This window comes from Ictalurus furcatus, chromosome 1 (genome assembly GCF_023375685.1).
Source record: "Ictalurus furcatus strain D&B chromosome 1, Billie_1.0, whole genome shotgun sequence".
NCBI classification, from domain to species: domain Eukaryota; kingdom Metazoa; phylum Chordata; class Actinopteri; order Siluriformes; family Ictaluridae; genus Ictalurus; species Ictalurus furcatus.
In genome coordinates this window covers 6,429,942-6,502,030 of record NC_071255.1, presented here as the reverse complement: position 1 = coordinate 6,502,030, position 72,089 = coordinate 6,429,942, and the positions used below count along the sequence as shown (strand labels likewise).

At 39.4% G+C, this 72,089-nt stretch overlaps 3 protein-coding genes across 3 annotated transcripts in view; 1 reads left to right on the top strand and 2 right to left on the bottom strand.

Annotated features, from left to right (window-relative positions):
* The window catches only part of sh3glb1a (SH3-domain GRB2-like endophilin B1a), an 18,693-nt gene extending 10,138 nt beyond the window's left edge, over window positions 1-8,555 (bottom strand). The window contains exons 1-2 of the mRNA XM_053622017.1: window positions 8,258-8,555; window positions 629-770 (exon numbers count right to left, since the gene is read on the bottom strand). Of these exons, the coding sequence (XP_053477992.1) occupies window positions 629-770; window positions 8,258-8,320 (205 nt within the window). The 5' untranslated portion in view covers window positions 8,321-8,555. The remainder of the gene's footprint in view (window positions 1-628; window positions 771-8,257) is intronic.
* A 7,665-nt stretch (window positions 8,556-16,220) lies between these two features.
* Window positions 16,221-25,695, top strand: uba5 (ubiquitin-like modifier activating enzyme 5). Its single transcript, XM_053621888.1, has 12 exons — window positions 16,221-16,511; window positions 16,626-16,671; window positions 16,792-16,881; window positions 18,626-18,735; window positions 18,988-19,074; window positions 19,199-19,283; window positions 20,764-20,868; window positions 21,148-21,275; window positions 21,762-21,897; window positions 22,060-22,135; window positions 23,367-23,473; window positions 25,139-25,695. The coding sequence occupies exons 1-12, from the start codon at window positions 16,354-16,356 to the stop codon at window positions 25,214-25,216; spliced, it is 1,206 nt and encodes a 401-aa protein (XP_053477863.1). The 5' UTR covers window positions 16,221-16,353; the 3' UTR covers window positions 25,217-25,695.
* Window positions 25,696-28,832: 3,137 nt separating this feature from the next.
* nphp3 (nephronophthisis 3) lies at window positions 28,833-69,107 on the bottom strand. The gene is made up of 28 exons (XM_053621876.1): window positions 68,885-69,107; window positions 67,273-67,656; window positions 66,873-66,998; window positions 66,348-66,498; window positions 65,156-65,308; window positions 64,281-64,414; window positions 64,033-64,193; window positions 63,482-63,659; window positions 59,327-59,401; window positions 56,470-56,625; window positions 50,857-50,960; window positions 50,462-50,576; window positions 49,891-50,034; window positions 48,408-48,505; window positions 44,720-44,822; window positions 44,467-44,549; window positions 42,626-42,764; window positions 41,888-42,052; window positions 41,265-41,359; window positions 40,994-41,116; window positions 39,958-40,147; window positions 37,821-38,062; window positions 36,260-36,335; window positions 36,019-36,146; window positions 33,530-33,770; window positions 32,571-32,696; window positions 32,226-32,341; window positions 28,833-31,927 (listed from the first exon to the last, which is right to left on the bottom strand). The coding sequence occupies exons 2-28, from the start codon at window positions 67,594-67,596 to the stop codon at window positions 31,759-31,761; spliced, it is 3,915 nt and encodes a 1,304-aa protein (XP_053477851.1). The 5' UTR covers window positions 67,597-67,656; window positions 68,885-69,107; the 3' UTR covers window positions 28,833-31,758.
* Window positions 69,108-72,089: the final 2,982 nt, after the last annotated feature.

The following is a 72,089-nucleotide window of genomic DNA, read 5'->3' as shown; positions in this document are numbered from 1 at the left end:
TTGGGTTTATTTTATGTAGCACAGCAATTATGTTTATATAAATTTTTCAAAACTGAATAATAATTGAATAATACATTTTTATGTTAAATAAACCTATGTGACGAGTTGGAGGGAGGAGCCAGGTTGTGAGGATGCACACCTGGCACTGATTTGGCTAACCAGTTGGGGAGGGGGAGAATGAACAGAGAGAGAGAGAGACGCACGTGCACTTTCTGTTTCTGTTGTGGTTTACGTTCTGGTTATTATTAATGTTTATGTTGATGCTCAGCCGGTTCCCGCCTCCTCCTTGCCCGACTTTAAAGTTTGTTACAACCTATTTTATGTTTGTACTTATTTGAAGTGTAGAACATTTCCGCAATGTTTAAGATGAATAAATCTAAACAATGCTGTGTGATTTTATTCTTTTATTAGTGATATCCTCATTGTACTAGCCATCAACCTCACTGCTCCTTAAATGTCATCCTTGGCCCAGAAATAACCCGTATCTGTCGACCACTACATACCGCAATCATTGCTTTTGCTTTGTACATGACAGCACAAAGTACATTGCTTATGTATTGCTTATGCAACTAACAGTGTCCACAAAAAACTTTTTTTTCCAAAAGCTCTTAAAGCTATTAGATCTTACTTGGATTTGGCTGCAGTAGCACTTCTGTTTGCTTCAAAATCTTCTCTGTCCAGTGTTTGGTGCATTCAGCTCTGGTGAGAAGATTTTCCAAATGTGCATCCAGCTCAGTTTTCTCAGCCTGGCCCAGCTTTTCCTCTGTGAACTAGTAAAGAAAAACACATATTTAAGTGTAAAATATACAGATAATATTTACCTGCCTGTGCTTTTTATAGTAATAGGAATAGTTAATCACAAAACCATCATGTATGATCGTCTCATTATCGATATTACCGGTTTAATATAATCAATTCATAACTGTAAATTAACTACAAGGGTGCCAGTATTTATGAGCGAGTTATCTATCTGGCTTTTTAATTGCCACTAACTGTAAGCTAGGTAAATGACCTCCTTTGACACACAGAATGTAAACATAAGCACTAAACACGCCGTGTTTTTAATGTGTAGCACTAAACATCCTCCTCTCAGAGCGATAGATACAGTAGATTTTCTTCACACAGTACCAGATTCATAGGAAAAAAGATTTCCTCAAGGGTTCTTTGGATAGGTGAGGGCTCGTATATACGTCATACTGACAAGGCGTGTAAAAGCCTTTACACTGAAGAAACATTTCTCACGCAAGAAAAACCCCACGCTGTCGAAATAAATAAACCCTGACTGGCTGAACTGCTTGAGAACATATTAAAGCTATGGTTTATTTATAGAGTTATAGTGTGCTCCACTTTCACCGGGTTTATGAACAGAGTGCAGAGTTCTGAATCCTGTCTAAATTCAGTTAAATTCACTACAATTCCGTATCGATTTATATTTCATTACTCTCTCTCAATGTATTCTTTCAAGTGTGTACAGAATTAGCATAACAAGGTGGGGGGAAAGTCTCTCATAACTCTACATTTACATTCTTTTACTTTACATTTTTGAGATAGCGGCTGAGATTGCGGCTTTGGTGACGTGTCGATCAAAGAAAAATAAAAACAGAAAAGATTTTTTTTAAAGGCTAAGAAGCCTAAATACATTATTAGTGGGGAAAATAGGGGTTCAGTAATTTGCTAATTTGAGTCAAATCAAAAGTAAATAAAAATGTTGTTTTTTTTTAAATAATAAAAAATACAAACCCTGCTGTATACAGTACATGTATACACTACATCCATTCATTACATGTTTTTATCAAGTAACTACTTTATTGTATTACATTGCTAAGATGTTAATTAGCTAATTTGTTGGATAATAGACTACACTAAAAGTACTGAGCGTTCACTAAAAAAAAATTTAGACCACTTAATTCTGTCAACTTAACACAAAAAAAAAAAAGAAAAGTCAGATCAGTGACTGCGAGCTCAATCGCTGCTTTGTCTTCATCTTGAGGCAGCTGACGTCTCACCGAAAGATGTTTTACTGCCACCTACTGAACCGAGTGTAGGTAGAGCCATCAAAGACCCAATCTAGATTTTATTCACTGACCCTGTGTCCTGCGTTAAAATAAAAAGTGCTCCACTGCTATGCAGTGTTTCATCTTGCAGTAGATGCAATACCTCCATACGCTTTATTTCTTTTGGTTGGAGACTCCTCCTCATTTGCTCTCTTTTAGTGTACATTGGTAATTATCCACGTTTCACTGTTTTCATTTATAGCATTTTTGGCTTCATCTGCACTTTCATTTCCCTGCACTCCCTGATGTACTGAAACACGACTATGTGCAAAGCTTCATTTGAAAATATTCTGCTTGCTGTGTGATGTCTGTATTTTACTAAGAGCTCGAATCACAACATATAAATACTTTTCCAGATTTCTTGCATTCCACCCACGGCAGAGCTAAAAAACTAATGCTACCGTTTCCGCCGTGTAGACAGAAAGACTGGTCACTCCTCCGAAAGTTTGGCTTAACTGTGTATATCTGCATGCACCCTTAATTTGATTCAGTACGATAGCTGGTTACATTTAGATATCGCTTTTCTAGGCACTCAAAGCGCTTTACATTGTATTGAGGGGGATCTCCTCAACCACTACTAGTGTGTAGCATCCACCTGGATGATGTGACAGAAGCCATAGTGCACCAGAACGCCTACCACACACCAGCTATTAGTGGAGAGGAGAGAGTGATGTAATCCATTCAGAGATGGGGATTATTAGGGGGCCGTGATAGAGAAGGGCCAGTGGGGGAATTTCACCAGGACTATAGGTTGTACTCCTACTCTTTACGAGAAGTGTCCTGGGATTTTTTTATGTCTACAGAGAGTCATGACCTCAGTTTAAGGTGTCATCCGAAAGACAGTACTGTTTTTACAGTGTAGTGTCCCCTTCACCTTCAGGGTTTCTCCCTAGCATGTCATCATCTGTAAATAAAACCCTGCCTATGCCTGCTGATATCTGTGATTAAATATCATTCAATGTCCAGTCTCAATTGTCCAGCTATAGACCTATATCAAATCTCCCCTTCATCTCTAAGATTTTAGAAAAGGTTGTAGCAAAGCAGTTATGCTCGTACTTAGATAGGAATAACATTCATGAAATGTATCAGTCAGGATTTAGACCTCATCATAGCACAGAGACAGCGTTAGTTAAAGTAGTAAATGACCTTCTACTGACCTACGATCAGGGTTGTGTCTCTCTGCTTGTGTTACTCGACCTTAGTGCAGCTTTTGATACTATAGATCACACTATTCTCCTTGATAGATTAGAAAATGTTGTTGGTATTAAGGGAACAGTCCTCTCCTGGCTCAGGTCTTATCTGACCGATCGTTATCAGTTCGTAGATGTAAATGGTGAATTCTCCATGCGTACTGAGGTTACTTTTGGAGTTCCACAGGGTTCTGTTTTAGGCCCACTGCTCTTTACTTTATATATGCTACCCCTAGGACAAATTATTCGTAAACATGGAATTAGCTTCCACTGTTATGCTGATGATACACAGTTGTATGTTTCAGCGAAGCCAGAGGACAGACAGAAGCTTAGTAAAGTTGAGGATTGTGTAAAGGACATTAGACGTTGGATGTTAACTAACTTCCTTCTACTTAATTCTGATAAAACAGAAATACTTTTATTAGGCCCACGTGTAGCTAGAAGTAATCTTTCTGATCACATGGTTACTCTGGATGGTCTTTCTGTTTCATCATGTGCAGCAGTTAAAGACCTTGGAGTGATTATTGACTCCAGCCTGTCATTTGATGCTCATGTAGATAATATTACTAGGATAGCCTTCTTTCATCTCAGAAATATTTCTAAAATAAGAAACATATTGTCACTACATGATGCGGAAATACTAGTTCATGCATTCGTCACCTCTAGATTAGATTACTGTAATGCCTTACTGTCTGGATGTTCCAGTAGGAATATAAATAAGCTCCAGTTAGTCCAGAATGCAGCTGCTAGAGTCCTAACTAGAACTAGAAGGTACGACCATATCACACCGATATTATCAATACTGCATTGGCTCCCAGTAAAATCTCGCATTAACTATAAAATACTTTTATTAGCCTATAAAGCACTAAATGGTCTCGCGCCACAATATCTAAGCGACCTTTTGGTTTTCTATGATCCGCCACGCCTACTTAGATCAAAAGATGCAGGCTATTTGACGGTACCTCGAATAGTGAAGGCTACAGCAGGGGGGAGAGCTTTCGCTTATAGAGCCCCACAGTTATGGAACAGTCTTCCTATTAGTGTTCGGGACTCAGACACAGTCTCAGTGTTTAAGTCTAGGCTTAAAACGTATTTGTTTACTCAAGCCTACCCTGACTAGATTCTGTTCTACTACCTCGCAGTCATAATAATCTTTTTTCTCCCTCTCTCCTTTCGCCGAGCCCCACATGAATTTATGGAGATACTAGAGATCCAGATCCTTTCTGCCTCTGGATGGAGCTCAAATCTTCTTTAATTCCAGACTGCTGGGACTACGGCTGCTCCTAACGCCATACAGACTTCATATAAATCCATAATGAACTTTTTCACACTATCTGTTGTTACCCAGATGAGGATGGGTTCCCTTCTGAGTCGGGTTCCTCTCAAGGTTTCTTCCTCTTAAAACATCTTAGGGAGTTTTTCCTTGCCACCGTCGCCACTCAGTGGCTTGCTCAGTTGGGATAAATTCGCACCTTTAATATCTGTATACCGTGTTGATATTTCTGTAAAGCTGCTTTGAGACAATGTCTATTGTAAAAAGCGCTATACAAATAAAATTGAATTGAATTGAATCAGTTTTGGCCATTTTATCATTCTTCACCACGCCGGGGGACTGACACCGCCCCCCCACTCACACTCGCACAATAAGCTATCACTTTGTTACCATTTTCTCCACTAATTCACAGATATAGAGATTTAGAGTAAATCAGCCTTTTGCTTTAATTTAACTTAACTATTAATTTAATTTAACTATTTAACTTTAATTGTTAGGTTGGATACTTTCCTGCTTTCCTTATTGGCACCACAATAGCCTTCTTCCATGTAATAGCTCATTTCCTTCCAGATTTTTCCAGTTTAATTATCTTGACAAATGAGTCTTCTCCTAGGTTTCGGTATTACGTAACTCGAGCCGTCACTTCCTGATGATGTCATTTCTAATTTTTTAAAAAAAATTGCCTTCTTCATTTCAGCAAATGTGAAATGAGAATTTATTCTCATCCTTTCTTTCCTATAGAGAGTTACTACAAATATGCATTGTAATGAATGACTTTGGTCTCTATGCCTGTGACTAGCTGCGTGTACAGAAATCTCCACACCCTATGACGAACTCGCCCGTTTAAACTTCTGTCCCAAGGATCTTATGGCAGCCTGAAAGAGAGCCATGGTGCTTAGCTGAACTGTACGAGTGTCAGTTCCTCGACAGCATCCTGCGTGTGTGTTTTAAGTGCTATGTTGTTTCTATTTAGTTAAGAGTGCAGTGCCAAAAAGTACAGAAAACAATAAGAATGAATACAGCACTCTTCTGTCTCATGCCTGCCTCCACATTAACCACCAGGGTATCACAGGGTATCCCTTTCTACTCTTCTGCAAGGGATATGAAAGTTCATCATATGAAGTTGAGAAAGTTGATAGCTTCAGTCCTTATCCACATTGCCACTCAAATACATTGTCATTCATCCCCTCGACTTCTTTAGCGCGCCCATCTCCCTTTTTCCTTATCCTTCCTAATTGTTGTGTACACTGTCATGACCTCATCAATGCATATAAATGTCTGGTTTCTGTGTTTCCATACAGTGACCTGCTTAAAGCCCAGACTGGGCTGAGTAGCTTGTGCTGTCAGATCATCTCTAAATTGTTCCACGTCAGCCCTGTGAATCCTTTCTGTCTTGTGCGTAATGCCCTGTTTCCATGCTCAGCCCTGCCACAAACACCACCAGGTTTTTCCCCTCAAATCTGTGTACATTAGATGCACATTTTCCTGATTTAATGTCTTCCGTTCTTTATTCCTTTATTGACAGCTTCAGCATATAATAATTTTTTGCAGTTCTGACCTTCTACACTTCGACCTCCTCACTGCCTACACCAATGTGCTTCGTGGTAGAAAAGCTTTAATCTGTTCCATGCTCATGTGTACACCATTTATTACTCCCTTTAGTAGTTTTCCTAGTATTAGTTTTCACTCACTTTCTCTCCAAGACTCATTCACGCAAATAAAATTAAAAAAAATTGCCTGCTAAACTTCACCATTATCTGCAGTAGCTTCTCTGTAAGCTTTAATTAGTTCATAGATTTTATTGATATATTTTATAAACACTTTAGTAGCTTTGTTTCTTTTCATTTCTTTTCTGACTGAAGCATCATCACTTTAGTGGCTTTAGTGAATTTTCTCATTGATGACATGTTTCCAAGTCTTATACAGTGATTACACATTGTAATTATGCGTAATTATGACAATATTGCTCATGTACGTCACATGCTTAAATGGTGCTATGAGCCTGGACTTCCCAGATTATAAAGCACATTAATAGATTTTCATGCAAGGGATTTTACTAGAGATGCACCGATGTATCGGCCGATAAAGGCTATTTTTCCCGCTGTCCGATATCAGCCGATAGTTTAAAAACATCCGATGATCAGGGCCGATGATATCCTGTCAATCAAAAGAGGACAGGAAAAAATATCGATTTGGTGCTGTGTGTAAAGATGTCGTCTCTTGTGTGGAATGATGACAAAACGGTAGTCTGTAATCTCTGTACTGCTAAAATTTTACACCGGACGTGAGCGGCAGTGAAGCGGGAGTTTCAGCGTCGAGTCTAATTTTATTTTTTGCCGCGCTGTTCAAGCTGAATTAAAGCTCCAGTACACGGTTGAAAGATTTAAATGAAGATGGGTTGACAAAAAAGTATGTATTGCACAGAAAAATATATTTGTAGAGTAGTATATTTCATATCCAGTTAATGTTAATATATAAAAAGTTGATATTATATATTACCAGTTTGATGTTAGTGATGAAGTAGAAATGCTTGTGTTTGTGGAGAGTGAATGTGAGACTAACAGGAGGGTTTTTACAATTCAGTCAATGTTAATATGAATTAATAACATTCAATAAGTTAATAATCTTACTTTAATCTTCAGAATTTAGTTCATGTGTTCATGTTAATTAGAGTAATGTGTTAATGTTTACGAGACCAGTTACTGTCAAACAACTTGTTAAAATGGAGAGAATAAAGTTTTTATTTGCATTTCCTTCAGAATCATGGAATTAATTATTATTAATTTAAAAGAAGGCATAAATGCAGAACTATCGGTATGGGCTGATATCACTCTGAATAATCGGTTATCGTATCGGCTGAGAAATTTTGTATGGGTGCATCTCTATTTTTTACCCATGTTTATTTAATTTAGATCATTAATTTTGTTTTTCTTGTTCTTATTATTCTATCATTTATTTTCATTAGCTGAATACACTTGATGTACACTTGAATACACTCTCCTTGTTTGATTCCTATGGCTGTGGAATCGGTACTTCCTTAAAGATGGCTGACTTTGACTGATTTCCGGGTGACGGGCTGAAGCCCGGGTGTAACTCCGCCCCCAAACTCCATACAACCAGGACAAGGCGGGATAAAGTGGGCTCAAACTCTGTAGCGGTGGGATTTCCGGTCTTGTCAATGAGTCACAAACAAGAGCCGACTCATCTTTCGACTCCCCAACGGCTCTCTGTCATTAATTTCTAAAGTTTGAGATAGTTTGACCAGAGATTGAATTTAAAAAAAAAAAAAAAAAGATTCACATTAAAGAGTCAGTTCAAAGAGTCGACTCGTAGAACTACGCTGAAGCGGATGTGCTGAATTTGCGGTTCCAAACTCTTAGGTGGCAAGCTAATGTTGCCTATTCGCGTCAAACTACTACAGATAACTAATGCGACTGAGAAGGCTAACAAACACTGTCGTTTATTCATGATGCTCGAGGGAATTAAATCCAGAAAACCTACATTTTCACCGAGTCTTGGTTATTAAAATAGCTAAACTAGTGAACCGCGCGGGTTTTCTAGCTGTGTAAATAACAGCAGCCGGACCCGAGTCTGACTTTATGCACCATATTAATAGAGTCTGTGGTGTTGTACTGTAGTCGCTAGCTGGCTAACGGGCTAACCGAACCCCTCCCAGCCGCCCGAGCCGCTAGAAACACGCTAATACATTACTGAGCCGAAGCATCAGCACTGAACTGTACCTGTACCGCCCGACTCAGGAAGGTCCCCGCGTCCGCTGCCAGTCTTTTCACAGTGAAGTCCATTTTGTGTTACAGAACCATAAAACTACAGACGGTGTGTGAGTGAGACACTGACAGAGCAGACACACACATCAGTATCAGCTGTCGCACAACACATCACCACCGGCTGTGGAAAAGCTCCTCCTCTTACTTTTTTCACACACTCACACACACACACTGTGTAGTGCAGAGCACATAACAAATGACTGTTTCCGAATGAAAAATAATCAATGTTTTGCTTTAAACATTTCCCTCACACAGCCTAATGGCGTGAGCGGAAGTTGTGTAATTACAGGACTCCTTTTCCTGTTATATAAAGGAAAGTCTTCGGGTTATAAAGTTACCTCAGATCACTAGACAAAATGCCACTGAAAATGTCCTGAGCAGAATTCACTCACTTATATAACAATATCAACAGTAATTTAGTTGGCACGTCCAATGGTTTTTCTCTGAACCCTGAGTTTATAGGATAAAGATTTATCCAGTGAAATCACGTCAGCGTACACTAAAAGACCCTGATTCACATTTATAGCGAACATAATGACATGGATATATGTGTAGGCCAGGTAATGATATTTCTGTAATGACTTTATTTCTCTATAGTTAAACTGGGTTAAAGTTCTTCATTCCATGCTGAAGAAAAAAAAAACAATACAAAAACCTGTACAGAAATGATAATTGTTTCCACTACAAATACCATTAAAACCATTAATGAATGTGTGTTTTGGGCCATATTCTATTTATATTTATATTGGTTTCCACTAGACAAACATACCACCAGTAGAACCCAACACATTACCAGTAGAGACCCACAAAGAGGGCACACGGTGGCTTGGTGGTTAGCACGTTCGCTTCACACCTCCAGGGTGTTCGATTCCTCCCGCTGCCCTGATTGTGCGGAGTTTGTGCTAATAGCTTCCTCCGGGTACTCCGGATTCCTCCAAAGACATGAATGGTAGGCTGATTGGCATGTCCAAAGTGTCCGTAGTGTATGAATTTGTGTGTGAATGTGTATGTGATTGTGCCCTGCGATGGATTGCACACATACCACCTTGTGCCTCATGCTGCAGGTTCCCCGCGACCCACAAGGTCCATTAAAGTTTCCATTAAAACCAATACAATTCCTATCTCTCTACCACAAAACTAACACATCACACATGTATGACTACGCCACTGCTATTTTTTTTATTGGTAGGAGATCCCAAACCTAAAGCTGCCTGGGTGGGGAGAACTTTAGGTTTGGGCTCTCCTACCGATAAAAATAGGAGTCGCGTAGTCATACATGGCAGGACCATTTTTCCCTTTTTTTGAGGACGCCTGAGTACAAAAAGAGTATTGTGGTGATGTCTATTTGAATTTACTGTATATATGCATGTTGTGGTGGAGAACAGTGGTTGCTGAAGACTGAAGACTTCACTATCCTGTGGTTATCTGGTGGCCTTTTCATTTTATTAAAACTTCTGGCCATTACTCCATCAGTGTGATTTATTGTTTGTTTTTGGCTTATTTATTTTTCTTTTGGTAGATGATGGAGGAACAGCTTAAAGCTTTAACCGAGTTAGTACAACAGCTGCAGGAAAATAACCAGCAGCTTAGAGAAGAGTTAGAGAGAAGATCTAGTAATGGGAATGTAAATAATTTGGAACCTGCTAACTCTAATGTTGACGATGCTCAAATTCCTCCATCCGCTGCACCTATTAATGTTTCTGCTTTTGAACACTATGTATATGTTCCACGAAAGTGAAAATGCAACAGATTCTCAGGTAAAAGGTCCCACAATGATTTGTCTGTGGAGGACTGGGTAGAAGAAGTACATAAATCTTTAGTAGTATGGCCAGTTCCTGTAGCTGAAAAAGTTTTATTTGTGTATGATCTTTTGGATGGAGAAGCTAAGGCTGAAGTCAAGTTTCACTTACCTACTGATCGGGATGATCCCGAAAGGTTTTTCAATATCTTCATTGACATGTATGGTTGTTCTCAGTCTCTTGTGGGTCTGCAGAAACAGTTCTTTCAACGTCGCCAGCTGGAGGGGGAATCCCTGCGTGAATATTCACATGCTCTCATGGGATTAATGGAGGCAATGAAACGTGAACACTTTCAAGGTATCTGTAATCCAGGTCAGACATTACGTGACCAGTTCATTGAACACATGCGTGATAATGCATTACGTAGGGAATTAAAACGGCAGGTTCGACTGAATGCTGAGCTGTTCTTCCTTGACATACTGAAGCTATTGGGTGGGTAGATGAGTGCACAACTCCCATTGTCGGGCCTCGGGCCCATTCCTGTGTTGCAGATGTCCAGGTAATTGGGGTGCATGGATCAAGTGATTCTTCCCCTAGATCTTCCAATGAATTAGGTGACTTGAAAGATTGTTTACGTAAGCAACAGGCCCAATTAGATACCAGTTTGAAGCATTTGAATCTTAAATCCCCTAATACTGCAGGTGCTTCAAATGTCCTAGAAATGTTCGTTTCCAGGTAGATGGCAAGCCTATTTGTAGACGTTGTAATAGAGCAGGTCACATTGCAAGATTTTGTAGGACTGATCTACCAATCACATTGATAGGTGCTGGGGGGAAACATGTAATTGATCACGGACAGTCACCTCAGTGACTCTTCAGTGCAGCTGGGAAACTAGCGTCCTACGGTGCTGGGAGCCTGGCACTGGGAGGGAGTTTTTCAGGCTCAAGTGGACTAATGACCGAAGCCCTGCCTCAACTTATTGGACAATGCCCTGTAGTAAAAGTTGCCCTTGGGCTTGTCCTAACCCTCTGTCTGCTGGACACTGGATCGATGGTGTTAACGATTACAGAGTATTTCTTTGAGCAATATTTTCCACCCTTTATTAAAGAACGTCTGCAATCCTGTAGTGGTTATGCTTGAAAGCTGCTAATGGTCATCCATTATTGTGGCTACTTGGACCTGGACATTGAAGTCTTGGGTAAAGTCCTCCCCAGAATGGGTGTTCTAATTATGAAGGAGCTAAATGATCCTGTCAGCAAGCAATTTAAGCTCTCGGTCCCTGGCCTTCTTGGTATAAATATCCTGAATTTTTATCAAGAACTGTCCTCTAAACATGGGGGGATCTGTTTTATTCCCCTATAGTGCAACGAGCAGGGAAGCAGTGGAAACAGGCCCTTGTGGAGTCCCAGAGCTTAACCCTTACTGCTGAAACCAGCTTTGTAGGCAAGGCAGTTGTATGAGCAGGTCCAGTGAAATGACTCCCTGCTGGTTCCTTTATGTGCATTCCCACACATTGCTGTCAAGGTGAGTGGTATCTCTTCTGTTTCCTTGGAACCGTCAACATATGAAGAAAGTGCATTACCTGCCAACATCTTGATATCACAATGTCCCCTTCCAGTAGAATGTGGCACAGTTTACATCCCTGCGATTAATCTCTGAGAGAAATCTCAGTGGTTTAGGCCGAAGACCCTTCTTGGACAACATGAAGCTCATGTGGTTGACGTGCAGTCCACTCTAGTTGCTGCCGAATCTACAAGAAGTAATCAGTTGAAATCTACAGTTTTTAATCAGGCTACCCCAGTTTATCAAACTGTCCTGGCCCAGATTGACCGTTGAACAGTCTCAACAGGCATTGAGACTTTTGACTCGAGTTAGTTCAGTGTTTAGTAAGGACGATGGAGATTTGGGGTGTACTCATTTAATCCAACATGAGATCCCTGTTTTAGACAGTGTCCCTGTTCACCAGCATTACTGTCGGCTGCCTCCATCCCAGTATGAAGAAGTGAAAGCGCATATTTATGAATTGCTTGAACAAGGGGTAGTTGTAGACCTTACTTGTCACTAATTGTTGGTAGTATCCGACTTTGTGTGGATTATCTGCAGTTTAACGCTAAACATGAAAAGACGCTTACCCACTGCCGAGAATTGAAGAATCCTTGGATGTTTAACAGGTGCTAAATGGTTTGCCACTTTTGACTTGGCTAGTGGCTACAACCAAGTTCCGGTTGCAGAAAAGGATAAAGAGAAGACTGCATTTTGTACACCTTTTGGGCTCTTTGAACATAACCGAATGCTCTTTGGGTTGTGTAATGTGCCCAGTACTTTCCAACGATTGATGAAAATAATTTTTGGTGATCAACAGTTCCAGTCCCTTTTGTTGTATCTGAATGATGTTGTATTGAATTGAATTCCAGTTCTTTTGAACAGCACCTCCAGCGACTAGAGATGGTGTTTGATCGTTTCCAGCAACATAAAGTTGAGGTTTAAGAAATGCTGTTTCTTCCAGCAGGAAGTGAAGTATCTGGGCCATGTAATCTCTTCCTAGGGAGTATCTACAGACCCAGAGAAGATTAGTGCAGTGGCCAGATGGTAATGTCCAACCAGTCTTGCTGAGCTGCGTTCTTTCTTGGGCTTTGCTTCCTATTACCGAAGGTTTGTAGAGGGATTTGCTAAATATGCCGCTCCTTTGCACAAGTTAGTGGGGGACCTTCAAGGGAAAACAAAGAACCGAGGTCCTGGCACCAACATGCTGCTTGAAAATAAGTGGATGGAAACTTTAGAGAATGCATTTCAGACTTTTTTTGTTTAAAAAAAAAGCTTGTGGAAGCCCCTGTACTGGGTTACGCTGACTTTTCAAAGCCATTTGTTGGAAGTCGATGCTAGTCATATGGGATTCGGGTCAGTTTTATCACAATAACAAAATGGTCAGCGGTGACCTATTACTTATGCCAGTAGAGGCTTGCACCGTCCAGAGAGACATGTTAAATTACAGGTCTATGAAACTGGAGTTCCTGGCCCTGAAGTGGGCGGTGTCTGAGAAATTTCATGAGTACTTACTGGGTGCAAAATATGTGGTATTCACTGATAATAACCCTTTGAGTTATCTCCAGATAGCAAAGTTGACTGCAGTAGAGCAAGGCTGGGTGTTTCAATTAGCCTCGTTCGATTTCGAATTGAAATATTGTCCTGGCACTACTAATCGCAATGCTGATTCACTTTCTCGCTTGCCAAGGCCCTCAGCCCCGAACAGTGTTCAAGCTGTGACTTCTGGCATTACACTACCACAAACGCTCACACTGACCTCTAGCCTAACTTCAGTTAATTATACAATGGCTTTATAAATAGCAGCAGTGCCATGCCATGGGAACGCTGATATCCGAGTTCTTCAAGCCGTGGATTCTCATCTTGCCTTCTTCCTGCAGTACGGGAGAAGAGGACAGGTCCCTACAAGGGAGGAAAGGGCAAAGGATCCCAAGGAAGTGATGGAACTTGTTTGTCAGTGGAGATGGAGTCGAGAGAAAGATGGTGTCTAGTATCGAGAAGTCCTTTTACCACCAGGAAAAACCAGAGTACTTTAGGTGTTGTTACCAATGGCCCTAAAGCAGGAGGTCTTGGAGAGTCTTCATGACCATCATGGGCACCAGGGGACAGAGAGCACTGTGAAGCTGGTGAGAGAAAGGTGTTTTTTGCCCAACTTGTATCATGATGTTGAACAGTGGTGTACTAAATGTGAGCGCTGTGTGGTTGCTAAAGTTGTCTAACTGGACTAACTCCAGTTAGTCCTGAATGCAGCTGCAATAGTCCTTACTATTGAACCAGAAAGTATGACCACATCACCCCGATCTTATCCACACTGCATTGGCTCCCAGTAAAATTTCGCATTGATTATAAAATACTCCTAGTGGCCTATAAAGCACTAAATGGTCTCACACCACAGTACCCGAGTGAACTTTTGGTCTTTTATGATCCACCATACCTACTTAGATCAAAAGGTGCAGGCTATTTGTTGGTACCCCGAATAGTGAAGGCTACATCAGGGAGAAGAGCTTTTTCTTACAAAGCCCCACAGTTATAGAACAGCCTTCCAATTAGTGTTCGGGACTCAGACACAGTCTCAGTGTTTAATTCTAGGCTGAAAACATGTTTGTTTACTCAAATTTATCATGAATAAACTTTCTTTTACACAAAGTACACAGTCTTATCCATCACGGGATAGTAAGCATACCTAATAATCTCTCCCTCTCTTCACCTCCCTCTCCCTCTCTCCTTCTGTCGAGCCACACATGATTTTAAGATAAGATAAGATAATACTTTATTAATCCCCAGATGGAGAAATAAGGTTGTTTCAGCAGCAGCCAAAAAAAAGACAAAAAGCAAAGAAAGAAGAGTTAAAAGAGATAGTAAGGAGAACAATACAGGGAAATATAAAGAGTATATACAGGATGTATAAATATGTATAGACATAAGCGCAAATTCTATATACATTATATATATATATATATATATATATATATATATATATATATATATGTATATATATATATATATATATATATATATATATACACACACACACACATTTTATGGAGATGCCAGTGATCCTGACCCTTTCTGCTTTCCGGACCTGCCCAATCCATCCTGATGCCCTACCTCTGGATGGAGCTCTCATCAACTGGAGGCTTCAGCCTGGAGATTGCTGAGGATGGTACCGCTTGAAGTACCATGGAAATGGTTTTGGACCTCAATTCCACATGGACATTCTTACTGTGGTTGCTGGGACTACGGTTGCTGCTATGGCCTTAGGACTGCAATTACCACATGCAGTTTTGCACTCAGATCTCCTTTGGTGAACAGTGAACTAGTTCAACAAACAGACTTCATGCATAATGAACTTTCTTTTACTTTCACACTATCCGTTGTTACCCAGATGAGGACGGGTTCCCTTCTGAGTCTGATTCCTCTCAAGGTTTCTTCCCCTTTATCATCGTAGGGAGTTTTTCCTCGCCACCGTCACCACTGGCTCGCTCAATAGGGATAAATTCACACCCTTAAAATCTGTATCCTGTGTTTATATGTTTCTGTAAAGCTGCTTTGAGATAACGTCCATTGTTAAAAGCGCTATACAAATAGAATTGAATTGAATTCAACTGTCCGTTCTAAGGTTCATACAACAATGGGACATTTAATGGCCTCAAAGCCATTGGAAATCCTTGCTATTGACTTCTGTCTCCTAGAGCGGGCAAGTGACGGGCGAGAAAATGTACTTGTAGTCACGGATGTGTTTTCAAAGTTCACACAGGCCTATCCAACTAAAGACAAAAGAGCTAGCACTGGCCCATATCCTGACTGAGAGGTGGTTCTATGTGTATGGCGAGATCAAATGTGAAGTGAGTGTGCCTTGCTAGAGACAGTCCCCGTACTGTGTGGATCTGCGTTGGCTGTCCACCTGGCTACCTGGCAGCCTTGTTTTCTGATAAAACTTTAAAATTTAAATAAAAGTACAAATATGACAATTACAGGGTGCACGGTGGCTTAGTGGTTAGCACATTTGCCTCACACCTGCAGGGTTGAGGGTTTAATTCCTGCTGCTGCCCTCTGTGTCCGGAGTTTGCGTGTTCTCCTTGTGCTGTGGGTACTCCGGTTTCCTCCCCCAGTCCAGGCATGCATGGTAGGCTGATTGGCATGTCCAAAGTGTCCATAGTGTATGGGGGTTCATTTCCCACCACTGCCCTGTGTGTGCGGAGTTTGTGCTGCAGGAGTTTCCTCCGGGGACTCTGGTTTCCTCCCAAAGATATGCATGGTAGGCTGATTGGCATGTCCAAAGTGTCCGTAGTGTATGAATGGGTGTGTGAATGTGTATGTGATTGTGCCCTGGGATGTATTGGCACCCTGTCCAGAGTGTACCCTGCCTTTTGCCCCATGCCCCCTGGGATAGGCTCCAGGTTCCCAGTGACCCTGTAGGATAAGTATAGAAAATGGATGGATGGTTGGATGAATAATAATAATAATAATAATAATAATAATAATAATAATAATAATAATAACACGCTATTTGCGTAGCGAACTCGTCTGTTTAATCGAGTTCAAGCTGCACAGTGATATAACAGCGCCATCTACGGTCAAATTTAGGGTTGCAACGGAACCAACCAGCGAGTGCTAACTTCCGCACGGACCGGTTATTGTGGAACGCCGTGTATCAGCTGCTGGTGGAACTGTAGACGTGTACATACAGAGTGGTTTGTATTTGATAAGTTTGGCTTTCCAGTCAAATCTAAGTGTGTTGAACTGAACGTTATTCAGCGTGCAGGAGCGATGGCCACCGTCGAAGAGCTGAAGCTACGAATCCGTGAATTAGAAAACGAGCTAATAAAGTGTAAACAGCAGCGAAGCCAAGAGAATCTTCCAAACCCAGTGCTTCGAGCAAAGATTGAGAAGATGAGCGCTGAAGTGGTGGATTCAAACCCATATAGGTAGGTGTACTTTAGTACGAAGAGTGATTGAACGACAGATAATCAGGATAAACTGTCATTTCTGTCTTCTTCCTGTACTGTATGATACTAAATCAAGTGCTCCTTTCCTCGCAGCCGGCTCATGGCGTTGAAACGCATGGGAATAGTTGAAGACTACGAGGTAATGCAGGTGTACTTTGGTCGATATATAAATGCAGACGTCTGTGTATGTTGTGTGTTTGTGTTAATCACTGTGTGTTTGTGTTAATCACTGTGTGTTTGTGTTAATCACTGTGTGTAGAAAATCCGCTCGTTTGCTGTGGCCGTGGTGGGAGTGGGAGGGGTGGGCAGTGTCACTGCTGAGATGCTCACCAGATGTGGCATTGGTAAGGTAATGCAATCTTCTCGTTCTGTTACTGTACACACACACACACACACGCACTCACCTGCCTCTTTCTAGGAACATCACACTGGCTAGGAGATTCTGCAAATCTCTGATTTCTGTTGCAGTCAGCTCTGGTGATTGAGGAGGCCGCTGAAGTACACGTCACTCACTGTCATGTTCATAGATCCAGTTTGAGACAAGTTTGTGACGTGGTGCAATATCATGGTGGAAGTAGCCATTATAAGATGGGTAAACAGATGCACATGGTCAGCAACAATACACGGATCCGGCTGTGGCATTTAAATGATGCTTGATTGGTATTAAGGCACAAGGTATGCCAAGAAAACATTCCCCACACCATTACACCCACCCGCCTGAACTGTTGACACAAGGCAGGTAGAGTCCATGGATTCATGCTGTCGATACCAAATTCTGACCCTACCATCTGCGTGTTGCAGCATTAATCTAGCTTTATCAGACCAGGTGACGTTTTTCTTGGATGTTATCTTTAGTAGTCCAGTTTCGGTGAGCTTGTGCTCGGAGATTCCTGTTCTTGGCTGACACGAGTGGAGCCTGAAGTTGTCTTCTGTTGTAGCCCGGATGTGCCTTTCTGTGCACCACAGTTGTAAAGAGTGGTTATACGAGTTAATGTAGCCATTGTTTTGGCGTGAACCAGTCCAGCCGTCGTCCTCTGACCTCTCTCATCAGCAAGGTGTTTCCCCCCACAGAACTGCTACTCAGTGGTTGTCACGCAGAGCCGCAGTTTGGAAAATACCAGAAGATCCTGAATTGGGTGTGTCAGATAAGGGAGACATACAAAATGTACAGTGCTGGGGGTCCTCCAGGACAGGTTTGTGAACCCCTGCCCTAGAGCATGGGTGCCCAAGTCCAGTCCTGTTCATGTATCACTCTCCAGCGTTTACTTACAACACAGCAAGCTCTAACATTCAGGCCTCATGCATTTATATAGGGAGTAGGGAGTCAGTTCAGGTTCAGACAAAATCAGCAACAGTTTAACACCTTTTAACACACAGATTGCAAGTTCATGAGGTACACCTGCCTCGTAGCTACACGTATTCCCCATTTTATCAGGTACAACTACTACATACACTAAGCAGGTATATAGTTAGTAACCACGTGCCTTCTGTTGCCCTGCACAGTATGTCAGCCCCATCATTCCCATCTGTTCATGGAAATGGACCATCACTGAGCAGATACTATCTCTGTGGTGGGTCATTCTCAGCACAGCAGTCATGGTAGTTTGCATGTGATACTGGTACAAGTGTGTCAGGTGCATCAACATTGTTGGAGTTTTAAACACTTTGTACACCTGATGTTCACACATCTTGGTTGGTCCATCAATCGTGGTTGGATTGCAGTTAGAGCTCATTTTCCATGCAGAGTATGTGTTAATGATCCCAGAGGCCTTTCCCAGTGTCACTTTCTGAGCAGAGGACCACTGTTGGCTGGATATTCTTGCTTGGTGGACTGTTTACTCTGCCCATGTGTTGATAATCTATGCAGAGCGATAAATGGACTATAGTCAGTGAGCATATATCTACAGAGTGCACCTATATGTGAGGTTTCCATAATAAAGTGAAGCCAAAAAGGCAGGTATCAAATAAACTGAATGATTGTATATAGGAAAAGTTCAATATATCAACAGCAACCCCTTCTTTTTTTTACTCTCCACTAATGGGCAGATGTGCTTTATTTTGCTGTGTGTTTGCTTGTTTCTTTCCTGCTGTAGTTGTTGTTGTTTGATTATGACAAAGTGGAGCTGGCCAATATGAACCGCCTCTTCTTCCAGCCGCATCAAGCAGGGCTCAGCAAAGTGGAGGCGGCAGAGCACACACTGAGGTGAAGGACACACACTAGACCTATTTCAGGCTTTGTGTTCGAATTGTTTGCAGCTTTTTTCTTTTCATCAGTTGTCATCAACGTTATGACACGCACTGTACCTAGAGGAAGAGAGGAGAGTTGAACACCTTGTTAACATGACATACCATATCATTCCTATCAGATGTCAGTTCACAATAAAATGGTACTGAATGTGGTCAAAAATAACATCACATGTTTTTAACATCATCCTCACTTCTCATTGGCCTGCAGGAATATCAATCCAGATGTTATATTTGAGACGCACAATTACAACATCACTACTATGGACAACTTTACACATTTCATGGACCGCATCAGGTGACTGAGTCCTGACCCACATGCTATAATGGCATTTATGTTTTTGAAAGGTAATTATTTCTCATTTTAATGTATTGCTCACATCTGCGTATTATTTGTGTATGTGTGTCTGTGTGTGTTTCAGTAATGGCGGCCTTCAAGAAGGAAAGCGTGTGGATTTGGTGTTGAGTTGTGTGGATAATTTTGAGGCTCGAATGGCCATTAACACGGTGGGTATTTTATTTATTTAGCTTTGTTTGTTTTTCACTGAAATATTTCCGAAATGTTGTAAATCTCCTTATGTTTGCTTAATTCAATTGAAGGGAAATTGTAATGCTGCAGCACATAAAGACATCCTATACAATTGTGTGCTTCCAACTTTGTGGTACCAGTTTGAGGAAGGCCCGTATATGGGTGTGATGGTCAGGCGTCCACAAACTTTTGGCCACATAGTGTGACATTGTTTTGGATAAAGGATTTTCTACAATTGCAGAGCTATTTTGTATTTTTTTGTAAGCCCATATGATACCAAACTACACTACCGGTCAAAAGTTTGGAGACACTTGACTGAAATGTTTCTCATGATCTTAAAAATCTTTTGAGCTGAAGTAGGGCAGCAATAACTAATAGATAAAATCAATAATAATCGACTACTCTTTATCAATTAGTTGGTCTGCGCGTGGCACGGGGGAGATTTACTCATTACGTTACTTCTGTTCCGAAAACACGCTTCATAGAATAAATACTAAAGTTGTGTCCCAAATGAAGTACTATACACTTACACTATGCACTATGTACTATACTGTATATACCAATCAGTTATGAAAATAATCGTTATGATTAAATGTTTGAAATCGGTGTTGTAGATAAAAAATATAAATTGTGCCGACATATTCATCTCTTTCATTAGAAAACGAACAATTTATTTACAAAAAAACTTTATTTAAATGATCGACTCGAGCGAAATATTCCGAAAAGCAGCCAATAAGAGGCCAGCGTAGGTGTGAACTCTTTTAATGCTGTTTAAAAGCATCTCAGGGAAATTCCTCAAGAAATCGGTTGAGAAAACGCCAAGAATACATTTCTGGAAATTCTAGACAAAAAGGGCGTCTACTTTGAAGATGCTAAAATATTAAATTATTTAGATTTATTTGGGATTTTTTTTATCACAACATAATTCCCATGGTTCCATTTGTGTTATTCCAGAGTTTTGATGACTTTATTATTATAATTATTCTGAAATGTAGGGGGGATTATATAAATAAACAATGAGTGTGTCTAAATTTTTGACCGGTAGTGTACATTAAGTTCTGGTTGTTAAAGATGGCTTCCCTCATAACGTTACAGCATTCAGGGACATGGTTAAGTTATGTCAATGTTCATAGACTACAGTAGGTCACATTATGTCCTAAACTCGTCTATGTCCCAGACTCAGTGAGTCCGTGTGGCAGCTGCCCTGTATGCAGTTTGAAGCAGATGTTTATTTGCTGAGAGATTATTTCTTTCTTCTTATTGGTTAGCTGCATTAGACTTCGAGTTTCAGACAAAACTAAAGAAGGAAATATCTAGCACCAAACATGTCTTGGCTGATCCACTACATTTGATAATTTTTTTTTTTTTTTTTTTTTTTTACTGAATCCTGTAATGGTAAATTGCACAGAATCTGGGTGTGCCTTTTACCAAAATGCTGTGTGTTTAATCCCTCTCTAGGCTTGTAACGAGTTGGGTCAGACATGGATGGAGTCTGGAGTGAGTGAGAATGCCGTGTCTGGACACATACAGCTCATCATTCCAGGGGAAACAGCATGTTTTGCTGTAGGTACACTATTTACCTGTTTAATAAGCAGAGGATGAGTTGAATTTGGTGTGTTATTTTAGGGTGAACATAAAGGAGAAAATTGTGCAAAATGTTAGGTTCCTCTCGTATTCAGTGAAATTGGCATGCTTGTTTTTAACAGTGATTTGTGGCCCAACCGTTTCTGATGAGAATCATATTAACAATGTTTATGTTGTCATCTAATGTTGAAATATGACGTGCCTCCTTTGTCCTGGCGAGATTGACATGGTTTATATGTAGTTGCTTTTGCTTGGCAGTGTGCCCCTCCACTGGTAGTGGCAGCGAACATCGATGAGAAGACTCTAAAGAAGGATGGGGTGTGTGCCGCCAGTCTACCCACCACCATGGGCGTTGTTGCTGGGATCCTGGTGCAGAATGTCTTAAAGTAAGAGCCAGTCACAGCTATGGGTAGGGGTTGAACATCATGCAGGGTTCCCATGTGTTCAGGAAAACCTGGAAAATTGTTGACTTAATTTCCAGTCAAGGAAAACACATGGATAATCCCATCTAGAGATGGTAGACTATCAGATTATTATTTCTGTATGTTCAGAGTTGAGTCAGCCTTTGTGTCCGACCTCCTCCTTGCTCCGCCCCAACAGTTACTCACTCATTCTCAACTTTAGGCCTTACGTTTATGTCAGCTGAGACATGCTAGAGTGACATATATATAAACCAGAGACATTCACATAAGTACATCATATCATGGACGTGATCGGGTCACTCTGACCTGACACTATACCATCGCTGGAAGAAACATACTGAAGTAACATGATTGATTATAATTGTCTATAATGATGATTATTGAATAACAGGTTGAATTATTTAATTCCAGTTGTTGTTTAAGTAAAAATCTATGGACCCTCTGTTGTAGGTATCTGCTCAGGTTTGGAACCGTGAGCTTTTACCTGGGCTATAACGCCATGCAGGACTTTTTCCCTACGATGTCCATGAAAGCCAACCCTCAGTGTGATGACAGACACTGCAGGAGGCAACAGGAGGAGTACATAGTGAGCATCTGTTCTTCCTTCGCTCGTCAGCTACAGTGTTATTTACCTTGCAAAGCTACAAACCGAATGCTTGTCGAAGCATTTCACACACAAACACACACCACTGCTTTTGCGTGAAGTTCTTTGAACCTAATACCAATCCCAATGATGTTCTTGAAACAGAAAAAAGAAGCTGAGCATCCCAAACAGGAAGTAGTGGAGGAGGAAGAGGAAGTAGTGCACGAAGAAAATGAGTGGGGTGAGTGAAGCACCCACATACAGTGGGGTTTATTTTCACCTTTTTAGTTGTTCTGTTTATTCATTATATATTTTACACTCTTACACTGCTGTGTATTTGTAGCCTGTGTACAGTAGTACTGCATTGTTATGTGTTGCAACATGGTCCTGATTCATGTAGAGGAATGCATACGAGATGTATTGGGATTACAGTTGCTGCGATGGTTTGGGACTGCAATTACCACATGCAGTTCTGCACTCGGGTCTCCTATAGTGAACAGTGAACTAGTTCAACAAACAGACTTCATGTACAAACCATAATGAACTTTCTTTTATTTCACACTATGCGTTGTTACCCAGATGAGGACGGGTTCCCTTCTGAGTCTGGTTCCTCTCAAGGTTTCTTCCTCATATCATCGTAGGGAGTTTTTCCTCACCACCGTCTCGCTCAATAGGGATAAATTCACACACTTAAAACCTCTATCCTGTGTTTATATATTTCTGTAAAGCTGCTTTGAGACAATGTCCGTTGTAAAAAGCGCTATACAAATAAAATTGAATTGAATGTGTAAAGGCATGCATACGAGATGTATAGCGGATCGACTATTAAAAAGCCACTTGGCTTCACTTTTTTTCTGTGAAATTTTACCACATTTTCAGGTTGCCATTGATAGAATAATACAGTTTTTATATGTTCAGTTTCCACATAAATAGCGAGAACGTGAACTGAGTCCAATTGTAAGCAATAGGTTACAACCAGAAGAGCTTCTTTTATTTTTCAGGAACCTTTTTTAGGTCCTGCTCCAGTGTAGCTACTTTTCCACAGACCAGGAATTGTTGGGGCAGAGCTTACTATGTAGACTCAAAAGATGTTTGTGGTGTTCAGATTTGGGACAGTAACAAGCTGTATCACACCACCCTGTTGATGCTTATTTAACCCCACAGTGGAGGGTTAGCATCCAGTTAATATTTTCTGTGTAAAACTACCACTACCAAGCAAGGGAAATTCATTTTTGGAAAAAAAAAAAAAGACTGTCATCAATATACTATGCTTTGATAGACAGTTGAATTGCATTATATATCAATCTAGTGAAAACTAGTGTTTATTCCTTCCTTTCTTGCTTCTTCACCCTCTCATCAGAGATATAATTCACGCCATGTTAAAATGACCACAGAATACAGCACATGGCAGAAGATAAAATCCTGTGTGGTGTTTGTTGTGTATAACCATGTTCTACCTGTGCTTTGATTAGGTATAGAGCTGGTGTCTGAGATCACAGCGGCGGAGCTTCAGGATGCATCAGGTCCAAAGCCAGATTTACCACAGGGCATAACTGTAGCCTACACCATCCCCAATAAGGTACAAACAACATAAACCTGACCGTAATCCTGTCCCATCATTATCTGACAGTACATATATTATAACAATAATAGTGACTTTCTGTACCTTTTCTTTAATGTTCATTTTTGTTTAATGTATACTGGAGGAAATAAGTATTGAATGTGTCATTTTTTCTAGTAAATATATTTCCAATGAGGTTATTCACATGAAATTGTCACCAGACATCAGTATTAAGTCAAGAAATCTGGAAATATAAAGAATTCACAACATTAAATCCATAAATAAAGTTATGTATAATAAAGTGGAATGACACAGGAAAAATGTATTGAACACACTAAGAAAAAGCAGTTCTCCAAGGCAAGGAACCAGCTGAAATCTATAAGTAGTTAGAAAGTAATTATACCTCCTATCTGTGCAAATTAATATCAGCTGGGTTAGTAAACTGATGGTCTATAAAAAGGCTTTTTGTTACCAAGGTGTCACACAAGAAACATCTCATGATGGGTAAAAGCAAAGAGCTCTCTCAAGACCTTTGAAACCTTATTGTTGCAAAACATATGGATGGAATCGGATACGGACGTATTTCAAAACTTCTGAATCTTCCAGTAAGAAACATCGGGTCCATTATCCGCAAGTGGACGCAACATCACGCCGTCATCAACCGGCCACACGCAGGAGCTCCTTGTAAGATTTCTGACCAGGGATTCAGAAGAGTAGCTCAAGAGCCAAGGACCACTCAGAAAGAGCTCCAGAAACACTTGGAGGCAGCAGGTGCCATCATCACCGAGAAAACAATAGGCAATGCACTCCACTGCTCACGCTCACCCCGCAACACTCCATTACTAAAGAAAAGGCATGTCGAAGCTCGTTTATGGACAAGCCTATGAAACACTGGGAGAGTGTAGTCTGGTCAGACGAGAGCAAGATTTAACTTTTTGGCTGTCATACTACACACCATGTTTGGAGAAGAAATGGCACTGCACATCACCCTAAAAACACTACACCAACAGTGAAGTTCGGAGGTGGAAGTATCATGGTGTGGGGCTGTTTTTCCTCACCTGGTACTGGCAGACTTCATATAATTGAAGGAACGATGAATAGAACCCTTTACCGGGAGAGTCTTGAGAAGAATCTGCTGCCATCCACCAGGATGATGAAGATGAGACGTGGGTGGACCTTCCAGCAGGAGAACGATCCAAAGCATACAGCAAAGGAAACTCTCAATTGGTTTCAGAGAAAAAAAAAATCAGTCAATCACCTGACTTGAATCCAACTGAACAAGATTTAAAGACAATATGTTTAGAAGAATGGGCCGAACAGAGACTTCTCCACTAAGTATTAAGTAAATTTCAGTTAGCGTGTTCAATTGTTTCCTGTGTCATTCCACTTTATTACACATTACTTCATTTATGGACTTTAATGTGTGGATTTCTTGAGTTAATACTGATGTCTGGTGAAAATTTCATGTGAATAACCTCATTGGAAATATATTCACTGAAAAAAATGTTCAATACTTATTTCCCACACTGTATCTGATCTGATTGTATTTACTTCTTGTATGATCCTGTAACAAGCAGTTTTCTTTACAGGAATTCCCCCTGAACCTATCACCCCTCCCCCACATACTCCGCCTACCAGCCATCCATGTTAACATTGTTGTCTGCCTTTTGTATTTTTCCTCAGGATGTAAAGTCAGGAGAGACCGTGGAAGAGACGGACCAGAGTCTAGAGGAGTTGATGGCTCAAATGAAGAAGCTGTAGAGGCAGATGGTCTCCTGATTTTTCATACAGACACAAGTTCCTCTCACTGTGTTCTGAGGCGCTACAATACATGAAATCAATATACACAATTGTCAGGTTAAAAAAAAAACTCTTTACTTACAAAGACATTACAGCTGCAGCTAATGGAACATACTGACCAAGATTTCTCCATTCATCTACATTTTCCAATGCCTGTCTAAAAATATAAATGGGGATGCTAATATGTAAACACTGTACATGAAAACTGTGTATTAAGGAGATATTTCATAATTGTTTGCCCTCGTCAGTCGTATTGCTCAACGGTTACTGTGGTCAACTCAATTGAAAACAAAATATCACAGATGACTGTGAGGATTAGTTGTTTTTTCCCCCATCACTGTTAAGTCTTTCTAACTGAACATTTTCATTTCAATTGCTCAAAGATATTTGAGCTCCTAGATGTCCTTGTTCAATAAAGTATTTATTGACATTCAAGGTAACATACACAATCATATGTTTGTCATATTTATTGTACGTACACACATTAAATAGTTGTAGTTGAAATATTGTGTTTGCCTCCAGCCATTAAATTTAAACCCAGTATTTTCACTATAAAATGGTTGCAGTATAATTCAGTTTTTCAGCAGACTAAAGGTATGCAAATGCATGAATGCATGAGTCTTCATTTAGCAGCTCAGTCAATGATATATTTGCAACCTTGGGAACTTCTTCCATTTGGAACTACTGTAAATGACAAAAAAAATGTTTAACATACCCAAATGATTAACTATGTAACTATGGTGCACACACACCATGTTTCATGTGCAAAAATGTGCTTGAGTGTACATTTAACAGGGATGAAAGATAAGGGCATGTAACACTCAATAACATCAACAATACTGTTGCAGAAGCATTAAAGTTGATCATGTGGAAAAAAATAAGTACACCCCATGGAATTTGTTGGCTTTTTTGACATATTTGGACAAGCAAACATTTGATCAGCTTTGAATCAGTGCCTATTTATGAAGTAAAATGATATGATTGAATCATTTATTCAACAGAAATATCAATAGATGTGATAATATTCTGTGGAAAAAGTATGTACACCCTTGGCCTCGGAAGCTAGTTTTGCTCCCTTTAGCAGAAATAATTTCTTGTAGGTGTTTTGCATAATTGTCCACCAGGCTTGCTGGAATTTTTGACCATTCTTCCATGCAATATTCTTTCAGTTGCAAGATGTTTGAGGGTTTTCTTGCATGTTCTCCCCGTTTCAAATCATAACTTTTCAATGGGATTGAAATCCAGGCTTTGACTCTGCCATTCCATAACCTTCCATTTCTTCTTTTTGAGCCATTCCTTGGTGGATTTTCTTGTGTGCTTAGGATCATTATCCTGTTGAAAGGTCAACTTCAACTTTCGGCCACATGGCCTCAGATTACCTTCAAGCACTCTTTGATATGATGCAGAATTCATCGTTGTCATAGTAGTCAATGAATGCAAGCTGTCTACCGTGCTTCACAGTTGGTATGAGGTGCTTCTCCTGAAACGCCATCTTTGGTCTGTGCCAAACATGTCTGCTGTTACTGTGGCCAAACAACTCTATCTTTGATTCCTCTGTCCAGAGCAAATTATTCTAAAAGGCTTAGTCTTTGCCTATATGCTCATTGGCAAACTAGTATTGCAAAGGCTTTTTCCTGGCTCGCCTCCCATGCAGGTTAAATTTGTGCAATCTCTTTCTGAATGTAGAAGCATGCACTTTGACACCAACAGTTGCAAGACTTACTAACAGATACTGTGATGAAATTTTGGGGTTCTTGGAGACTTCTTTTTGCATCAGACGGTCTGCTGTTGAGCTGAATTGGCAGTTGTTTGAAATCTGCACCATTTGTAGATTATTTTCCTTTCAGTGGAATGATGTGTTTCAAATAATTTGGATAGCTTTTATATCCTTTGCCAGGCTCATTGGCATCCACAACCTTTTTTCTGAAAGCCTTAAAGAACTCTTTAGATCTTGGCATGATGACATCACCCACCTCAGTAGCAAAGGGAACAGCAGGCACTGGATATGAGAGGGATATAAATAAGACCGGTTCCACCTGCACTCACTAAGCAGGTTCTAATCACTGGCACCTAATCTTGAACACCTGATTCTAATTTTATGAATTGAATGTGAATGATTTGAAGGTGTGATACATGTAGGGGTGTACTTACTTTTTCAATGTGACTGATCTGTTTTTTGTTCATTTAAATTGTGAAAATTACTACAAAATGTCAATTTTATGTGTCGTTTGATAGTGTATCAGCTTTATTAATAGGGACTGTTTTAAAGATGATCAAATGTTTGCTTGTCCAAATATGTCAAAAAAGCCAACAGTTTCCATGGGGTGCACTTATTTTATCACATGACTATAAAACTATAATCGATAATTATTTGGCTGTGTAATCTTGAAACAAAATTTGCATCATTTACGAATGCTGAGAATAAAGTAAATATGGGACTAAGGCTAAATAAAGAGAATGGAAACTGATACCAAAAACCTATTTGAAAGTTTTTACCAAATTGATCTGTCCTACTACAAAATACTGTTCACTGGATGAGTTATTGTGGGGTGTATTAGTGAGGGGCAGGAGGTAGAGTACAGGAGCCTGGTGAGCAGCTTTGTGGACTGGTGTCAATGCAACCATCTCCAACTAAACTCCTGGAAGACAAAAGAGCTCGTGGTGTGGTAGATTTCCAGAAGACAAACTCCCGTCCAGCTCCAGCCACCATCCAGGGTGAGAACATCGATGCAGTTAACACCTACAAGTACCTGGGTGTCTATCCGTGTCCCAAGTTGGAAAGGGAAGTGAATGTGGGAGGTTGAAGTCCTTTGGTGTGAAGGGCCGGCTGCTGAGAACTTTTTTTTATTTTTTTATTTTTACTGCTGTGTGCTGTGTGCTGGGGAAGCATTTCAGAATGAACAAGATCATTAGAAAGGCCAGCTCAGTCCTGGGGGTTAAATTAGACACAACAGAGATGGCGGCAGAGAGAAAGATGCTGGCAAAGGTGTCAGTGACCATGAAGAACACCTTCCACCCCCTCCTTAATACACTACAAGGACAGAGACACTACAGGGACACTGAGCAGCAGATTGCTCCTTCCCCGCTGCAGGAAGGAACGCTTTCTCCTGGCAGCCATCAGACTGTTCAACGCTGCACTCTAATCCATCTTTTTATCCATGCATCATTGTACATATATGCATTATCTGCACTGGACAAAATATGGCAACTGTAACTACCTCATCTGTGGATAATACTGTATACATAACTAGAACACTGTATAGAACTGCAACACAATATACTGTATTTCTTGCACCTTAGCACGGCTATGGATGTATGATGCATATTATATAGGTTTACTATTTATATCTATGCTATGCATATATATATATATATATATATATATATATATATATATATATATATATATATATATATTTAATATTTATTTTAATATATAATGATAAAATATATTTATTTTATAAACTTACATTTAAAATATATATATATATTTAATATCTTGTTTTATTCTTACTTTATTTCTTATGTGTATTTGTGCCTTGTCTTTAATGTATGCTGCTGGAACACTCTAATTTTCCCTTGGGATCAATAGTGTTATCTTAACAGGCCCTAATCTTATGTGATAACAGGTACGAGGATTATTCAAAGCCACGAGCTCGTACTGTTTGCAGACTGCTAACCCCTGGAGGATGGAGGACTCATTACACACTAGATTAATCCCATTAAGCAACCCAATAAAGATAATTCAGTAATTCATGATGGATTTTTGGTTTAAAAAGATATTGTTTAATATTCAGTCATTTTTATAAACTGTATTAATAAAAGTAATTTAAAAAATGTCATTAGTGTTTAAGTACTCATCATTATAAAATAAAGCACAAATATCAAAACACATCAAAACAAATTGTAACATTTTACGTTTTCTCTTTCTCGTGGAAGAAAATTTCGATGATACTGTAACATGATACGGTTTCTCTCTAGGGCCTTGCATACAGTCATAACTTAACATGAACACACATTTGCCCTATATGAGAATTCGTATAAATGCGTGTACCATCATTTTAACAGTGTACAGTGGCATGCAAAAGTTTGGGCACCTCTGGCCAAAATTTCTGTTACTGTGAATCGTTAAATGAGTAGCAGATGAACTGATCTCCAAAAGGCATAAAGATGAAACATTCTTTTTAACATTTGAAGCAAGATTAGTGTATTTGTTTGGTACAGTTTTAGAGTAAAAAAAAAAAAAAAAAGAAAAGGAGTGCGATGTAAAAGTTTGGGCACCCCAAGAGATTTGAGCTCGTAAGAGCTATGGCTTGTTCACAATCATCATTAGGAGAGGCCAGGTGATACAAACTTCAAAGCTTTATAAACACTCTGACTCCTCAAACCTTGTCCCAACGATCAGCAGCCATGGGCTCCTCTAAGCAGCTGCCTAGCACTCTGAAAATTACAATAATTGATGTCCACAAAGCAGGAGAAGGCATTAAGAAGACAACAACGCGTTTTCAGGTAGCTGTTTCCTCAGTTCGTGATGTAATTAAGAAATGGATATTAAAAGGAACGGTGGAGGTCAAGTTGAGTTCTGGAAGGAAGATTTAAGCAGACACTGTTCTACTATGTAGTGAAACCTGCACAAATATGACCTTCATGGATGAGTCATCAGAAGAAAACCTTTCCTGCATCCTCATCACAAAATTCAGTGTCAGAAGTTTGCAAATGAACATCTAAACAATCATGCATTTGGAAAACAAGTCCCGTGGATTGATGAAGTTAAAATAGAAAGTTTTGGCCACAGTGAGCAATGTTTGTTTGGAGAACAAAGGGTGCACAATTTCATGAAAAGAACACCTCTCCAAAAGTTAAACACAAGGGTGGATCGATTATGCTTTGTGCTTGTGTTGCAGCCAATGTCACGGGGAACATTTCACTGTTAGAAGGAAGAATGGATTCAATTAAATACCAGCAAATTCTGGAAGCAAACATCACACTATCTGTAAAAAAGCTGAAAGTGAAAAGAGGATGGTTTCTACAACAGGATAATGATCCTGAACACACCTCAAAATCCACAATGGACTACCTCATGAGGCGCAAGCTGAAGGTTTTGGTAGGACCCTCACAGTCCCCTGACCCAAACATCATCAAACATCTGTGGATAGACCTCAACAGAGACCTTGAAGCCTTTTGCAAGGCAGAATGAGTGAAAATCCCCCAAACAAGAATCGAAAGACTCTTAGCTGGCTACAAAACTCATTTACAAGCTGTGATGCTTGCCAAAGGGGGTGTTTACTATTAAGTATTGACCATGCGGGGTGCCAAAACTTTTGCTTCAGGTCCTTTTCCTTTTTTCTTATTTTGAAATGGTAAAAGATGGAAATAAAAAAAGGAAATCTTGCTTAAAATATTAAAGAAATGTGGCATTTTAGAACTTTATGCCATTTGGAAATCTGGTTTATCTTTTTATTTGCTTAGCTATTCACAGTTACAGAACTTTTGACCAGGGGTGCCCAAACTTTTGCATGCCACTGTATTCGGGTATGCGAATTGAGACACCACATTATTCACTAAATCAATGTTGATCTCTATTACTGGATATACAGTAGCATGAGTAAACCAGAAGGCATGGCATGCTGACATTTTGCATTTTTAAAGAAAGAAAAAATAAAAGCAGAGAAAGTCTGAAAGCCTTAAAAAAAAAAAAAAAAAAAGCCACAATCAGGCAAGAATGTTAATACCATCTGGAAATGACAAAGAAAGAAGAAAAGGTTTGCTAATTTTCGTTTTTAAATAACACCAAAACATCCCTGTTGCGTTACAATAAGATGCTCACAAACATGCTATATTTAAGACGTAGTTGAAATACTGCGGAATTTTAAGGATAAATGGCTTTACAAGTATGTTGATTCTCCATTGCTGTGTAGACTCCGAGTCATTTAGAACTGTACTAAATGTTTGAAATTTACAGTCACGGATTGCCACATTTCAAACATTTAGTTCAAACACTTTGAAGCAGCAGTTTTGCTTGTACACATATGGCTCTGACCACAGATCTATGCACATGTTCCTACATTAGATTTTCAGTAAGGCACATTATTTATGTTCCAGTCCATCATTCACTTCCTAATGATCTTTTCACATGTAGCACTGTGTCAAGTCGAACACTGTAGTGTTGTACACCAGAACACTGTATTGCTTTCCTAAAGCTGATTTACACTCACATATTCAGTTTTTTTGTTTTTTTTTACAATAAAGTTGACTGAAACCAAAAAAACATACCATCTCTGAATACCAAGCTTTTGAAAAATAACACATTAAAAATAATACTATCTACAGCAGTATGCAGGACTGACAACGTCCAATACCTGACAAAAATGTCCATGTGTTATTTCCCATGGGGCAGAAATCCTCCCATATTGCTTGGACCAGAACTTTGCTTTGGTTTATTACACAAGTGTTTTTGCCTGGTTTTTATGAGGACAGATGGAGGTGTCAGAGGTCATCAAAGGTCACCTGGAGGTGCGAGGTAGGAGGGTAGGGCTTCGCAAGCTGAATGTGTCGCCGCTGGATGAGTGAGGAGACGGTGCTTTCTCACACACCAAAGACGTTTCAGCCTCCTTGATCTCCATGGCTCGTTTGTACAGCTCAGCCGCTTTCTCGAAATCCCCTTCCTCGTAACTTTGGAAGAGATCCGGTCACTCATTATTCAAAAATATAGCCTTAGTCAATTACTCTCATCTGTTCACACTGTCTTCCAAAGCATCTATCTATCTATCTATCTATACATACATACATACATATAATGAAACTAATGAAAAGAGACAGACATGGTGACATGGTCACTAAGACATTCATTGCTAAGTAGTGAAGAGAACACAGAGGTATAACTACCTCGCTACTGCACATGAGCTGTCCTGTTACATGAAGAGACCAAGGATGTTAACTGATCTGTGTTGTAAAATGAGAGAAAACAAACCTGAGCACCGCCAGATTTTTTAGAGTCTCTCCTACTCGAGGGTGCAGTCGCCCGAGGCTGTCCTCATACACTCTGAGAGCCCGCTCATACAATGGTAATGCCTCGTTGTGTTTCTTCTGCAATACACACACACACGCACACACCAACACACACACCAACACACAGGGGCCAAACAGTGGTAGCTTGGCATAAATGAAAGGAATAGGTCTGTAAGTTCCAGTTATTCACCAAATCACGAATCCTTGCTAGACCACATCAGCAATAGTAGCAGCACAAGTATTAATGCCACACTTCAGTTATTCATTTGGCATGAAATATGTGTCAAATTCTGGCTTCCAGTCTCACCAGCTGGCAGTAGAGCACAGCGAGGTTAACAAGAGCTGTAGCCACACTCGGGTGTTTGGGCCCAAAGCTCTTCTCTCGGATCTCAAGAGCCAATTCATAGAGAGGCACTGCCTTCTCCATCTTCCCCTAAAAGATGGGACACACACACACACACAGAATTTTAGACTGAGTTACTCTTCAAGGTATCCTTCTATTATTCTTACCTTTCACCATAACTCATCTCTGTGTGATAGGTGAACACTACTGCACAACCATCTGTACGTATATATGTCTGCCATTTTTTTTTGTTAATCTGCAATTATGCTTTTAATTTTATTGTTATTCTTCATGCTGCTGTAACATAATTTCCAATAAAGTCTGTCTGAATGTCTGTCTAGCTACCTATTAATTACATCACTGTAATTAAAGTGTAGCTAGGACATGAGAGAAACCTGCAGTTCTGCAAAATCACTATTGGATCTGCCTCCAGCTGCCTTTTCTATGCACATCCAACACAGTATTAATAACACAATATTAATTATTATACCACAGAGCTGTTGAATTCCTGATTCTGATCAAAATAAATACAAATCTTTTTTTTTTTTTTTTAAAGCAACGTTTTAACCAGATAAAGAATGTAGTCCTTGGCAATTTACTGTGGTATAAGACGAATAAAACACTTCAAAATGTGCTATTCCAGGAAAACATTCATCTTGTTCATCAACTCTGGGGGGGTGCCAGCAACAACCCTTGTGCTCGACCAAATCACACCACACTATTGTTGATTATTATGTCAATTTGTAGGTTTCATCAGAGACAATGACATCTTTTAAATCAGAGAAAATATGCTTATAGCATATTTATAATCACAAGCTGCATGTGGAAATAATGTATTCTTCCTTCATTTTTTTCTGATATATTTCTTCTTTCTTACAGTGTGAGGTAAAACAGAGTGCTTGCAGTATATGTATGTCTCTCACCCTGCGTTTGTAGAGCATGGCAAGATGTTTGAGGGTATAGGCGAGAGATGGGTGGTCTGGAGCGAGGGCTTGTTTGCGGATTTCCAGTGCTTTCTCATACAGCTGCTCAGCGCTCTCGTAATCCCTCCTCTCACAGTGCAGGGCCGCCAGGTTATTCAGAGACTGAGCACAGTCCGGGTGATCAGCGCCCAACACGCGCTGCCGCATCTCCAACGAACGCATCAAGAACACCTTCGCTGCACTTTAACACGATGTAAGAAATCCATGTTACATTCCAACAACTGTTCCAAATCAATGATTGATTACAAAGCAAATGATCAGGACCACAGATTTAGCCACATGGATTTAAAGTAGAGATGCACCAATGTATCGGCCGATAAAGGCAATTTTTCCCGCTATGGGCCATCGGCTGATAGTTTAAAAACATCCGATGATCAGGGCCGATTATATCCCGTCACTCAAAAGAGGCCGAGAAAACACATGGATTTCATGCTGTGGGTAAAGAAGATGTCTCTTGTGTGGAATGACGACAAAACTGCAGTTTGTAATCTCTGCACTGCTAAAATTTTACACCGGACGCTGCAGCAGTGAAGCGGGAGTTTCAGCATCGAGTCTAATTGGGTTTTTTTTTGCCACGCTGTTCGAGCTGAATTAAAGCAGGAGAACAACGTTAAAAGATTTAAATGAAGATGAGTTACCAAAGTATATATTGCACAGAAAAATAGATTTCTAGAGTAGTATATTTCATATCCAGTTAATGTTAATATATAAAAAGTTGATATTATATATGACCAGTTTGATGTTCAGTGATGAAGTAGAAATGCTTGTGTTTGTGGCGAGTGAATGTGAGACTAACAGGAGGAGGGTTTTTACAATTCAGTCACTTAATTCTGTTAATATGAATTAATATCATTCAATAAATTGAAATGTTACTTTAATCTTCAGAATTCAGTTCATGTGTTAATGTTAATTAGAGTAATGTGTTTTCTGTTTATTAGACCAGTTACTGTCAAACAACCTGTTGAAATGGAGAGAATAAAGCTGTGCATGTCCTTTAGAACTGTGGAATTAATTATTATTAATAATCGGTTAACGGTATCGGCTGAGAAATTTAGCATCGGTGCATCTCTAGTTTAAAGTGTAGGTATAAAACTATACAATACAAGACGATAGTTTAACAATACTGCTCAAATTTGACAAAACGGACTACAGTCAAACAAATTATGGACCTGATTTTTTAGTTTTTTTTGTAAAAAGATCATTCTTTACTGAAATAAGTATTTACATATTGTCCTGAAGGTGATAGTGACAAGCAAGGAATAAAACACAATGGGGCAATAACAGCGTGGTGTGGTCCAAAACGAAGTGGAGTTACTGTTCGTTACCACTCTGCAGTTGATTATTTTACAATAACTCTGACTGCTACAAAACACAGACACCTTTCGAAATGGAGGCTCCTAACAAAAATGCTAAATGAATTTACACTCACAGAAAGCTTCACCATGTTAAAAATTACACACGGTTTTAAAAATCCGTTTATGTGGAGAATCTCTATACACGGTGTTACTATAGAAACAATAATGAAAGAGTTTTATATGAAAAGAGTCCGAACCACTTTTGAAAAAAAATCACTCAACACCTTCTAACCAAGCGGAATTGGGAATTCAATAGCGCAATGGTATAATATTGCGTGGAGAACTGTCTCACTCCACTGTCAGACATTAACAGTCGAGAGTTAACGTTGTGTCTTATCACCAAGTCAATGAAATTAAATATCAATGAAGTACATCAATCTATTGATCCACATTGCTTCATAAAATGAAGAAAATAAGCAACCAGTGTGAAACAGATTGTTCAGATATTGTACATTCTATATGAAGATTTCTCAATCATTAATGAATAATGACGCATTCTTAAATAATTAGAGCACATTATTATTTTTTTAAAACTGTGTAAAAAATATTCAGATAACCAGATTCATCTCATTTTACACTTTTCTGCTTAATAAAGAACCCATATTTTATTTTTTCATCATAAATGCCCAATATGTCTATTATAGTGCTACCTAAATAATATGAAATCGTGCTCAGAAGCATTTCCTTCACCATGCTACTGACCTGAAACACTAACTTCAAAAAGAGAAGAGATTTTCTTACATGCACCTTTAACCTTTTTGGTGCAAACGGATTCTTCTTGGCAAATGTGGAAGCAAGGGTAATTAACTGACCTATACTGAATAAGTGGATTTGTTTGTATATTATATAAAGCAACATCATACTCTAAACATATTAAAATAAGCTCACTATAATATGCTGCCTCCACAATCCACAGTCCTATGGTGTACTGTATTATGGTACACTAGTTAGTACAGTAGCTTGTGGTTTTGAATATAGCCACAGGACCAGAATACTTTAATGCTACATCATCATTTACTGCTAAAATAATCACAGGTTTCCACCACTGGGAGTGGTGTACTGGGAGTTACTGACTCGAGGTTGTTCTGGAGGTAGTAGAGGACACCGAGTTCGTTGAGAGTCTTGGCACAGTCGGCTGAGTCTTTACTGAGAGTCACCTCTTCCAACTGCAGCGCTCGTCGACGCAGTAGAGTGAACCCATACTGTACATACACATGCAGACATATACACACACAGAGATGAATGGATGTAATGAATAAAAGACAACAGGAGCTGCAGAGCTATTAATAAATTAAGAATTATTCATATTTCTCACCATGTGGCCTTTTTGCCGAGCCATTTTCTGCCTGATCTTGACTGATCTCTTATGTAGCTTCTCAGCCTGCTCATACCTGACAACGAAAACCACAATTAAACACTTTTTTTTTGCAAAAGTCAAACATAAGGGCTGCACCTAGAAAAGACAATGGCTTTTACAGTCCCCTCTGAAACTACTGGAACAGCATGGCCAACTGAGTTGTTTGTGCTGTACACCAAAGACATTTAGGTTTGAGAATAAAAGATGGAGATGAGACGAGAGTTTCGGATTTCAGATTTTATTTCCTGGTATTTGCATCTAGATGTGTTAACCAACATAAAACATGGAACCTTTTGTATCAGATCATCCAATTTTTAGGTGAGCAAAAGTATTGGAACAGATAAACCTTGACGTACATTAAAGTAAATAACACTTAATATTTGGTTGCAAACCAAACTGTTGGTTTCTTCTTTTGTGATGCTTTTCCAGGCTTTTACTGCAGCAGAAGGTGAAATGCTGCTAAATTGGGTTAAGGTCAGATTGGCCAATCTAAAACCTTCCACTTTTCTCCTTGATAAAGTCCTTGCCCTGTGGAGGTTGTTGGTGATGTCACTAACTGTTGTTTTGGGTTTTTTCTTCACAGCTCTCACAATGTTTCTGCTATTAGATGTTGTTGCTTTCCTTGGTCGACCCATTCGGTGTCTGTTGCTCAGTACACCAGTGGTTTCTTTCTTTTTCAGGACATTCCAAATCGTTATACTGGCTATGCTCAATGCTCGTGCAATGCCTCTGATTAATTTTCTTAGCTTCAAAATGGCTTACTTTTCTCCCATAGACAGCTCTCATAGAAGGCTAAGAGTAGATGTTCAGAGCTATTTACTGTTTAAACAATCAATCTAACAGGACACACCTGGGTACCAAGAAACACCTGTCAGTCACATGTTCCAATATTTTTGCTCACCTACAAATTGGGTGGTCTGATACAAAATGTGATGTGTTCTAGGTCATTTAACACATCTACATATAAATACCAGGGAATAAAAGCTGAACTTCTAAACTCTCTTCACTCTATGGAGATGTTTTCTGTAATTTACCATTTTAAATTATTATTATTATTATTATTATTATTAATGACAACAACAACAACAACAATAATAATAATAATAATAATAATAATAATAATAATACATTTTATTAATCCGTGTCAGTGCTCTTTGTAACAAAAAAAGAGGGAGAGAAAAAGAGAGGCTGCTGAGAGAATGACTGTTTATAGCTGCTGTGTTGTAAGTGGTAACAGGAACTGGAACAGGAACCTGTTTTCATGGATGTTCCAGATCATTAAATGTAACTATAAATGGTCACGAAGCACAACTTGTTATTCTTGAATAAATAAAAATTGTAATTGTTGGCAAATTGCTGTGGTATAAGAAGAATTTGGGATGTGTTCTAAAAAAAATCAACTTTGAGGTAGTAACAGTAATTCCATTTCATCAGCCACTCTGTTATTTTCCTATAACAGCATGCCCTGCTGTGTTTTATTTCTTATATAATGGAACACGGCATTTAGCAAAGGATGTACTTGTTTTGCTTCTGGTAGAGGAGTGAGAGGGAGTCGAGTTCTTTTGCCACACTTAAGTGCTCAGCTCCATAAGCATTCTCACTGATCTCCAGTGCCTGCTTGTACAGTTGCTCTGCGTTGCCGAACTTTCTCCAGTGGACGTAAACTCCAGCCAGCTGGTGCAGTGACTGGGCCACACTGGGATGATCTGGATCCAGAGCTGTCTCACGAATCTCTAGAGCACGCTGCAGGGGTGCAACTGCCTGGAAAAAAAACCCATACACATACCAAACATTCACAAAAAAAAAAAACAACCTGGCAAACAAAATGGTAATCATTGTGGATTTCCTTCAACTTGTTTTAAAGAGAATATTCAACATAAAAGGGTGCCACAAGAACATAAACATGAACCCAAAACCGAGAACACAAACAGGCATGTTTTATTTCCTTCAGCCTTTGAAGACTCTTATGTGTTGGGTATACAGCTAAGCATTCAGATATTACTGTGATTATTACAGCCAGAGACATTCTTGCCTGGTTTCCCACTGAAGCTGGTGGGAAACCAGCTTCTTGCCTGGTTTCCCACTGAAGCTAAGCAGGTGTGAGCCTGGCCAGTACCTGGATGGGAGACCACCTGGGGAAAACTAAGGTTGCTGCTGGAAGTGGTATTAGTGAAGCCAGCAGGAGGCGCTCACCCTGTGGTCTGTGAGAAGCCTAATGCCCCAGTATAGTGAAGGGGACACTACACTGTAAAAACAGCACCATCTCTTGGATGAGACATTAAACTGAGGTCCTGACTCTCTGTAGTCATTTAAAAATCCCAGGACACTTCTCGTAAAGAGTAGGGGTATAACCTATAGTCCTGGTGAAATTCCCCCACTGGCCCTTCTCTATCACGGCCCCCTAATAATCCCCATCTCTGAATGGATTACATCACTCTCTCCTCTCCACTAATAGCTGGTGTGTGGTAGGCGTTCTGGTGCACTATGGCTTCTGTCACATCATCCAGGTGGATGCTACACACTAGTGGTGGTTGAGGAGATCCCCCTCAATACAAAAAAAAAAGTGTCTAAAAAAGCGATATCTAAATGTAACCAGCTATCATACTGAATCAAATTAAGGGTGCATGCAGATATACACAGTTAAGCCAAACTTTCGGAGGAGTGACCAGTCTTTCTGTCTACACGGCGGAAACGGTAGCATTAGTTTTTTAGCTCTGCCGTGGGTGGAATGCAAGAAATCTGGAAAAGTATTTTTATGTTGTGATTCGAGCTCTTAGTAAAATACAGACATCACACAGCAGCCAGGATATTTTCAAATGAAGCTTTGCACATAGTCGTGTTTCAGTACATCAGGGAGTGCAGGGAAATGAAAGTGCAGATGAAGCCAAAAATGCTATAAATGAAAACAGTGAAACGTGGATAATTACCAATGTACACTAAAAGAGAGCAAATGAGGAGGAGTCTCCGACCAAAAGAAATAAAGCGTATGGAGGTATTGCATCTACTGCAAGATGAAACACTGCATAGCAGTGGAGCACTTTTTATTTTAACGCAGGACACAGTAGGTTCAGTAGGTGGCAGTAAAACATCTTTCGGTGAGACGTCAGCTGCCTCAAGATGAAGACAAAGCAGCGATTGAGCTCGCAGTCACTGATCTGACTATTTTTATTTTTTTTATGTTAAGTTGACAGAATTAAGTGGTCTAAATTTTTTTTAGTGAACGCTCAGTACTTTTAGTGTAGTCTATTATCCAACAAATTAGCTAATTAACATCTTAGCAATGTAATACAATAAAGTAGTTACTTGATAAAAACATGTAATGAATGGATGTAGTGTATACATGTACTGTATACAGCAGGGTTTGTGCTGTATGGTTTGTATTTTTTATTATTTAAAAAAAAAATAATTTTATTCACTTTTATTTACCAATACTATGTAAATCACTTTGAGTGTCTAGAAAAGCGCTATACAAAAGTAACTATAACTAACTTATGAATCTGTACAGGTTTCTGTTTTCAGCTGAACAGAAAACTCACTAAAGATTTCCATTTACAACACAACAGTCCTAATAGATTTTTTTGTCAACCTGTGCACAGAGAATATATTATACATATGAATATATAAATGTGTGCGTGTGCGCGCATGCTTGTATGTACCTGACTGAGGAGCCCCAGGTCTTTAAGGAATCGGCCGAGGGTCTCATACAGGTTGGCTAGTCTGCTCATGCTTTCTTCATTCTCACAGTTCCGCTCAAACTCCTTCAGAGCATCACAATATTCAGCTGCCATGGACACTTTATCCTTCCCAACGAACTGCCAGTATGCCAGCAGCTCCGAGAAATGACCCCTGATAACATAACATGAAAACATGGACAGTGAAATTAGGTTAATGATTATGTTAGCTTTTAAAATAACTTTGGTGTTCAAGCAACACGGAATAGGTTGAACTACTGGCATAGAGAGCATAAATACTTTTACACTAAGCTTTCTATACTTGTATACAACACTATTAGCTGCTGTACTGAAAACCCTTCCATTATCTAATAGACGAGGAATCTAACGTCCGAATACTTGTGAGATTGTGTGTCGAGTTGGAATCCCTGAGCAGAGACCTGACACTTATCATCATCAAACTGTTGTTTTAACAAGTTAACCCCAGCATTTTCATCCAACCTCCAGATTTCACTGACCGTCGTCTGATGTTAACAAGTCTCATGATGTCTTTACAATTATTTGTGAACTGCTCTACAGCAGGTTCTCATCAGTCCCCATGATTACGAAAACGTACAGCTCTGAAATGTTACGGCCTATTTTTGTGGTTGTGCCATGGTCATGAAAATACAAGCCTGGGTGTTAAGTCGTCCTGAAAATGTTGTGCGGTACAGCGGTTAATTGATATATCTTGAATTAAATTGATTCACTGATCGATGGACAGAATTACAGAAAGGAGGAAAAGCATGAAAAAAAGGACGGCTGATGAAATGATGGGGAGAACAAACGTGAATATGAATAAGGAAGGATGGCTAATGACTAAGATTGATGGAGAATTGGGGGATAATAATCAATCAGTGACAGACTGCTGGACATGCTGTGGACAGACTATAGGACAGTTTAATGGACAGACCGATAGACTAATGATAGACAGAATAATGGACATATTGATGGATGACAGCTGGAGGAAGGAAAGTGGCACCTCTTGTAGAGATTCTGGGAGACAAACAGGTTGAGCAGACAGAGCTGTAGTTCACTCTTGTCCCCCTGCTGCTGCAGCAACCATGGCAACTCATCAGCAACACGCCACGTCACTGTGTTCTCACTGCACACACGCGCACACACACACACGCACACGCACACACACTTACTTAGCATAAATGACTAATAATAGGCAAAAGATACATTACCCGTTTTCACACATCTGTGCGTGTGTGTGTGTGTGTGTGTGTGTGTGCATACAAGATACAGACCTAAGCTTCTGGTTGAAATATTGAATAAGTTTCGCTCTGTACAACGAGCAACATCTCCCTCCATTGAGGAACTCCTGCATTACAGCCTCACACGCCTGGACGTGGTACACAGAAAAATAAAACACACACACACACACACACACACACACACACAAACAAACAGACAAACACGCACACACACAGACAAACACACAGACAGACACACTCACACACACACAAACACACAGATACACAAAGACAGACAGATACACACACACAATCAATAAGCCTGATACACAAACAAAAAGAATTTTGCAAAGCCAAACATTTTGCAAACATTTTCACACGTCCACTTGAAACACAGAACACTTTAAAATGTTACACACACACACACACACACACACACGAGCCCTGACTATTAATATTTGCTGCAGAAAATAAGATGTGAAACTGATTGTGTGGAAAGTGGAAGTAGATTAACATGACCACCACCACCGGCACAGTCAGGACACCTATTACATTTTATATATAACACACAGAGATGTGCAAAGTGAGAGAGATCCAGCAGCACTACCTTCAGGACAATTATTATTATTATTATTATTATTATTATTATTATTAACACACACACACACACACACAACCTGTGGGTGGTGGAATTGGACAAGGCCGCAGCTGAAGGTGATGATGAGGAGTTTTTGCAGACTGTAGAGCAGAGAGGAGAGCGCGGGGAAACGCAGCTCTGGAAAAATATCCAAGAGTTCAGATTCACTAACGCCATTATGACTGGCACAGAGCAGGCCCAATAACTGCAGAAGAAAAGAACACACACCTTATTAGGACTGACAAATCAAAATAACAAAGAGAGCAAAAATGTTTAAAATATATATCGTAAGACAAACATTTTGTCTAAGTAGCCCTTTATGTAGTGACATTACTAATATAAATGCATTTAATTTACAGTACGGAATCCTTTTTGCATGTTTTTTGCGTGTTTAACCGCTAACATTACTCAGGCATGTGCTTAGAACAAAAACGTTGATTACTACATTTACATTTATAGCATTTGACAGACGCCGTTATCCAGAGCGACTCACATTTATCTCATTTATACAACTGAGTAGTTGAGGGTTAAGGGCCTTGCTCAAGGGCCCAGCCATGGAACCTTACAGTGCTGGGATTTGAACTCACGACCTTCACGATCAATAGGCCAACAACTTAACCACTGAGCTACCACTTCCCTATTAATTGTAAATCTTAAATCTTTTTTAAGGAATTGAATAGCATTTTTAGGAATAAAGTTTGGTGCTGCTGAATTTCATCAATAAAAAATTGTTCTTTAGAGTTTTTTTTTATTATTCATAATCGTGGTGTAAACTCACTTCTCTCATGACATGCCTTTCTCTGTCTGTGTTAAGTGAATCCAGTACCACCTTCAGGCTGAGTCTGTACAAAGCCACGGTGTCCTGACATAACACACTCTGATGTAGCATTCTGTCCAATGTCCAGGATGATCTAGTGCTGAGAGACAGGACTCAGTGAAGAACGTGTGCTTTTTCTGGATCATTTTAAGTAACATGCAGCACGTCAGTCAAGCATTAACATTTCAAACACACATAATAATCCCATTTATACAGTATGCTTTTAAATAGCACGTTTCTCACATTCAAAATGACTTTATAGAGTCATGTGAAAAAATAAGTACACCCCAGGGAAATTGTTGGCTTTTTGACATATTTGGACAAGCAAACATTTGATAATCTTTGAAACAGTGCCTATTAATAAAGGTTATATTATGATGTGATATTGTTCTGTAGAAAAAGTAAGCACACCCTTGGCCTCAGAAGCTAGTACTGTCCCTTTAGCACAAATGACTTCTTGTAGGCGTTTTGCATAATTGAGGCTTTGTCTAGGCCATTCCAAACCTTCCATTTCATCTTTTTGAGCCATTTCTTGGTGGATTTGCTTTTATGCTTAGGATCATTATCCTGTTGAAAGGTCCACTTTTGGTTCAACTTCGACTTCTGGACAGATGGCCTAACATCATCTTAAAGCACATTTGAATATGAATTTATAGTTGAATCAGTGAATGCAAGCTGTCCAGTTCCTGAGGCAGTGAACCATAACATTTCCACCACCGTGCTTCACAGTTGGTATGAGGTGCTTCTCCTGAAAAGCTGTCTTTTGTGTGCTCCAAACATGTCTGCTGTTACTGTGGCCAAACAACACTACCTTTGATTCTTCTGTCCAGAGCACGTTATTCCAAAAGGCCTGGTCTTTGACTATATGCTCATTGGCAAAATGTAGTCTTGCTTTAATGTTCTTTTTAGACAGCAAAGGCTTTTTCCTGGCAAAAAATTTGATCAGGTCAAACTTGTGCAATCTCTTTCTGATTGTAGAAACATGCACTTTGACATCAACAGTTGCAAAACTTACTAGCAGATCCTGTGATGAAAGTTTGGGGGTTCTTGGAGACTTCTTTGTGCATCAGACGGTCTGCTCTTGAGGTGAATTTGCTGGGACGGCCAGTCCTGGACTAATCAGCAGTCGTTTGAAATCTGCACCATTTGTAGATGATTTTCCTTACAGTGGAATGATGTGTTTCAAATAATTTGGAGATTTTTTAAATCCCCTTTTTAAATCCCTTGCCAGACTCATAGGCATCCACAAGCTTTTTTCTGAAGGCCTTACAGAACTCTTTAGATCTTGGCATGATGTCAGTACAGTCAACACGTGAAAAAGAAACGTACACAAGAAGACTTGTACGGAGCAGAAGAAGCCACACTACAGGACTGTACCTCAAATCTTCTGACACTACCAAAATTTAATCGAATGAAAAATTCTCTCGCAATGGCCATTAATCGTTGTCGGGGAACATGTCAATCTAGCAATCAAAGACTACAGGTTTTGGCCTAGGATTACAGGAATCTTTTAGGATTCTCAAAATTTGTCTCAGATGACCAAATCGTGATCAAAATCGTACAGTGTGAACCCGGTTTAAGACAGGTTCCACCTGCACTCCCTAAGCAGGTTCTAATCACTGGCACCCAATCTTGAACATGAAGTAGAGTGCATCAACTTTATTAATAGGCACTGTTTAAAAGATGGTCAAATGTTTACTTGTCCAAATATGTTAAAAAAAAAAAAAAAAAAAAAGGCAAAAATTCCCATGGGGCACACTTTTTTTTTCACACCTGTATATTGAACTTGGTTTGTCACTCACTGGGTAAGGAGTCTGGCCAGCAGTGAGACGTACAGCGCATTGCACGTAGAAGCAGAACGGCAGTGTCTTTCTAATTTCTTCTCCTGTGAGAGAACAGTGAATGAAATCTCAGCATTCACAATGATGTTCATGAGACATGACAAAACACTGAACTACAACTAAATGTTTATACATTTAAATGTTTATACATCCATACTGTACATCTAATACAGTATACACACACACACACACACACACACACACACACACACACCTGTTCTTTTGTGGGCTTTATGTCAATGTTCACACACTCTGTGTTGAGGATATTTTTCACTTCTCGTGGATTGAGAGGGTCCAGGTGTAAAGTGGGCCACAGCCTGAAGAGGTAAAGAAAACTGTTTTGTAAGCCTTTCCTCATATGTGAGAAAAACATTTCTGTAAGTTTCCTGTTTCTCTTTGGGAACATGGCTTGTATGTGGTGTGCGCATACAATTAAGCTAATGAACCGAACATAAGCTGCACACAAATCACAGCACAGCAAATGAAGGATTTCTCAGATACCTAAGGACATGAATTACTTTGTATGTTAAACAGGGATTATTTCTCTAAAGATGTAATTTCATGCCAGCTGCTGCTGTGAATCTGCTGCTCAGATTTAGCGGTGAAAGCAAAGTAAACCGTGGCCACATGGCAAATTAACATACACACGCCGTGTAAATGTGGATGCAGGGGATGAGGTATCTGCTAGTAATTTGGAAATAGGTGAAGTTCTCAAAAAAACCTTGCTCTTTGGGTGCAGAATTGAAAATTGTAATAGCAAAAAATCTACTGCTGTTGCTTCTTTCGATCAATAGCTCATTCTCCATCATCGGAAACAACAATTCCATGCTCTGACATGTTTATATTTACGCTGACAGTAAAAATACTTCCCTTCCATTTAAGATACATGCAGTCAGGTCCATAAAAATGTGGGCATTGACAAAATTATGTTAGCTGTCTACCACAGTATAGTGAAGTTTAAATGAAATAACAACAGTGCAGACTTTCAGCTTGAATTTGAGGCAATTTACATCCAAATCGGGTGAAGGGTGTAGGAATTACAGCACTTTATACAGCAAATCCCCCCCCCCCCCACACACACACACATTTTTAAGGGACCAAAAATAACTGGACAATTGGCTGCCCAGCTGTTCCATGGCCAGGTGTGTGTTATTTCCTCATTATTCCAGTTACAAATAAGCAGATAAAAGTGCAGTTAATTTTCAATCTGTTGCTGTTAACTTGCAATATGGTGTACAAAGTGCTGTTACTGCCAGTGAAGCAAGCCATCATTAAGCCGAAAAATCAAAACAAACCCAACAGAGAGATAACAAAAACATTAGGTGTGTACATTCTTAAAAAGTAAGAACTCACTGGTGAGTTCAGGATCACCAAAAGAACAGAAAGACCATGGAAAACAACTGTGGAGGATGACGGAAGAATTGGCCAGAAAGTTAGCCAGATCAAGAACACCCTCTAGGAGGTAGGAGTATCTGTGTGAATAAAACTGTCAAGCGTAGTCTTAACCAGAGTACATACAGAGGGTTTACCACAAGATGTACCCATTGGTAAGCCTCAAAAACAGGAAGACTATTATTTCAAGTTTGCCTCTGAAAATAAAAGCCTGTAGAGTTACATAACAACATCTATGGACAGATGAGACACAGATCAACTTGAGGTGAAGAGGGAAGGATCTGCTCATGATCCATAGTATACCACTTCATCTTATGGTGTGGGCATGTATGACTGCTAATGGAACTGGTTCCCTTGTATGTATTGATGATGTGACTGCTGGCAAAAGCAACACTATGAAGATTCAACCAAATGCTTCAAAACTCACTGGACAGCGCTTCACAGTGCACATGGACAATGACTCGAAGCATACTCTGAAAGCAACCAAAGACTTTTTAAGGAAAAGAAATGGAATGTTCTGCAATGGCCAAGTCAATCACCTGACCTGAATCCAACTGAGCATGCATTTCACATGCTGAAAGTCCTAAAGTCCTGGCAGAGGAACACTAGGAATAAACCAAGCATCTGTTGATGTCTAGTACAATGATTCTCAACTGGTGGGCCCTGTATGTTTGAGTCATGAACTGCTGAGAAGAATAAAAAAAACACTGCTAAACGCAAATGATAAAACATAACAAAACGGAAAACATGGTAAAATATTGCAATAGTTTTAAAAAAGCTAAATAAATTAATAAAATATCACTCCCCATAACTGTTATTATAACCAGTAAAAAATACGGTCATGTCATGTTGTGCATCTAATCAAAATGTAAACAACAGCACACAAAATTAAGACCCAGATTACATAAAATATACCTTTGCTGCACAGAAGACAAGAATAGATTGTGCAGACCACAGTGTGTTTCATGTGGTGAGTTATAGCTTGTGGAAAACATGAAAACATTGAAATTCACGCAAGCGATAAACACAAGCCTGATCGGTCTTTCAAAAGAAAGCAACGGGATATGGACACATCTAAAAATAAAATTTCTCAGAAACTTTAAACTTCTTCTACCAACTCATTCATTGCACTGTGAAATGCAAAAAGGCTGACTCAATTATAGAAGATCTTGGTTTACCCACTGCAATCAACATGACTCCTCGGCTCAAATCTTCCGCAAATCATCTGAAAAAAATCCTGACCTACAAAGACACCATACTGAGGAGAATACAAGACACATCTGAGGACATAAAGCAGCAGACGGTAACACGCATTAAGGCAAATGACTATTATGCAACTATTATCCAAACTGATTTATCAACAGATATAACCAATCGCGCCATCCTAATATTAGACAGCTAAAATAACAACTTTATTTTTTAAATATGTCCAAATATTTATGGCCCTGACTGCATTTCCCCACTCATCATAGCCTCTCCCCTTATATGAGCACACACCTCTTATTTCCGCTTAAGTGCTTGATAATCAATGACTAAAAACAACATAACGCTTCAAAAACACTTCATTAAACTTCCCAGTTACTGTTTTGCATTCTGGTAAAATATCATTTGTTAATAATATTACTGGTAAAATTATTAAGCTAGTGGGCTACCAGGCCAAGGCCCTCAGGGAAGGTATATATATATATATATATATATATATATATATATATATATATATATATATATATATATATATATATATAAGGAACATAATATCATAATATAAAGGTAGTGTCAAATGATATGATAATACATAATAATATATTTATATTTATTATTATTATTTATATTTCAAATAAATAAATAAATGAAGAAAATAGAAAATGGATTAAAAACACAATAAACAATATCTGTCCATAGTAGAGAATTTAAGACAACATTTATTAATACATTTTATTACTACTACTAATTATAATTCTCTACTATAATGATAATGAGTCTTTATTGGTCACATATACATTAGAGCACAGTGAAATTCTTTTCTTCGCATACCCCAGCCTGTCAGGAAGCTGGGGTCAGCCATGATACAGCGCCCCTGAAGCAGAGAGGGTTAAGGGCCTTGCTCAAGGGCCCAACAGTGGCAGCTTGGTAGTGCTGGGGCTTGAACCCCCGACCTTCTGATCAGTAACCCAGAGCCTTAACTGCTAAGCCACCACTGCCCTATAGAGAGATAATCAGTACTTATACAGAAAAAACAATAATGAAGATAATTTTAGTCCTCTCAGGAAACTGTAGGCTAGTTATATTGTAGTTTGGCAGTTTTGATGTGTTCCAAATGTCAGGACAGAGGTTTAACAGTGGGGCTCTAAAAACACTGTCTGAACAATTTAAGTCTAATGTCACTGGATATGGTGTACCAAGAACTACTACTGATAGTAAATAAACCATTTTCGTTAGTATTATTCCTAGATGGTTTAATGGTAGGTTTATTGGGTTAAATATACTCATCAACCCTTGAGTGTGCATACCTCCAAGCCTGTGGGCATGACTCGACGTTGACAGACACCAGAACTCTGACGTTAGCAGGAAGTGGATCAATCAGCCACTTCATATGTCGCTCTGCATTCTTGGAAACAAAACAAGGAAGAGCAAGTTAGCAAGATCTTGCTAACTTAACGAATATATGAGCAAGATCACCGTTATGAAAAAAACAACGCAACACACAAACATGAAACATTACAGCAATTATTCGGCCTGCTTGAAATCAGGAACCCATGAACCTCACAAAATGCTGAGTTTCCACCCTTGAAATGCTTTTCCTGGTCTTTACTACAGCTGCCTTGTTTGTTTGTGGGTCTTTCTGCCTTCAGTTTTGTCTTCAGTAAGTGAAAAGCATGCTCAATTGGGTTGAGGTCATCGGTCATTTAAGAACATTTCATATCTTTGCCTTAAGAAGGCTTTGGGTTGCTTTCACGGTACGTTATGGGTCATTATCCATCTGTACTGTGAAGTGCCGTCCTATCAGTTTTGCAGCATTTAACTGAATCTGAGCAGAAAGTATAGCTCTATACACTTCAGAATTCATCCTGCTACTTCTCTCAGCAGTCACATCATCAATAAACACCAGTGACCCAGTTCCATTGGCAGCCATACATGCACATGCCATAACACTTCCTCCACCATGTTTGACAGATAATGTGGCATGCTCTGGGTCATGAGTCCTTTCTTTCCTTCTCCATACTCCTCTCTTCCCATCATTCTGGTACACGTTAGTCTTGCATCAGAACTGGTCAGGCTTTTTTTAAAAAAATTTTTTTGCAAGTCTAATCTGGCCTTTCTGTTCTTGAGAGTTATCAAAGGTTTGCATCTTGAGGTAAACCACCTGTATTTGTATTCATGAAGGGGTCGCTTGATTGTAGACTTTGAGAGTAATACGCATACCTCCTCCAGAGTGTTCTTGACTTGGCTATATGTTGTGAAAGGGTTTTTCTTCAACAAGGAAGCAATTCATTCATCCACTTTAGTAGTCTTCCGTGATCTTCTTTTGGTGTTTTTAAGAACATGCCAAATTGTTGATTTGGCCACTCCTAAAGTTTCTGCTGTCTATCTGATAGGTCAGCTACTAAATGCAAATTGGAATCAACTCCAGACCTTTCACCTCCTTAATTTGTCATGAAATACCGAGGAAACAGGCCACACTTGGCCATGAAACTACTCATCAGTCAACTGTCCAATTACTTTTCAGCCAGTGAAAATGGAGTAAAAAATGGACTGTAAAAAATGACAATGTTTTTGTTAAACTCCTTGAATTAACACTGAAAGTCTACACTTAAATCACATATTGTTTGCTTCATTTCAAATCCACTGTGGTGGTGTACAGAGGCAAAAATACAAAACTTATGTCACTGTCCAAATACTTATGGCTCTGACTGCATACACACACACACTGTGTGTGTGTTTTAGTGTTAGCAATAAATAAAAAAACTAAATTAACTGGATCTTTACACCTACTTGGATTTGGTCAATGGAGTCAATGACAATAATGATGTTCCCATGATGGCGTGAGGACAGTCTCTCCAACCAGCGAGGAAATTCCTCCAGGATCTTATAGGGGTCGATGGACAAGCCTGAAAGTGACCAGAAATGCTGCAAAAGCTGTAAAAAAAGACAAAATATAGAAACCTTTACATTGATTTACATCTTGATATTTTCAGCAGCATAGCAAGTAAGCCTGAACTAAATAAACCTAAGGTACTGTATCTGCATGTATAATCATTTTCATAGTGAACTGGAGTTACATATAACATCATCTTGGATTTATTTTTTCTATATAATATATATAGTATATGATAATTTTTGTTTTAAATTTGTTATATTGCTATTTTTTTATATATATATTTCGTTATATTTTATTTTTGGTGACACAATGAGATAACATAACAGGAATTACATAATGTGTTTTCTATTCATTCATTATTGATAAATTGCCATGCAACTACGGCATTATGAAATGTCATCTCAAGAATGGAGAGCTTTCACAACTACAGTGATACATGTGTGTATTCATGTGCATGTGAAAGACCTTCACAGTGAGGCGTTTGATGATGAGGACAGGCTCTGCACTGGTGGATAGAGCAGGACCCACAAAGTGATAGAGAATCAGTGTGGTGGGGGAGTGCTTCTGCTGTAGCTCTATCCTGAAACAAATTTATAGCGTTTAATAATTGGTAATGGAATAATTGTCATTGTACAACCTAGCCAACATACTGTACATTTTATGCCTTTTACAATTACAACAATTCAAGAACAAGACATTTTTCTACAAAACAATCAATGAAAACAAGCAATCAAATGACTATTCAAGCATAAATAAACTCTTTTTTTTTTGCTCTTACATCAAGATAAGTACAGTCTGTTGGAATTGGATACATATAAACTAACTTTAGAGCTGTTGCTTTAATTTGCAGTAGTAAATACCATTTAGCAAGAAGGAGAGATTTGCCCGAGCCTGGTCCTCCTGACACTAGTAAAGGAGGAGTTGGGGGAGGAGCAGCAACCATATCATTCAGACCATCAATGTACTAGATAGATAGATAGGTAGATAGATAGATAGAGAGAGATAGAGAGAGAGAGAGAGAGAGAGAGAGAGAGAGAGAAAGAGAGAAAGATGAAAGACAGACACGTTTTATTCCAGCTCTCTTGGGTTCTCCAAGACCTAGATAGAATTGTGGTGCCAGTGAAAAACTGGTATTTGTCTGGTTTACATTCTGGATCAAATGCAGTTTATGTGATTTGATATTGTTCATTTTGTAGTTACAGTGCTGAATTCTCAAACATTGGCCAGGTGTTGACTAATTTTCTAACAGCAGCTCTTAGAGTAGTTCTGTCTGTAATTTCAAATGATATGTTTATATTAAAGCACTTCTTGAAATACATTATTATAGTAACAGCCCCTTCACAGGGATTATCTACATAATTTAAAACTAACAATTAACGGATAAAAATGTGTTGTTATTTAACAAAGAATAATGTATAATAGATGATATTGTGTAGTTTTTTTCTGTAAGGAGACATTTATTCATTATTTACTGGATAACTTAATACTATAGATGTAAAGCTATAAATGCTAATTAAATAAAAAATGACTCTGATGCTCATTCTGAAGGTCCCTTCAACACACTCAGTATTGTTTGACTTTATGGCATACAGTTGTGGAGGAGTAATGGCTCATAATTGCACTGGTGTCACCCAAAAGAGGATGACTTTTGAGGCTGGTTCCTCGCAAGGTTTCTTTCTCATGTCATCTCTGGGAGGTCAAACCTAAGGTTTGCCCATTTGGGATCTAAATCTGTGTTTCTGCAAAGCTGCATTATGACAATATCCATTGATAAACGTGCTATATATAAATCAAATTTAATTGGTTTAAAAATATTTTACTTTAATGGAATGAGTGTTAGGTGTCAGCACATTTTTACACCACAGTTTTACACCACAGGAGAGTCTTCAGAACAGAGACAAATTTGAAATAATCACATTGCTATTAGAAGTGGAAGTTACAAAAATCACCCACACCAAACAATAAACAAGCCAGACCAAAATGCTTGCTTAAATGTTAAAATTACACAAAAGTCCACAAAAATAACATTGAAGTTCCAGGTAATTATCAATTACATTCCTAATGACATTCCTACTGACCAAGTTGGTTTTCATACAGACATTTATGCTTTGACTTATCAATAAATATTTGATACTTGCACATCTTCTACTAACTTGCATATTAGTAGTACTTTTCTCTTTAATGTAGCATCTATATTGAAATCTAAAAGCTGGGCACGCAGTCATTATGTGTGTTATTATTAATTCATTCGATTGCTAATATAACTTATTGTATTTTCAGTTATATTCAAGGAGGTTAAATATTTAGATTACAACCCCAATTCCGAAAAAGTTGGGACAGTATGAAAAATGCACACAAAAAAAAAGAACAAAAAGAGTCATTTGAATATTCAATTCACCCTGTACTATATTGAAAACACATTATTTGATGTTTTACTTTGTATATTTAATTAATGGTTGAAAATATACATTCATTTTAAATCAAATGACTGCAACACACTCCAAAAAAGTTTACAGTCGACTGTTTACCACTGAGTAACATCAAAGTTACAAAAAAAAACATTAAAGCTGAAAGCAGCGTTTAAAGGGGCCAAGCACCAAAGGCACAGTAAGCGCAGTGCAGAGCTTGAACACGAAGAGGAGAAATAGAATGTACATGAATGAATAAAAGATTCAGGTTCAGAAGCACAGTTGAGAATAAGATTGAACAGGAAATTAACAGAACAGAGGCATTTATTTGCATGCCAAGAGGTTGAAAGTTTACTGCAATGCTGAGCCACAAAAGAAAGGAATCGAAAGACAAAACATTGCACAAACTTTTAAGAACTTGCACCACACAAGAATTGAACCCAGGACATTTACAATTAATGCTTGTTGTTTATTGAAGTGTGCCACACATGTAATGACACCAAAGAAAACCTAATTTTGGACAATGTTTTCACAAGTTATGTGTTTTTACAAAAAACCTTATATCTTTAGAATACTAGGTGGCACTATGTTCTCAGGTACCTAGAGCGCATGCCATGAATGATCCCTACAAAATGTTGTGCCGATGTGTCAAATATTTTAAAATATATTACAATATATGACAAATATCAAAAATGGCGGACAGGCAGGTTGTTCGAAAATTGACATCCACGGATTCTGCATGACCCAATGAATCCGTAGACATCAAGATCATACATTTCTGTTAAAGTATTCAAAAGTTATAAGCAAAAATACTAATTTTTCAAATCTAATGACCTGTAGGTGGCACTGTTCTCAAATTTGGCATGGACCCTCGGATCATGCTGCTGATGAAGTGCACCAAGTTGCTTTATGATTGATCAAAGTCTGGCCGAGATATAGCCTCTGATCCTATTTTGGGTCAAAATAGTCAAATTTGCGACATCATAACTTTTGAACAGATATGAATATTAAAAATCTGTTCAGTAATTTTTGTGCGGCTCTATCCCCGATAGTGAAAAAAATGAATACTGTACATTTCAAAATGGTGACTACTGTAATGGGTGGAGTCTTAATGTAAGATATGGGTTGTGATCAACATGTGGAGAGTAATGTTATTAACTAAATTAATTTTCTTTAGGGCAAAATGTTCAACAATTATAACCCTTAGAAAAGTGAATTTTTAAACTATTGGTGGCGCTATAGTGTTAGTCATTGAGAGCCCATAATTGATCTAGATTCTATTCATGGTCATATCTATAAGTGTGCCAAATTTCATAATTTTCCTACTAACAGTTCATAGGGCTGCCATAGACTCCCACTGGGGAAGAAGAAGAAGAAAACTAATGGATACAATAGGTGCCTATGCAAAAAATTTTTTTTTAAATTTTAAAATTTAAAAATTCCAGGAAGTCAGGCATCAGAAGTAGAGAAGTGGTGTTGGGAAAAGAGAAAGGATTTTAACTGTGATTTAAACAAGGAAATGGAGGATTTATTCCGGAGAGTTTGGGGGAGTGAGTTTCATACCTTAGGGGCAGCTAAGAATGAGCGGCCACCAGCAGTGGAGAGATGGAATTTAGGGACACAGAGAAGTCCTAGGATTAATGAGTGAAGGAAGCGTGTTGGTGTGTAAATGTGCAGTAAGTCACAAAGGTATTGGGGTTCTAGACCATTTAAGGCTTTGAAGATGAGGAGCCGAAGTTTAAATTTAATGCGACAGGAGACCAGTGCAACCAGCCAAAGTGGGAGTAATGTTTGATGCATTTTGTATGGGTAATAACGCGTGCTGCAGAGTTCTGAATGTACTGTAAATTTGGAAATCAACTTAGATGGGAAGCCAAAAAACAGACAATTGCAGTAATCAAGTCATGATGTTATGAATGCATTAATCAGTGACTTAGCATCCTTCCTGCTAAAAATTGTATGCAGTCTCGCAATTTGTCTGAGGTGAAAAAAAATTTGATGTGCGCTTCAAAAGTCAATGATGACCAAATGTAATACCACTATTTTTTTTTTCAGAGGGTTTTGTAAGGAAGCCATCAATATGCAGGCTTATTTCAACATTTTGTCTGCAAGCTTGTGAGCTCATCATTTCAGTTTTCTGAGTATTGAATTTGAGAAAAGTTAATGTTTAGCAACTGTTTTATTACATGAATGCAGGCTGTTAGTGCACTGGTTGAGATGGATATGTCAGACCAGGTGGTTGCATAGATCTGTGCGTCATCAGCATAGCAGTGGTATTGGAGATTGTGACGACGAACGACGTGACCGAGAGGAAACATATACATTATAAAAAGGAGCGGGCCAAGAACGGAGCCCTGGGGAACATCTTGGATGAGGAGGCCAGTGGGGGATTTGAAGTCTTTACTAGAAACAAAATATTTACGATCTATAAGATATAATAGAAACCAAGCTCGAGCATCTCCAGTGATGCCTATGTCTGTGAGACGGGAAACTGTCTTGTGTTTTGTGGCAGATAGTGTCGAATGCAGCACTCAGGTCAAGCAGTATTAGAATACGGAGACTCACAGAGTCAACAGAGAGGAGGCGATCATGTATGACCCGCACAAGAGCCGTTTCAGTGCTATGAAACTTTCGAAAGCTGGATTGAAAAGGATAAAAAAGGTTATTTGCCACTAAATGAGACTGTAACTGGAAGGTTACCACTTTTTCCAGTAACTTTGATACAAAAGGCAGGTTTGAAATTGGACGGTAGTTTATTAGGACAGATGGGTCAAAATTGTGTTTCGTGAGAACAGGGGTTACAGCAGCAATTTTAAGGTTATCCGGGACATAAGCTGAGGTGAAGGAAGCATTTATCAGATGTGTGATAGGAGCAGATACCGCAGACAGACATCTTTTAAGTAGGGATGTTGGAGCAGGGTCTAGTTGGCAGGATGAATAGTTTGATTTTTGTATTAGATCACTGATGTAAGACGGACTGGTAGGAGTAAAGCAGGAGAGAGGGTTGATAGAATGCTCAGGCAAAAAAATATAACTTGGAATTTTAGAGTCATATTCGGAAAAGGAGTGACAGATATTGTTGATTTTTTTTTCATGGAAAAAATGTAAGAACGAGCAACAGGGCTCATGTGATGCTGTAACATTGTTTGCACGTGGGTGAATTAACCTGTTAACTGTAGAAAAAAGAGTTTTGGGTCAGCAATTTGCATTTCTGATGACAGAAGTCAGATATGAAGAGTGTGTGGTATTTATGGCTGTTTTATATTTAAGTTGATGTTGAGATAGGGCTAAGGAGTGCACTGTGAGGCCTGTTTTTCCGTATAGTCGTATAGCCGTATAGTCAATGACATTTTGATTTCATGGCACGGAGCTCCAGTTCCACTTCTCCATGTAGAAGGTGAAATGCCCAAAATCCTACCGATTTGTCTTTGGGGAATGTTGTTCTCAAAGTGTTGGATTATTCGCTGACACATCTGTTTGCAGATTGGCGAGCCTCGACCCATCCTTGCTCTTGAAGGACTAGGCGTTTTTTTGGAGGCTCCTTATATACTACGATTAGACGAATGCCTGTTTCACATCACCTTCTTATTTCAACTTGTCACATCACTAACTGCCCATGTCCCAACTTTTGGAAAGTGTTGCATGCATCAATTTCAAATAAATGTTTACCTTCAAAAAACTATGCAGCTAATTAGGTAAAACATCAAATACCTTGTCTTTATATGTTTTTTGTTTAAATACAAGTCAAAGTACATTTACAGATCGCTCCTCTTTGTTTTATTAGCATTTTCCATACTGTCCCAACTTTTTCGGAATTGGGGTTGTATATAATGGCCCTCCTTCTCTTACCACTTCATTACATAAGCAACACCCAAGGCCCCTGTCATCTTTCTTTTTTCCTTTCTTTTCATCCCCCTTTTTCTTTACCCCTCCAAATTAATTCATTCAATTCAATTATATATTTCTATTACCTGTTACCTAATTAAAAAGTAAACGTGTTAAGACATCATTGAACCAGAGAGAGAGAGAGAGAAAGAGAGAGAGAGATGGGACAGATAGACTAACCTTCTGAAAGCTGAGACTAGCTGAAGCACTGCAAATGTGCTGATAAGCCTCAGTCTGCTCCTGTTCATCATGTAAATCCCACAGCACATCACCAGAGTCTGATTCTTCTCTATCCTCCAGTCCTGTGCTGTCCTCCAGCTCCAAACCCAACAGTTCCTACAGAGACAGAGAGAGAAAAGGAATCACAGAAAAAAAGAACGCTAGAAAAATGTATTAATTCACTGGCAATTGTTTTAAATTAACAGATATAATAAAAAGCATAGAAATATACTAATATACTCTCATTATACAGGAGAAAAAAATGAAATGGCCAACAGAAAACCAAAACCCCTAACATAACTAAACAGAATATTTACATTTTAAAAATGCAGAAAAGGCATATTTCTATTTGGGGCATCATCTAGAACTCAAACCAAGAGTAGACATTCAGCACTATTAATTGTTTAAATCAATTAAACAGGGCACACCTGTACAACAAGAAACACCTCTCAGTCACATGTGCCAATATTTAAGATTACTTGAAAAAATGGATGCGTTCAAACAAAAGGTGCCATCGTTTAAGTTGTTTAACACATCTAGAGGTAAATATCAGGAAATGAAAGCTGAAATTCGGATCTATCATCTCATATGATAGAGATATCTCATATCATCAGATCTCAAACCCAAATATCTTCAGTGTACAGCAAAATAAATAAATAAATAAATAAATAAAAACAACACAGTCCAATGCATTCAGAGATGACTGTAATTGGAAAAAAACAAAACCAATATTTAAGTTATGAAATGTACGTTTGAGTAATATTTTATCTATCTATCTCGCTCATATGTGTATATATATTAATAAAGTTGATACTTCTATCAAATGACACACAACTGACATTTTGTAGTAATTTTCACATTATAAATGAACAAAAAAAACCAGATGAGTCACATGGAAAAAGTAAGTACACCCCAAATTTATCACACCTTCAAATCCATAAAATTAGAATCAGGTGTTCAAGATTGGGTGCCAGTGATTAGAACCTGCTTAGTGAGTGCAGGTGGAACCTGTCTTATTTATATCCCTCTCAAATCTAGTGTCTGGTGTTGCTTTTGTTATTGAGGTGTGTGGTGTCATCATGCCAAGGTCTAAAGAGTTCTGTAAAGCCTTCAGGAAAAAAAAGCTTGTGCATGCCTGCGAGCCTGGCAAGGGATTTAAAAAGATCTCCAAATTATTTGAAATACATCATTCTACTGTGAGGAAAATCATCTACAAATGGCGCAGATTTCAAACGACTGCCAATTAGTCCAGGACTGGCCGTCCCAGAAAATTCAGCCCAAGAGCAGACCATCTGATGTGAAAAAAAGTCTCCAAGAACTCCCAAACTTTCATCACAGTATCTGTTAGTAAGTCTTGCAACTGATGGTGTCAAAGTACATGCTTCTACAATCGGAAAGAGATTGCACAAATTTGACCTGCATGGGAGGTGAGCCAGGAAAAAGCCTTTGTAAGATTACACTTTGCCAATGAGCATATAGGCAAAGACCAGACCTTTTGGAATAATGTGCTCTGGACAGATGAATCAAAGATAGAGTTGTTTGGCCACAGTAACAGCAGACATGTTTGGAGCACACAAAAGATTAAAAACTATTTTTTTTAAGTTAGCTTTTTCTTAATGGTTTTAACCATTTTGTATTCAAGTCTGTTTTTTGTATGTTTTGTGTTTTTATCTGTGTATTTTCTTTCTTGGCATTATTTGGTATTATTATTATTATTATTATTATTATTATTACTATAAGATAGATTATCAGGAGAAGCACCTCATACCAACTGTGAAGTACGGTGGTGGAAATGTGATGGTTTGGGGTTGCTTCGCTGCCTCAGGGACTGTACAGCTTGCATTCACTGATTCAACTATGAATTCTGCATCATATCAAAGAGTGCTTGAAGATAATGTGAGGCCATCTGTCTGAAAGTTGAAGTTGAACTGAAAGTGGACCTTTCAACAGGATAATGATCCTAAGCACACTAACAAATCCACCAAGGAATGGCTCAAAAAGAAGAAATGGAGGGTTAAGGAATGGCCTAGTCAAAGCCCGGATTTGAATCCCATTGAAATGTTAAATGTTCTGGGGGATTTGAAACGGGCAGAACATGCAAGAAAACCCTCAAACATCTTGCAACTGAAAGAATGTTGCATGGAACAGTGGTAAAAAATTCCAGCAACCCTGGTGGACAATTATGAAAAACGCCTACAAGAAGTTATTTCTGGGGGCAATACTAAATTCCGAGGGCAAGGGTGTACTTACTTTTTCCACAGAAGAATATCAAATCGCTGGATATTTCAGTTGAATAAATGATTGGAAAAGCTCATTTTGCTTGTGATTTTGTTCCTGTATATCAACTTTTTTAACAGTGCGTTCAAAGACGATCAAATGATTGCTTGTCAAAATATGTCAAAAAAGCCAACAATTTCCATGGGGTGTACTTATTTTTTCACATGATTGTATTAAAAAAAATCAGTCAACAGCCTTCATATTGAAAAGCCCTGCTTTAAATGTCATAGTTAGACACTGAGCTAAATGCAGCTGAAAATGTTTTAACTGTGGTGATCATCTTCAGAGCAATGCAAAAAGCAATGCCATATCTTATAAAAACATTATTTCTATAAAAATATAATTAATAACTTATAGTAATGACAGTAATGTCATTATACTGCATTATATTGTATGTATGACTGTCAGAAGGTTACACACAAGCTTCCTGTTATAAAATATAATGCAATTCCCACAGACGTCACTCTACGATAAACATTTATAGTGTGTTCCATGAAATCCCCACATTTTTGTGCTAGTTTTTCAGAGTGTGTGTGTGTACCTGCTTTATAATCTTTTCTAGTTGAGCATAAATAAGTGCTGCTCCCTCCTCTGCAGAGCCAGAGTGGTCCACCACCTGCACATCAAAACACATCTCTGAGCATGTACACACGCTGCATACACGGTCGGTGTATACATGAATCAGTTGAACAAAAAGCAATGGTAAACTCAAACAAATTACATTTCTCGAATTATCTGTAGAAAGTGAAATGCTAAAGAGGATAACGACCATCTTCAATTAAACCGAGTTAAAAAATTTTAACGATAGATATTGTCACAAAGCAGCTTTACAGAAATCTGGACGTAGATTTAGATCTTTAATGAGCAAGTCCGAAGTGTTTTAACATGTCGGAGTATACAGACAAGAACTTTTTTGCTTTACCTAAAGTTAGATGGCGCTAGCTTGCCATCGGGAGCAACTTGGGGTTCAGCGTCTTGCCCAAGGACATCTCGGCATGTGGAGTCATGTGGGCCGGGAATCGAACCGCCACAGCTGCCCCAGTATAAGTTGTCAGTGCGAGTTTAAACTTAATATAAGTTTAAGTTGTTAGGCCTAACCATTTAAAAACAGCTATAAATATAATCCCAGGTGCAAACAGCTACCAAAACTATTACAGAAAATTACTTATGGGCCAATGGCCTTACAGAACTTATTGTGTTTATACAGTCTGCTTAAACAGGCTCAGTTGTGCCATATGATTACATGTGTTAAAACAAGATGTTGGTTGTTTATGAATATTCCCACACGTTTTAATTATAATTTTTTGACATTCTAAATAAGGTTCGACTACATACATTCCTTCATTCCCAATCACCAGGGCAGTTTCCTTTTAAACTAGTGGAGTTTTCCTGTTTGCTCGTTTCCTTACTGAGTACAAGTCGCAAAGTCGTGACCTAAACCCGATGTGGGAAGCCTATAAAAGTCCCTGCTATGTCATGCTCATCATCTTTTGTACTCTTATTGTCATGTATTGTCTTGTCAAGTTGAGGAAGTTTCAGTAAGGTGCTCTAATCTTATAATTCTGTTGGTTTTGTCTTATAATCTTGACAATAATCTTGTTATTGTCAAATCTGCACAGTTAAATATGATGGCCGCCATGATTGACTGTGTTGCTGAACACTGACATGTGGCCTGTTGTCTGAGATGGCATGTAGCAGCTTGGGGACTGTGAACGCAGAGAAACTAATCTTATTACCATCACAAGCTCATTCATTTATAACTTAGAACTTGTTGAAACTGTCAAACTATTGTGTATTTCATGGCGCAATAGTAAGTAGTTTGTTCAGCAAACTGAACAATGGGACACACAAATTGCTTGGGACCTGAACATCTCTGACAGGCACACACAGAGCCTTGCAGGAGGTTAGGCATACTGGTCACAGTGACAGATAGAGAAACCTTTGGCATGAGATCAACACCTCTGGTACAGAGAATGGTCAACTCATTAGCACAGGCTGATGAGTTTCACAAAACCTCTTCAAACTAGGAGAATGTGTCTGAGAGCCTGATGAGAGCAGCATATGGCTGCTGTGTGGCCAGTCCCAACAGCAAGTGATGAGCCAGAGTTCCTGATCTCACAGAAGTTCTAGGACTGAAGGTATCATGTATATAACTAGAACTTCCCTTTCTGACAGTATTATGGAGGACACTGCAGTGCATTCAACAGACTATTCAACCACTATTACTGATTGGCTCTCCGTGCCCACCACGTACTGCCCCAGATGAACAGGTTTCTGTGGCACAGCAGAAGGTTGCATATTTAACTGTAGTTCTATGACTGAGTGGAGGACCATCAGGTCATCTGAGACATTGAACAAAAATGGCCAGAGGACGAGCATGACGTAGCAGGGATGCATTTATTAGCAGTTTAACCTGTGCCAGGATTTTAAAAGTATCCCAATTCTGCAGGAATTCCAATGCATCAACACTTCCTATAATGCTGTGAGCAAATTACACCTGGTTTTGGGCTGCAAAATCATGCACAAAACCAGTTGCCGTTAATAGTCCAAAGTTTAGTACACTGAAAATGTAATCAGTGGCACTTTCTATTCTTTTTTGCACTGACTACCCACTTTTGTATGATCCTCTTTCAAATGCACATGTACAGCTGTGCTCATAAATTTACATACACCTTGCAGAATCTGCAAAATGTTAATAATTAAAAAAAAGAAAAAAAAAGAAAGAGGAGATCATACAAATTGCATTTGGTTTTTATTTAGTGCTGTCCTGAATAAGCTCTTTCACATAACAGATGTTTACATATAGTTCACAAGACACAATAATAACTGAATTTACACAAATGAACCAGTTCAAAAGTTTACATACGCTTGATTATTAATACTGTGTGTCGTTACCTGGATGATCCATGACTGTTTTTATGTTTGTGAGAGTTGTTCATGAGTCCCGTGTTTGTCCTGAGCAGTTAAACTGCCCACTGTTCTTCAGAAAAATCCTCCAGGTCCTGCACATTCTTTACTTTTCCAGCATCTCCTGCATATTTGACCCCTTTCCAACAGTGACTATATGATGTTGAGATCCATCTTTTCACACTGAGGACGACCGAGGGACTCGTACACAACTATTATAAAAGGCGCAAACATTCACTGATGCTCAAGAAGGCAACACGATACATAAAGAGCCAGGGGGGTGTAAACTTTTGAACAGGATGGTTGGTAATGCTGGAAAAGTAAAGAATGTGCACGACCTGGAGGTTTTTACTGAGGAACAGTGGGCAGTTTAACTGCTCAGGACAAACACGGGACTCATGAACAACTCTCACAAAACATAAACACAGTCGCTGATCATCCAGGTAAAGACACACAGTATTAATAATCAAGCGTATGTAAACTTTTGAACTGGTTCATTTGTGTAAATTCAGTTATTATTGTGCCTTGTGGACTATATGTAAACACCTGTTATGTGAAATAGCTTATTCAGGGCAGTATTTTAATGATCCTGCTTTCTTTTTTTTAATTATTAACAGTTTGCAGATTCTGCAAGACTTACGTAAATTTATTAAATTTATTAGTATGAGGAGGAGTGTCACGATCTCACCTTCAGATGGCGCTGTGGCGGCGATGTGCACGGAGAGCCGGAGAGCGTGCGCGTGCACGAACCAGAGCAAGCACATGCTCGTGCGTCACATAGAGACTTGTTTACAATGGACACGTGCGTTTGTTTCTGTTTGGTCTCCACCTTGTTTAGCCATTGGTTGATTTTCGAGGGAGTGTAATGACTGTTACCAGCTGTCAGCACTCAAGGTAATCACAGTTGTTATTTAAACCCCTCGCATTGCTGTGCACTTGGCGCAGTATTATAGACTAATGGGTGTAATGGTGCCACGCGGTAATGTTTCCATGTCCTGCTCTGGTTTCGTGTTTCATGCCATAGTCTCAGTTAAATGATTTCCATGTCTAATTCTAGTTTCTTGTTTCATGCCAGAGTCCTGGTTAAATGATTTCCATGTCTAGTTATAGCTTCTCGGTTCATGCCATAGTTAAACGATAGATGAGTATAGGTTTAAATGAGTTAGATGTGTAATGGTGCCACGCGGTAGGTTTTCCATGCCCAGCTCTTGTTTCAAGCCTCAGTTCTAGTTCAGTGTGTAAATGGGTAATTGTGCTAAGAGATAGCTTTTCCATGTCTTGTTATAGTTTCGTGTTTCGTGCCTCAGTTCTAGTTTTTGTTTAGACCTCGTTTCCCGTTTCCTGTACGATTGACTTTAGCTGGAAATAAAGACTTTGATCCTGCACTTACTTCCTGTTTATAGTCTCGTTACGTAACAGGGAGAAGCACGGTTTGCATGTTGCCATGTGCATAGTGCTTAAATAGTACATTTAAGACTGTACATCAGTTTCATTCATAACACAAAGGTTTTCCATGCAAAATGTGGCCTAGTTACACGTAAAACAGGACAAATAGCTCGGTACATCTATTGTTTACTGACGTAGGAGTCCTCTGGACTAGCTCCAAGTTTTCCCAGGCTCAGTGCTAAAATGAAGTAGAGTGTCATCAACCTCATCTTACATTTTTTAAGTGGTTGTGGCTACAGGGTTCTGAACTACTAAAGGGTACAGTGTGTTACAACATTTTCAGATATGACATACTATATAGAGTATATTGTGGGATTTTTGTCTGAGCAGAAGTGTGTCCTACCTTAACCTTAGCGGCCTTGTCTGCATTGTTAACTTTCTCCAGCAGGTCTCTGGTGGCCGAGCTCAGACAGGAAGTCCCCTCACACTCTACTTTCTTTTCTCCCGTATTTAGATAAACTAGCAAAGGACGAGAGTCGGGAGTGCGTACAAATGCCTCCTCCACATCTTCCACTACACAACTATACAGTAAGAAAAAGACAACGTCATTCACAAATAACAACAAGGATGTTTTTCCACTAAGCATGCAACATAAGAAATGACCCGAATGGAAACCAAAAGAACTTAGGGTTCTAGATCTTATTGATTTTCCACCATATTTAGAGACTGTAATCACAGTGATTACAGTAAAAATGTCTGCATTATCATTCCAGCTTGTGATAACGCTGTTTTCACTGTGGAAAAGAGCTCAGATTTACACAGTGTTCTTTTGTTTGATTGCCCATTTAATTTACCAGCTCATTGTCTGCAATGAAATTTCAAAAGGCCTTTGTGAGCCTTTGTGATACACATTTCGTTTCAATATTTACGTGTGTATGTGTGTGTGTTCCTCACCTGGATACCGAGGACTTGAGCAGCAGCACACACACTGAGCTCCTCTCAAGCTCCAGCTGGCGTTCAGTAGCGTACAGAGCAGCTTTTTCCTCAGGGAAACACACAGTTATGTAGAAATGGCCCAAATTCTCACAAAACTTCTTCAAACCAGGAGAATATGTCTGAGAGTCAGAAAGAGAACACAGGTCATGCCATGTTCAGTTGGTCTGACAATGTTGGGAGTTGTGTGTGAATGTGTATGTGTATACCTGTATAAAGGCATGCAGTTCTGCTCTGGTCTCTTGGGTGTAGATGAGATAACAGCGAACTGTGTTACTCCATAAAGCCTGAGACACATGAGGAGAAACTTGCAGCAGGCTTGCCACTGCTGCATCCCAATCATCTGAAACACATGCTCAGTGTCAATGTAATGGCCCTCAGTTAAATACATCTGCTCACCATGATTAAGTCTAGTTCATGGTTAAATTATGGTTAAGATGTTCCAGGCCTAGGAAAACATACTATAAGAATGTCTTTTTGCACTTTACTTTTATTGAATGATGCCATAGCTGCAATATAAACATCTGAGCAGTAAGATTTGCATCTCATCATTTACTGATTATGCAACTGGGACGTTCAACTGGTATTTTTCAAGATCCAAAGGCCCTAATATAAAGAGCTGAAATTATGAGTACTAATTCGAGTATGGGATTACATATATTGTGCATGTAGTAAGTTATGTGCAAAGACTAATTTGCAAAAATGACATTACATGCAAAGTAAGGAAAAGAAACAATAAGTAAATGAGGTTTTTGCTTGAGCTATTTAGCTGTAACGAGTTTGTATCTCAGAAAGACTTGCTGTAACACGGAAAAGTAAGTAAAAGCAGTGAGACATGCCTAAAACCTGTTCAAAGTACAAGATGAATATAAAATAAAATCACTAGACGACTAAGGCATATGTGAATGAGAATCTTTTCACAGGTTCTTTTGCAGTGCTGTTGGCATATGCTTCAAACATCTGATATTTAACCTATGTTAAATATTCATGTTGAAACTTTCTGATTATATAGGCTTGGTACATGGTTTGATTTTGTCTTCCACTTTTGCAAATTGAAGCTAAGTGTGCTACGAGGAACTTTAACCTCTGCTGACATTGGCGAAGGGTCCCTCCACATCGATGAGACTGTGGGCAAACTCGGGCCCTCTGTGACCCTGCTGTAGCTGCATCATACTCCCCATGGAAGGCTCACTACCCAGAATGCCTCCACTCCAGTACTCACACTGAGTTCCTGCAGCTAGAGTCAAAGAGATTGGGTAGAGAGGAAGAAGAAAGAAAAAAAAATAGACCGAAAGTCAGCAAATTAAAAAACAATTATAAAATCCATTTACACCAAGATGTTCTGTGTCTTTAAGTATCAGGATTATATACAGGTTGCCATTACATGCACATAAATGCAGGTGTAAATGTACTAAAAATTTGGGAATAACCAGTCACATATTTGATTAAATGCATGAGGATAAACTCTTATAAGGATTTAAATTTCCCGTTTTCTCTTTGCTCACCCGCAAATTCCCAGCTCTCCCCTATCAAACAAGAGCTACCAAAAAGGGAGTGTGAAGTCTTGTGAACACATGTGAAGCAAAACAACCACAAACTGCCATACATGCTGCATCACAGGTCGTGTAACACAAATGCAGAGGAAAGCACAATCCATCCCCTTTTGCACACGAGCTTGCAGATGCCCACGTTTGTCTAGTGTCACTGTACTTGACAGGGGAGTGAGAGTATGCCTTTCCTCCCACACTGACAGCATGGCCATTTTTGCTCCCTTGGTTCATGGCCACAGATGCCTCTGGCAGAAAATAAAGGACTCCAGAATTGAGCAACAAAAAAAAGCATTTGCCCTATCATATGGAGACACCCCGACATCTAGGATGGATGTTTTTCGGTTTCGCACTCTAGGGCCCTTCTGTTTCTGTAATTTATCTTTGTTCTATTTTGTGTGTATCCCAAACTCTTCAGTTCAGTTCATTACATTCGATTTCACCTAGTCCATCTTAAGAAAACTAAGATAAAGCAGTCATGTGACAGCAGATGTGACAACGGCTGTGCCAGGCAGTGTATACCACATGATATTGACTGAATAAGTGTTTAAGCTTGGTGCTTTATGTTTAACTTACAAATGAATAATTGCATATTAGAGACCGACTGCCACATTTCCATATCTGAGCCCAATCAATTTTTCATAATGACTTAAAAAACTGAAACAATTCCAGGACATTTACCAACATTTGAAAATCAGGAGCACATGTATATCGATAAGTACATCTTACTTGTAACACTTGTGTGATTGTCATCAGAGTCGGAGTCAATAGGCTCGTACAGCTGGATACCCTGAGCCTGCAGCTGCTGCAGTTTGGACTCCAGATCACGCTTTGCCCTTAACAAATCCTGAATTTCCTTTTCTTTGGTCTCACGGAAGATCTGTTCATCAAGTAAGAAGAGAGAGAAGGGTGGTGTAAGAACAGATGAAAGTGTAGATGGGACAGCAGATGGGAGGGTAGTCTGTAGCTAAAGGGTAAATATAACAACTAGAATGCACATAGCATTGATAAACACTCCCAGAAATAAATGTGTACTAAACTAGGATTGATAGTAGCTTGTCACTGGGGTATAAAAATATACGTTGGGGAATAAAAATATACCTAAATATATCTTGTTTTTCTGACAGAGAACCTTGATTGGAATGGAGACAATTAATGTAACTGAGACAAAAACATAAATAACACGAGATAATAAAATTGTATCCTTCTTGTATCAGTGAAAGTGCAAACCACAGATCAGATGAAGTTTCACACCTTAAACTGCCGTTTCACTTTGTCTCGGTCATGTTCAAAGGTAGCTGCTCTCTCCATAGCCTGGTATTTTGCCTCCAAAGCACTTTCCTTCTCTCTGAGAATCTTCTGGTAGGTCTTTTGCAAGGCCTGACGACCACAGCACATGGAGAACACAAAGGTTTAGAGAACTTGTAATAGAAAGTGACTGTGTTATAATCTTTCTGTTTCTCTGATTCAGTGGTTCCATCACTTCTGATATTCATCAGTTGACAAATAAATCCCTCTGACAAAAGGTAAAAAAGTATTATATGATCATATCATAATTATAGGAGCCTTGGGTTAATACTGTTAGAATAAAGTGATCTTGATTACTGACAACTGTGATAGACACATTGGTTGAGATCTGGCTCTGTTCTGGTACCTGCAGCTCGGCACGTAGCCTCTTGTTCTCCTCATCCAGCTTGGCCTCCTTCTTCTGCATGGCTGCTATCTCGTTGTTCTTGCTGACACGGAAGATCTCATAGTCCTTCCGGAGACGATCATATTCGGCGGCGTATTCCAGCTCCACAGAGCCTGTGGATTTGAAGCTGGCACCGATGACCCGTGGGCCACGTCGGAATGAGCTGCGTACCAATCGTGCTTTTGGCTTCACTTCCACTGGAATCTCACAAGCTTCTCCACCCTCAGCCCCGTACCCATCCTCGATCACATCTCCGGGACTTACTAAAGATGAGGCTGTACCCATAATGCTCTTGTGAAACTCTATTTAGTACCCTGGGGACACCCATTCACATCAATGGTCCAGCTGAAAGAGATGGTGGAGAAACAAGAAGACGGATGATAGAATGATAGACATATTCAGCAACACTGACACAATTTTGACTAGAAATGTAAAAGCGTTGAATGATCCTCTGCATTGTTACAACTAAATATGGAACATGATGTCAGGTGGTCACTGATCAGTGTAACATGGACTCCGATTAAACTTAAATGAATATTTACTTTAGGTTATTTCTCTTTCAGTTCGGAAATTAGTCACGTATTGAAAATTCATTTAGAAAGATCAAAGTAAAGACTCGATTCAAAAAAATGATGAGTACTTCATTAACAATAGGACAGCATATACTAGCAATAAGTGAATTTGGTTGTTCCAGACTCCAGAATATATCTTGTAGAACTGTCTTTTTATTTACTACATGAGAAGTTTCAGACATGATCTCTGTGTACCAACTCTGAAGGTCTCTAGTCTGTGTCATGATGTACCAGAACCAAATTGTTTTGGTCTTGGTATGTGTTGTTTGAGTATTCATAACCACCCCCACTCTCTCTCTCTGTTCTTCTTCTTCTTCTCTCTCTCTGTTCTTCTTGTCTCTCTCTCTGTTCTTCTTCTTCTTCTCTCTCTCTCTGTTCTTCTCTCTCTCTGTTCTTCTTCTTCTTCTCTGTTCTTCTTCTCTCTCTCTCTCTCTCTCTCTGTTCTTCTTCTCTCTCTCTCTCTGTTCTTTTCTCTCTCTCTGTTCTTCTTCTTCTCTCTCTCTCTGTTCTTCTTCTCTCTCTCTCTGTTCTTCTTCTTCTCTCTCTGTTCTTCTTCTCTCTCTCTCTCTCTCTGTTCTATTCTTTATCAATATTTCTATGTTTATATATACTATGCTTTCTGTATCATTAAACTAAGAAGCTTTCACTGAACGCTGGTGTCGATGTGACTTGTTCCTGGTACCAGACGAGAGGAAATCCGCCAGTTCAGGGTCCAAATTCTGGTTCTGGGACTGGTATCAGACAAAGAACTTAACATTACACTAAGTGAACTTTGTTAAACTATTAATAATAATAGTGCCACTGTAGAAGAGTCCTGGGGCAAAACAAGTAAATAACTGTCCTTTACAGTTGTTCAGGGTGATGAGGACTACCGTTATCTCAAATCTGTGCTCAAAACACTCAACCCAAGTAAGACTTGCTAGTGAGAATATTAGATAATAGACATGTCGTCTAATATCAGATGGTGTGAGATAATAATCTCACATAGTGATTCGACTTACATTAACATTTTACCACTTAAGTTTCATCCAAACAGCGTACTCGATATTTAAGCTTGCTCAGAGGTAAACAGTCCTGCGCTTCTTCCGGATAAACCTGGTGACTGGGCACACCTCACTCTACGGATCTCCTCTGAGGACAAACTACTGTCGTCCCGCGAACTCTGAATCTCTATGTTACACCAGGAGTCGGGAAGCTTTTTTCACCAAAGAGACATTTTTACTTTTTGGATAATGCATTTCCCCCCGAACGAGCCATTGCAAAAACTAATATTTTACTATTATAATATTTTAACCATAACTTTATTTATGTCCATAGACAACTCAAAAACAAATATGCAACAAACAATAGGTAACGTTGGAATAGGGAATAAACTCTGGAGGCCTTTCACTTTCAGGTAGAGTTTCCATCTGAGCAACATAAAATCTCTCTTTCTCTTTCTGTCTCTCTCTCTCTCTGTCTCTATGTGTCTCTGTCTCTTTCTGTCTCTCTCTCTGTCTCTCCCTCTGTGTGTGTGTGTGTGTGTGTGTGTGTGTGTGTGTGTGTGTGTGTGTGTGTGTGTGTGTGTGTGTAGATGGATACAACACGAGAAAAAAACAGCAGTGCGGTGCAGGAGCAGTGAAGTGCAGGAGCAGTGCATTGCAGGAGCAGTGAAGTGCAGGAGCAGTGCATTGCAGGAGTGGTGGGGTGGGGTGCAGGAGCAGTGCGGTGCAGGAGCAGTGCATTGCAGGAGCAGTGCATTGCAGGAGCAGTGAAGTGCAGGAGCAGTGCATTGCAGGAGCAGTGCATTGCAGGAGTGGTGGGGTGGGGTGCAGGAGCAGTGCGGTGAAGGAGCAGTGCATTGCAGGAGCAGTTAAGTGAAGGAGCGGTGCAGGAGCAGTGCATTGCAGGAGCAGTGCGGTTCAGGAGCAGTGCATTGCAGGAGCAGTGAAGTGCAGGTGCGGTGCAGGAGCAGTGCGGTGCAGGAGTGGTGTGGTGGAGTGCAGGAGCAGTGCAGGAGCGATGCGGTGCAGCAGTACATTGCAGGAGCAGTGCATTGCAGGAGTGGTGAGGTGCAGGAGCAGTGCGTTGCAGGAGCAGTGCATTGCAGGTGTGGTGAGGTGCAGGAGTGGTGCGGTGCAGGAGCAGTGCATTACAGGAGTGGTGTGGTGCGGTGCAGGAGCAGTGCAGGAGCGGTGCGGTGCAGCAGTGCATTGCAGGAGCAGTGCATTGCAGGAGTGGTGTGGTGCAGCAGGGAGGTGCAGCAGTTCAGGAGCGGTGCGGTGTAGCAGTGTGGTGCAGGTGCAGCAGTGCGTTGCAGGTGCGGTGCAGCAACAGAACAGTTGTTTCCACAAGAAGTCTATTTTTGCTGTGCTGCACACGCCGAATTAAAGTGATAGTTCGTGATCAAAATGAACACGGATTGACACGAAAATGTAATTCACCATAAATGCATATAATGAAAATATTCTACTGTTTTTCACAGCCATCTTATTACTTTAAGCCCTGGATAAAGCAAAGAAAACCAAAGCACTTACTAGGAGTTGCAGAAATACCTAATGCGGTCAGAATTATATCTAAATGATATTTTTAATGTGAAACACACTACACAGCATGTTATATTGTGTGTGAGTGGGGGGGTGAGGTCAGCAAGTGACAGGCAGGTGGTCTGAGAAAGTTGTGTAGGACCCGCAGGATTTCTTGTATAAAGATTTAAATGCAAAAGAAAAGACAATGGAGGCAGTTTCCTCGGCTGTTTGTGTGGATGGTGTTTTCATTTAAAATGTTTGTGATACTACCTTTTCATGTAAGAGAAGTACCATGTTTAAATGTTTTGCCACTTGCAAAGAAGTAATGAATGGAATCTTAATTACGTTGTTTATATTTATCATGTTTAAACATGAATACGTCTCTGAAAGATTGTATTACTGTACTGTGTTGCTCTAAACTTCATTCAAGTCCTGTCACCCTCCACCTTCATGTCCTTTTCTGAACGTGTTCTGCCGTGGATCAGCAAACGGAGTGTGTGTGAACCTGGCCTTACAATCTCCAGTTGCCCCTGTCCCCTCTTCCAGTTGCCCCTGTCCCCGCTTGCAGTTGCCCCGTCCTCTCTTCCAGTTGCCCCGTCCCCACTTGCAGTTGCTGCTGTCCGGCCTGCAGTTTATGTCGGCGCTCTGTGCGCGCCTTCGGCTTTTGCCCACCTGGAACTTTACTGCAAATGCTGTATGGTGGATTTCGAAATGTCTCTTAACATGAAACAAGGCAATAAGTTCTGTGCAAATGAGACACAGCAGAGCACCAGAGCTTCCAATTTCAGTCCAGTCACTTTTTGATGCTCCTTGATTGGTGTCGTGACATGCGTACAGCACTGCATACCTGCACTGACTGGAACAACTTGAAATATATTATTGTAAATTGATTTTTCATTCACTTCGGTAGACTGTACAACAAAGAAATGTAATTGACAGCATTTTCTGCAGAAAACTGATTTGTAGTGATGTGTTGAAGTTTTTAATGATGATATGTTGGTGAAGGGTGAGACAGCTGGTGAGACACAATTTTTGTCAAAGACCCACAGGTACCACTGATTAGACCGTATGTAAGCACACTATCGTGTACTGCAGTGTACAGAAAGTTCTCAAACCTTTTCAACATGAGGCCCCCCCCCCCCCCGCTTGTGTAGAGTACATCCCTTTGTGGCCCCCTAGAGTTGTCAAATGTTCAGTTTTTTTTTTTTTCCCACACTAGCCTCTTCTGTATTAACTTTCTCAGCTAAGAGACTACATCCTCTTTCTATTATTGATTTCATTTATTAATATTTCTCATTTTTATGTACATCATAGTTTAAAGGTTCACAATCCTGACTTACAAAACAAAACAAAAAAAACGTTCTAGAATTTCTATGCTGCCCTCCTGGTACCATCTGGCGGCCCCCAGTTTGAGAACCGCTGGCGTACTGTATATTAAGTTAAAAATTTTAAATCCATTTCAAATTCATCCTATCTTATTCCACTGTTTGTGGCAATGTTTTATTCATTTATTTAAAGTTTAAGTGGCAGTTGTTTGGGAGAAGTGGAATGTAACTTCTCACCTAAACAGAAGCAAGAATAGAAGTCCAAAATTTCTAGCACCAAGCAAAAAACCAGATGTTGGATCATGAGTGACTGACATCAGGGATGCAGAGTGGTTTTCCTCAACACAGAAAAGTATTTCCTGTATTCTTTTCTT

Coding starts and splice junctions, on each gene's coding strand:
- uba5 (XM_053621888.1), top strand. CDS start 16,354: ATGGCCACCGTCGAAGAGCTGAAGCTACGAATCCGTGAATTAGAAAAC. Junction 16,882..18,625: donor CCAGATGTGGCATTGGTAAG/GTAATGCAATCT, acceptor TTCCTGCTGTAG/TTGTTGTTGTTTGATTATGA. Junction 19,075..19,198: donor CATTTCATGGACCGCATCAG/GTGACTGAGTCC, acceptor TGTGTGTTTCAG/TAATGGCGGCCTTCAAGAAG.
- nphp3 (XM_053621876.1), bottom strand. CDS start 67,596: ATGGGTACAGCCTCATCTTTAGTAAGTCCCGGAGATGTGATCGAGGAT. Junction 66,999..67,272: donor GGCTACGTGCCGAGCTGCAG/GTACCAGAACAG, acceptor TGTGGTCGTCAG/GCCTTGCAAAAGACCTACCA. Junction 64,194..64,280: donor AACTGCATGCCTTTATACAG/GTATACACATAC, acceptor TCTGACTCTCAG/ACATATTCTCCTGGTTTGAA.